The 72089-nt window shown below is 34.7% G+C and overlaps 2 protein-coding genes across 2 annotated transcripts; both read left to right on the forward strand.

The window, feature by feature from the left end:
• Positions 1-13061: 13061 nt before the first annotated feature.
• LOC120268555 lies at positions 13062-14679 on the forward strand. Its single transcript, XM_039275900.1, has 4 exons — positions 13062-13299; positions 14021-14116; positions 14165-14334; positions 14428-14679. The coding sequence occupies exons 1-4, from the start codon at positions 13062-13064 to the stop codon at positions 14677-14679; spliced, it is 756 nt and encodes a 251-aa protein (XP_039131834.1).
• A 31348-nt stretch (positions 14680-46027) lies between these two features.
• LOC120269500 (enolase 1, chloroplastic) lies at positions 46028-49064 on the forward strand. The gene is made up of 4 exons (XM_039276834.1): positions 46028-46577; positions 47743-48050; positions 48450-48604; positions 48705-49064. Exons 1-4 carry the CDS (start codon positions 46192-46194, stop codon positions 49047-49049), a joined length of 1194 nt encoding a protein of 397 aa, XP_039132768.1. The 5' UTR covers positions 46028-46191; the 3' UTR covers positions 49050-49064.
• The last annotated feature ends 23025 nt before the right edge of the window (positions 49065-72089 follow it).

Raw genomic sequence — 72089 nt, forward strand, 5'->3', positions numbered from 1 at the left:
TGAAAATTGATATAAAAGTTTAATGTTTTAACATCTACTCTGAGAAGTTATAAAATTTGCATTAAAAAAATATCTATTTTAATTTTTCAAAAATTCAAATATTAAAATTTATCAAATCTTAAGATTATGTTTTTCAACCACACATGTAACCAACCTGACTTGTTTTGCGTTGTTAGGAGAAGAAAATTAATAAAAAAAAAAGGAAAGAAAATTTTCATCTTGAATTGTGTGGCGTTCAATTCCAAGTGCCCCAAGGAGATGAGCGGCCAAGCAATTAATGAGTTTGTCATTAGAAGTTATTACAAATTAAAAGTACATATGTGTATTGTCATGTTGGTGAAATGAAAAGTCTGTACGAAAGATTGTAATGCATTTAAAAGTACATGGATGAAAGTTTCTTATAGAAATATAGATATTAATAGTGCATTTTACCCGAAAAGTTTTGATTGTAGAGAAAACAAACAAAAAATGGGGAAATTGATTTTTATAAAATTAGTGACTTAATACACATTTGATTTTGATTAGATGCTAAATTATGAATAATAGAGCAAGAAACTTCTTAACTTTTGTAAATAATTTATTTTATTGAAAAAAAGAATTCTTAGAGTTAGACAGTGATTATACTGATCTTTTTATTCTCCGAGAGTGGAACCGGTACATTATATTTTTTTTTTCTTTTTTTCTCTCTTTAAAAGTCTTGGAATCTAGAATTCACAAAGTACACATGATTCCCACTTTTTCATAACTATCACTTCTTTAGTTGTTTGTTTGTCTTCCTAGATATGTCTCTCAATATGTATATGCATTAAAGGGAGCTCAAGTTGCACTCCATTTTTGATATTCCCACCGGATGTTTCAAACTTCTCTTATATATCCAAATTGTTTATATTTTGAAAACTTTTTTCATCAACCACTTTTTCATATATTTTTTTTCTAAATTACCTATTAACCGTGACCTCTGCCATCTTTCCCTTTTGTGTCTTTATGAGCTTAACATGTGCCCTACAGAGATCGAGAGGGTGCACGAAAGCTTGCATATGGCCAGATAAGATAAAGCTAGCCACGTGAAGCTTGCATGAGACCTAACGAACTCCACTAAACTCATCATGCCCCACATGAGTATCCCCGATCATGTCCGAGCCGGTAGGGGTTTTTTCATGAGCTTACTAGTGTCCGTGAACACTAGAGCGTCATTGGGATATTTTTTTGAAAAGACATTAAATTTCTATCTTTTTAAGCTTTTTTTCTAACACAATATTCTCGTTGGTCACCAACGAGGTTGGTCCCGGCGATAGAGGTATGGGTAGATAAAGCAAGTGGTTCTGATCTTTTTTTTAAAAAAAGTAGAGTTCATTAATTAAGTTAAATTAAATAAAAATAAAAAATAAATCAATACCGAGAGTGCCTTCTCTCAGCGTGAACCCTACGTGACCATCTACATGTTAAAACGCGACAGATCGAGGAAGTTAATCCCTTTGCTTTCACACCCGCAAACCTTAGCGAGCGCTTTAGGTTCGTGCCTGCGTTTTGGTTTTTTTTCGATTTCAGTATACCGCCAATAGAAAATCAGTATTACTTTTTTATTTTCACCTGTACTCACTGAGTTGAAAAAAAATAGAGTAATGTGTGTAAACAATGTGAAAGTTTTTTCTTATTTTATGAAGGTCGCGCACACTATGTGGCTGCGAGTTATTAAAAAACACATCATCCTAGGAACACAATGGACCTAAGTGGTGTTCATTTTGCGAAATTCACTCATCCCTCCCACGTGGGAGAGACTTGTCGGCTCGGTCATCGGTGCAGAGTGATAGCATCCGCATCTCATCGTGACGGGATCGCACTTCCGGTGCACTCGCCTCCACCCAAGCCCCATCCCCATTAGAAGCATCGGCGACATCGGGCGCCGTGCTGGGCGCAATTCGGAAGCCTTTTGGCCATAGTAGCCCTTCGGAGGGATGCCGGGCCATTCCGGAAGCCTTACGGTTTTTCTCGCCATCGTATCCCTTCGGAGGGATGCGGGCCACTCCGAAGTCTCTTCGCTACGTTGTGGCCGTAGCCCTTCGGGGAATGCCGGGCCATTCGGGAAGTCTTACTGTAGCGTGGTTAATGACGAGAGATGCGGCAAGGATCACTAGGAAGAGCAAAAATCTGGAACTTGGCCATTTCGGTCGTCGCTCGGGGAGAGGCTAATGGGTCCTAGATCGCGAAATACTTTCCTCCCTCTCTTTTTCACCGATGCTTGCGGTTGCTTTGAACTGTGGGTGTATAAATAACCATTCGGTTGGCAAGCCGAAGCCCTCATAAATGCGTACCCGAAGACGTCTTAATTATCAAGAAATTTATTCTCACATGTTGACCACTGGTCCACGTCGACGGCGTGGACGCAATTGTCATGCGTTGGGAGTTTTTCCCTGCATCAGAACATTTTTTCGGTTACCTCTCGAATGACATCGATCTAAGGTTGTGTAGTAACCGTCCATGGGAGAACAAAGATTATAGTGTGAAAACTCCTTGTTATGACAATTTAATGCCTCGCGATGAAAAGATGGATGTTTGACTTAATTTTAATTGATTTCTAATATTAATAATAGATCCCCACTTTGTCATCAGAGCCAATATGCGTTGCTAATAACTCAAACAATCAATGACAAAATTTAAAATGAAATGTTTGCCGAGGTGAATAAATGCAATAAAGTATCCTCAAGCATGTTCGTAAGAGGGAGAAGTCACATGGAATATATACAAGGCCACGAGTAAGGACGGGAAATAAAAAAAATAATAACAAGAATATTATTATTATTATTATAATTATCTATAGATATAAGGGAAAAAGAAGGCGAGGGTTGGAAGAGAGTTTCAAATAGAAGAAGTTGTAAATGACAAACGAAAAAAACAATAAAAACTCCAAATAAAGAACCAGAGACCAAAAAAAAAAATTGTGAGAAAAGATAATATCAAAAATAAAGAACATAAAGCACGCTTAATACTTCATTAGAACTGCAATATTAGTCACTTTAACATAGAGCTTGGGGTACTTCAGTTTTTGTTTGTCTAGACATGTCTATTATGGTTGTTATAGTATGTGTACGGGGCTCACTTTGGTCTTTATCGCTAATGTGGCCCCCACATAGCAATATGCCGATGCATTTGTTTTCTAAAATTTTTTTTATGTTCAGGCTGATACGTGTGTATGATGTGGTAAGCATGTGATCTACGTTTCGTTAAACATTGTCATCATCTTCCGCCTCACTTTTTTTTTAAAAAAAAAAATTTCTGAAGCTAATGTGGCAAAACTTCCACGTTATCTCCTGCATGTGTTTTTGAAAAATTGATATAAAATTTAAATGTTTTAACATCTACTCTGAGAAGTTATAAAAATTTTATTAAAAAATATTTTTTTTAATTTTCAAAAAATTCAAATATTAAAATTTATCAAATCCAATTGACAAGTTGTGCGATGTCTGCAAAAGAAAATTAATTAAAAAAAAAGAAAAGAAATTTTCATCTCGGATTGTGTGGCGTTCAATTCCGAGTGCCACACGAAGATGAGTGGCCAAGCAATTAACAGTTTGGCATTAAGAAGTTATTACAAATTAAAGTACATTGGTGCATTGTCATGTTGGTGAAATGAAAGCTGTACGAAAGATTGTAATGCATTTAAAGTACGTGGATGAAAGTTTCTTATACAAACATAGCTATTAATAGTGCATTTTACCTGAAAAGTTTTGATTGTAGAGAAAAAAACAAAAAATGGGGAAATTGATTTTTATAAAATTAGTGACGCAATACTCATTTGACTTTGATTAGATGTTAAATTATGAAATATAGTGCAAGAAACTTCTTAACTTTCATTTTTATAAAATTAGTGACGCAATACTCATTTGATTTTGATTAGATGTTCAATTATGAAAAATAGAGCAAGAAACTTCTTAACTTTCTTAAATAAATTATTTTATTGAAAAAAATAGAATTCTAAGAGTTAGACAATGATTATACCGATCTTTTTATTGTCCAAGCGGGAAACCAGTACATCATTTTTTTTTTCCTTTTTTTCTCTCTCGCAAAAGACTTGGAATCTAGAATTCACAAAGTACACATGATTCCCACTTTTTCATAACTTTCAGTTCTTTAGTTGTTTGTTTGTCTTTCCTAGATATGTCTCTCGATATCTATATGCATTAAAGGGAGCTCAAGTTGCACCCCATTTTTAATATCCCCACTGGATGTTTCGAACTTTTCTTATATATCCAAATTGTTTATATTTTGAAAACTTTTTTCATCAACCATTTTTTCATATATTTTTTCTAAATTACCAATTAGCCTTGACCTCTGCCATATTTTCCTTTTGTGTCTTTGTGAGCTTAACATGTGCCCTACGGAGCTCGAGAATATGCACGAAAGCTTGCATATGGCCAAATAAGATATAGCTAGCCACGTGAAGCTCGCATGAGACCTAACGAAACTCTACTAAACTCATCATACCCCACGTGAGTATCGCTGATCATGTGCAAGCGCGGTAGGGTTTTCATGAGGTTGCTAGTGTCTGTGCTCACTAGAGAGTCGTTGGAATATTTTTTTGAAAAGTCATTAAATATCTATCTTTTTAAGCTTTTTTTCTAACACCAAATTCTTGTTGGTCACCAGCGAGGTTGAACCCTCTGTGACCATCTACAAGTTAAACCGCGATAGATTGAGGAAGTGAATCTCTTTGCTTTCACACCCGCAAACCTTAGTGAGCGGTTTAGGTTCATGCCCGTGTTATGGTTTTTTCGATTTCAGTGTACCGCCACTAGAAAATGAGTATTGCTTTTTGATTTTCCACCTATACTCACTGAGTTGAAAAAAAATAGAGTAATATATGTAAACAATGTGAAAGTTATCTTATTATATGAAGGCTGCGTAACACATGTGGCTACAAGTTATTAAAAATTACATCATCCTAGGAACACAATGGACCTAATTGGTGTTCATTTTTTGCGAAATTCCCTAATCCCTCCCCTATGGGAAAGACTTGTGGGCTCGGGCATCGGTGCGAGAGTGATAGCATCCGCGTCTCAATGTGACGGGATCGCACTTCCAGGTGCACTCGCCTCCACCCAAGCCCCATCCCCGTTAGAAGCATCAACAACATCGGCGCCGGCACTATTCGCAATTCAGGAAACCTTTTGGCCATTGTAGCCTTTCGGAGGGATGCAGGGCCATTCCGGAAACCCTATGGCTTTCTCGTCTTCATAGCCCCTTCGGAGGGATGTTGGGCCACTCCGGAAGGCTTTTTGCTTTGTCACTATCGTTGCCCTTCAGAGGGATGCAAGGCCACTCCGGAAGTCTCTTCGCTATGTTGCGGTCGTAGCCCTTCGGGGGAATGCCGGGCCATTCGGGAAGTCTTACGTTAACGTGGTTGATGACGAGAGATGCGGCAAGGATCGCGAGGGAGAGCAAAATATTGAACTTGGTCATTTCGGTCATCGACTTGGGTGAGGAGGATGCGTCCTAGATCACAAAAGCCTTTCGTCTCCTTCTTTTTTTCAGCAATGCTTGCGGTTGCTCTTGAACTGTTTGTGCATAAATAGCCACTCGGTGGGCAAGCCGAACTTCATACACAATGCGCACCCGAAGACACCTTAATTGTCAAGACAGTTATTCTCACATGTCGACCACTGATCCATGCCTACAGCGATGACGTAATTGGCATGCTTTGGGAGTTTTTCCTTGTGTCGGAACTTGGTTTCGGTTACATTTCGAAGCACATTGATCTAAGGTTATGTAATAACCGTCGATATGAGAACAACGATTATAGCGTGAAAACTACTTGGTATGACAAATTTAATGTCTCGCTGTGAAAAGATGGATTTCTGACTTATATTTCAGTGATTTCTAATATTAATAATAGATGCCCATTTTATCATCAGAACCTATATGCATTGGCCAGAACTCAAACAATCAATGAAAAAAAATAAATAAAATTAAATGTTTTCTGAAATGAATAAATTGCAATAAAGTATTTTCAAGCATGTTCATAAGAGGGAGAAGTCACATGTAAGAAGTACAAGGTCACTAGTAAGAATGAGAGAATAATAATAATATATTATTATTATTATTATTATTATTATTATTAGATCAATGGATCTTAAGGGCAAAAGAAGATAAGGGTCGGAAGAGAGTTTCAAAAAGAAGCTGAAAATGAAAGAATAAAAAAACAAGAAAAACTCCCAAATAAAGACTTGGAGACAAAAAAAAAAGTTTGAAAAGAGAATATTAAAATAAAGCACATATAGCATGCTTAATACTTCGGGTTAATTTTTTAGGAAGTCAACAAACTTTGACTTATTATCACTTCAGTCATCCAACTTCAAAATGTATCAAAGTGGTCACTCAAATTCTAATTCATATCATCGGGAAGTCACCAGTGGCTTTCCGACCCAAATTAGTCTATGTGGCCACCGAAAAAACTAAGGTGGTTTTTTAATCCACATTATCACACTTACCTGGCCGCCAAAGATGGGATTAAGACACGTGGCGAGAACATCAACACCTTTCCCCTTCGTTCTTCTTCTTCTTCTTCTTATTTCTTCTTCTCCACATTGTTCTTCTTCTTCTTGCCACCATCGTTCGCTTTCTTCTTCTTGCCGCCCATTTTCTGGAGAGGTTCAGCGTGGAGTGGACTGTCTTTAATGGTGATCGGAAGGAAGCAGAGGAAGGGTTTAGTCGCACACGATGTCCTTCAACAGGAGATCCAACAAGCCAGGGAGGAGCCGCCTGAGTATTGTAAGGAAACCCCAGCTTTACTTCTAGTTTCTTCCACCTTTTTGGTTTTGTAGCATTGCATTCCTTTATAGATTATCAGTTAGGGTTTGAAAAAAAACTGGCTCCAATTCAAAGTACTAGCAGAATTCCTGTCTTGATACATCAAGGAAGACATAAAGACAATGAAGACAGATCCAAAGAAGGAGATCTCATTAATAGGAAGAGGAATTGGGTCCCCCAGGTGGTACCAATAGTGGAGTTGGTAAACATACAAGGTAGTGATAAATATGCAAAATTTTGTTTTTAAGATATTTTGTATTTTGTCATGTTTGGCTGCAGATTTTTGTAAGCAATGAGATGCACTCATTTAAATGCAGTTATGAAATTTTGTAAATGCAGTTATGTAGTTTTGTGATGCACTCATCTAAAACTAAAAACATACTTTATAAATACAAATATCATTATGGAAAACAATGTAAATGCAGTTATGTAATTTTATGAATGAAAATTAATCTATTTCGTGGTTTTTCATTCTGATTGTTGTAATCTTTCCAATCTCCAAAATATGTACTTTGTTTTCTAAAAGTTTTTTTTATGTTGAGACTGATACATGTGGATGATGTCAGTATCTTATCTACTTTTCAATAAGCATCATCATCATCTTCCACCTGGCATTTTTTTATTTTTTAAAAAAAACTTTTCCTGTGGCTAATGTGGCAAAACTTCCACGTTATCTCCTGCATGTGAAAAATTGATATAAAATTTAATTTTTTTAATATTTACTTTGATCTTTATCGTTTTATTTCAAATTTATTTTCTATTTGATATTAGAATGAATAAATAACTAGAAAAACAAAAGACCTTATTATTTTCTATTTTATAATATCATCATCCTTAAAAAAATTATTGTCCCCCACTATTTAACTTTAGGGATTTAAATTAATACTCTCCAGGATTTACAAAACATACCAATACCTTTTTAAAGCAAATTAAAAAGATTTTTCTAAGACAATGTCAAAAAGTTTTATAGAAGAAATTAGAGAGAGAAAAAAACTTAAAGTGTATAAAAAAGAAAACGAGTTTTTAATTATGTAGACAAACCTTTGATTTTTCAGACAATTTTTCATAAGAGTCATCTTTAGTAACTGTTCATGTGGCACACTTATTTAAAATAAACTATTTATTATTAACTGTCAAGCGACCTTTTGGGTTTCCCACTTTCCCCTCAAAAAATTTTCACCATCCAATTATAATTAAAAAGTGCGTACTTTATTATAAACTCTTCTTTGTCCTCTTTCCATAAATAATTCTTAATGTTGGTATCTCAGCTTCATTGCTTCTATAATCCTTTCATGCTTTAGCAATGTTAGCCCTGGAGTCTTTTATCATTTTTCTTATGGATCATAAAATATAAAATAATTTATTTTGACCTTTAACTTTTACAAACATATGCAGATTTGTTATTTTTAATCATTTTATCCAATATTTCAGCTGACTTAGTGAAATTTGTAGCACATGTTTGGAAGCCCACGTAACATATATATATGGAGTCTTTAAACAGGATCAAAGTTATATGGTTGATCAGAGACTAAAGATTCAAACGGAATTCACAAGAACAATATTAATATAGAAAATAAATAAAACTCACCTTCTTGAACTACCAAAAGTAATATTAAAGTTTGGCTAATTTTGCGTTGCTCATATGAGAGAATGTCAATTTTATGATCTAGCGTCTAGACTCTAGATCGATACCCATTCCAAGGAAGAAGTAGAGGGATGCATGCATGCAAATCTTGCCAATAAATTTATTATTTTGCTTTCCATATATTTCATACTGTTATTATGAGTCATCTTCAGTACGAAAATGGACCTATTTGGTTCTCATTGTTATGAAATACTCTCATTTTCCCAGTTAATACAAGCATTACCCACTCAAAGCAATATTTGTGGGTATAAGGGTAATAGCATCTGTGCTTTTCATTGTGCTGGGATAATACTTTCCGAGGAACTTGCCTCCAACCACGTCATATCTTCATAAGAGCCTTCGGTAAGATCATCACTTAAGCTAGGTGCAATTTCCAAAGTTGTTAGCTGGTTATTATAGTCCTTTGGAGGGATAGCAGACCATTCTGGAAGTCTTTTAGCTACCTGAACATTATAATCCTTTGGCGGAATGGCTAGCCAGTCGGGGAGTTTTATGATTAGCCCATCATCATAGCCTTTTGGGGGAATACCGAGCAATTCGGGCAGTCTTGTGGTAGCTTGGTTAACATCAAGCAAAGCGGAAAGGATCATTATGGTGAGGAAAATATAGAACTTGGCCATTTTGCTATCTATTATATAGAAACGGATGTGTTCTAGGTCTTAAACACCCTTTCTCTCTCTCTCTCTTGTACCAATGTTTTTTTTGCTAGTACTCTATCAAATGATCAATAAATAACCATTTTGGTGGAAACGGTTATTACCTTGAAACTTGGATTTTAACGTCTAGACCATGTACCTATCCTTATTGACATTGATGGTGCAGTTGGTATATGCGGAGAGTTTCTTTGACAACCTACAACTTGGTTTCAGTTAACATCTCTGCAATTATAAATACACATTTAATGCTATTTACAGGAAATATATATTATTTATTCATGTTGGACCTTCCATTTATATAGCCGAGTGTTACTATTGGCAGGAAAATATATATTGAAAACTCTAAGGATATGTTTGGTGAGAGGGAAAGTTGTTACTTTGCAGGAAAAGTAACAAATGCGAATCATTTTTATCCATTTGGTTTATAAACCAAGTGCGTAAAGTAATGGTCAAAATGTAATCACTTTCCTTTTGACCAGTAAAAGTGATTCATAGGGGAGGGAGTGTGAAAGAGATTACATAGTGGGATGTAATCTTGTGACATTTGTTAAATGACCAAGATACCCAAATGAAGTTCTCTTTTTCTATTAAAAAGTTTTTTTTCTATAATAAAAATTAATGAAATAATAAAAAAAAATTAAATTACGTTAAAGATTAGTTTTTTAATTAAAAATTGCTTCCCATAACAAGATTTTTAAGATGACAAATTAATTTGATATTAAAATTTTAAAAGAAAGCATTATTTTTTAATTAATCTTTGAATTTGTTTTTAGATAAGTACACATATGGCTTTATTGGCATAAAATGAAAAGAAATAAAAAAATTATGGGCTTTGTTTTACTAAAATAACAAATAAGGGCAAAATTGACAATAACCGTAACTTTGGTTGGAAAGCCTTCTTACATCAAACAGATGAATTAACACTGCATGTGTTCAGATTACAATTTTTTGGAAACATAACAAACGTTGTAATATAACTTTATAAAGAAACACTTTATAGGGAAAGACCTTGCGGGAAAAATTTTAGTGGAAAAGTATATCCCTGTAAAGCACCAAACAAACCCTTAAAAGGTTGTTGGGGTATATGGGAAAGTAACAACTTTGCAGGAAAACTGAAGCTTGAGAAAGACTTCACAAATTTGGTTTGAATATGAATAATGCAAAGTAGTTGTCTTCCGGCAAAACTCCTTCACTTTTTCCTTTCCAAGACCCTAGCACAAGAGGGATCACTCCTTGGGTCATGTTTGATATTTTACTTCTTTTTTTTTTTTGTTAAACTTTTTTCCTTTTTCGAAAGGGATTTTGGTTTTTGGTATGTTTTTTAATGAGTTCATTTCATGTTAGGGGAGTTTAGTGGTGGGATTTTTTTTTTTTTATGCTTTTTTTTTATTTTATTAACTAGAGTAATCAATAGCAAAATTGATAATATATATAACTTATAAGGAAATCTATTCATATCAAATGAAGGAATTAATTTTACATGCGCTTTAATTATAGTTTTTATTATATATATAAAATATTAAATTATTATTTTTCAGGAAAAGTAATTATAAGGAAAAACTTTACGATAAAAGATTTTGCAGAAAAAAACCTTTTAGCTACAAAGCACCAAACAACCACATGTGAAAGATTTTATTCCTGAAAACCACTTCATGTTAATATACATCCCTTCTAAGGATGGCATTTTATATGAGTTTGATGTGTGCCCTTTCTATCCCAACCATAATATAATCCTTTTAAAAAAAACCTTATTAGGAGCCCAAACCAATGCAAACCCATGCAAACCTTACCAAGTTTGGGCTTGGGATTTGACTCTTGGCTAGCCGAAGCCCAAACCCATGCAGACTCTCAGTAATTAATTATCCCATATATATATATATATATACATAAACATGTCTATGTGCATGTATATTTATACAAAAAAGTATATACTTGGAATGCTTAGTTAATTACTTCTATATTGTTATTTGCAAGTATTTACTTAGCTATGTTACTCTAATATAAACACATGTTTTATTTTAATTATTATATAATTATTTTAAATATAAACCCTTTCTTGAATATTTGAGACATTTTTTAATTTCTCAATTCTTTTGGAAGTTTATCAAAATTAGTTTATCTTTACAATATTGTTTTTATATCCTATTTTTATTAATTTATTCAAAACATAAATTAGTTTCTAAACAAACACCATATGCTGTGTCAACAAGTTTTGAGCAATCATGTCTTCTAGGGTTTTTGAGGTCCACATTGTTTTTTTATATAATTCAAATCATATAAATACATTAAAATTAAATGATATAATTTTTTATATTAACAAAACTTTGTAATTTATAATTTTTTTGTTTATGTAAGAAATATTATTTAGTTATTTTAAAAAATCAAAGAGTAATATATTAAAATTCACTAAAATTATGACTGTAATTATTTGAAATAAATTATTATTAATTTTTGTAAAAACACAATTATTTTTTAATTTAAATATTATAAAACAAATGTAGCATTTATTTGAAAATTTAAGTAGAAATTATAAACAGGTTTGAGATGATTGGTGTTTCAGGATTTTGAACGAGTTAGAGTTTGAGAATTATATAATTGGTGTTTCCCGATAAAGTTCCCGATTTCATTGCCCGAACCACGTGGATGCTACAGTTCATCTTATTTTCTCTCTCTTATTACTCACTCTTCTTCCTTCGCTTTCTCTCCTTCGAATTACTATAACCGGACGGCGAGCTTCGGGAGCATCGTCAGAGAGCACTGGGTGAGCTCTAGTTCCATACCGACAACTCTGATGACATGGTCATCCTTGGGTTCCTCCGCGATGCCTTCAGCAATGGATGGGTCCTTGATGGTGCTACGGTGCCGGAGGTCAAGATCAAACCGGTGGTGGAGGAGGTGTTTCCAGAGGCGCCGGTGCCGACGAAGGAGAAACACTGTAGAAGACTGAGATAGAGATCATGGGGGAAATTCGCGAGAGGAGATTAGGGATCCGGCGAGACGACGGAGGATGCAGCGATGGCGTATGATTGGGCGCCGTTTTGGATGCGAGGGTCGTGAGCGAAGGATGCGGCCACGGCGTTAGCGCCATCCGTGGGAGGGAAGCAGGCCTCACCGGAGCGATCTCCAACGTACTCCTCTTCATCTTCATCTTCTTCGTGGTCGTCGTCAATGGAGGTTTGTCTGCCGAAGCGGAGTGAAAGACAAGGCGAGAGATGAAGATGGGGTAGGGCTTTGAACGGGTGAATTTTTTTTTTCATTGTGTGCATAGAGAGAGAAAATGAAATCACGTGAAGCATCCATGTGGTTCGGGCTATGAAATCGGGTAAATTTTATCGGGACGAATAGCATTACTCATATATATATATATATATACTTCTTTCATATGGCCAAATCATGCTCATGTTGTTAATTCATAAATTCCACGTTATGTCAAATTATTCATTTTTTTATTTGCTCATGTCGAGGTCTTGCTACTAATAAGTTGTAACAAACACAGAATTAATCTCATATCTGGTAATTGAAAAGGTGGTCATGTGTATATAAATGGGGTGGGGGGGGACTCTTTCTGGTGGCGTCTTCTTGGAATGCGGACCTTTCTCTTGTGTGTATAACATAAATATGCAATCAAGAAGCAACCACTATAGTACAGGGTTCGGATTACCTGCGTCATGCTTCATATGCTCTGTTTAAACTTTTCTTAATTAGTAATGTATTTCTTACCCTCATGAACTCATTGCTTCGATGTTTCTTTCTTTTTGAAACAAATGGAACTAAAAACATATTACTGTATTGTATTTCACAAACTAATTATATTGTATGTAATTAATATAACAAACCCAACAAAAATGCAGTTACTTTTTGATGCAATACTTAGGATGGACTGGTTGAATAGGCATAAAGCTGCCATTGACTGTTTCCGGAAGGAAATGATCTTGTAGACCTCTTATTGATCTAGTATGGTGCTTGAGGCTGAAAGGAAGGTTCTTTCGAGGTGTGTGATATCTTCTGTGAAAGCAAGGAAATTGTTGTGCAAGGGATGTAAAGCATACCTGATCCATATAGTGGATACAAGAATTGTTGCACCAAACTTCAACGATGTTCCCATTGTTCAAGAGTTTGAGGATAAATTTCCTAATGAATTAACTGGATTACCTCCAGATCGAGAGTTTGAGTTTGCTATTGACTTGCTACCAGGTACTGTTCCAATCTCCATTCCTCCGTATCGCATTGCACCAACAGAGCTTAAGGAGTTAAAAGTGCAGTTACAAGATTTAGTAGACAAATAGTTTGTATGGCAGAGTGTATCATCTTGGGGTGCACCAGTTCTCTTGTGAAGAAGAAAGATGGTTCTTTCAGATTATGAATAGATTATCGGCAATTGAACATGGTGACTATCAAGAACAAGTATCCTTTACCCTGATGATTGGTTTGATCAGTTGTGTGGAAAAAAAAGAGTGTTTTCGAAGATTGACCTTTGGTCGGGTTACAATCAGTTGAAGATTAAGGACGAGTGATGTGCCGAAGACAGCGTTCCTTACGTGATGCAAGCATTATGAATTTCTGATCATGCCATTCGGGTTGACTAATGTCCCAACCACTTTCATAGACTTGATGTGCATAGTCTTTAGACCATATCTTGACAAGTTTGTGATTATTTTCATCGATGATATTTTGATCTACTCAGCAACTGAAGAAGAGCATGTGCAACACTTGCGTACAGTATTGCAGATCCTTAGAGAAAAGAGGTTGTATGCTAAATTCTCGAAGTGTGAGTTTTGGTTGCAGGAAGTAGTGTTTCTTGGACATGTGGTGTCTGGAGAAAGAATTTGTGTGGACCGAAAGAAAATCAAAGTAATCATTGATTAGGAGCAACCAAAAAGTGTATCTGAAGTTTGAAGTTTCCTTGGGTTGGCAGGTTATTATCGACGTTTTGTCGAGGGGTTTTCTAAGATTGTTGCACCCTTGTCACGATTAACTCGAAAGGAGAAAAAGTTTGTTTGGGATGAGAAATGTGAGAACAGTTTTTAAGAGTTGAAGAACCGCTTAACTGCGGCGTCAGTGCTCACCCTGCCTACCAGTGGTAAAGAGTTTGTGGTGTTCAGCGAAGCTTCACGACAGGGACTTGGTTGTGTACTGATGCAAGATGGGAGAGTGATAGCATATGCTTCTCGGCAATTGAAGAAACATGAGTTGAATGATCCTACCCATGATTTGGAGTTAGCAGCAGTGGTTTATGCTCTGAAAATCTGGTGACATTATCTTTACGGAGAGAGATGTTTGATTTATACGGATCATAAGAGTTTAAAGTATTTGTTCACTCAGAAGGAGCTAGACTTGAGGCAGCGTAGATGGCTAGAGTTGATCAAGGATTATGATCTGGTGATTGACTACCATCCAAGGAAGGCCAATGTGGTAGCCGATGCTCTAAGTAGGAAGACTTCAACTTCTCTAACTTCTGCTACAACATCTTATCGGTCTCAACTTGCAGTTCTTCGGGACATGGATGTGAGACTTAAGGTTGAGCCAAAGGGAGTTTTGTTAGCAACGTTTTGTGTTAAGACCGTCATTACTTGAGCAAATTCAAGAATCTCAGAGAGCAGATGAAGAGTTAGTGAAAGAAATACAGAGATTGGAAAAGGGTGAAACTAGTGAATTTGGGCTTAGCAGTGATGGTATTCTTCTTTTTCAGGGAAGGGTTTGTATTCCAAAGGATACAGGACTTAGAAGTGCTATTTTAAAGGAAGCTCATTCCTTATCGTATGCTCAAATTCATATCATACCAAGTCATATACAATAATCTTCCCAATGTGTCACATATCATACCAAGTCATATACAATAATCTTCCCAATGTGTCACATATCATACCAAGTCATATACTAATCAAATCTTTACCAAGTGAATCTCAAGCTCATAAAGTGTTTTGATTGTTTGAATTAGAAACAAAATAAATAAATAAATAAAATAACATAACTCTGCATATGTAAATGCTCTTTAGACTGATTGAATCTGAATTTTATTTCAAGGAATCGAGAATTTCACCTTGGTATGGCATTGTAGAAAATGGGCATGCATGAATTTTAGTCTTAAATAAATTAGTAGATATATTTACAATTGCTAGTAATAACAAGCTATATTTAATCAACACTAACAATAATAATTATAAGATGCAAATAACAGCACCCTTCCAAATATTTAGATGCAAATAACAACACAAAATGCTTATTTAAACAACACCCTTTACACTAAACACCACATTACAAAAATGCGTATAGAATAACACCACATCACTAAACAACATCCTTTTCCATTCATGCTTTTGAAAGAAAAGAAGAAGAAGAAGAAGAAGCAAACATAGTATTCAATATCACACCATTTTTAAGCTGTATAATGTAACCATGTGTCATTATCAATCTTATCTCTCAATTCAACCCAAAGCCTATTTTCTTCTCTTTGCTTATGTTGGGGATGGTTTTGAGATACAATTCACACGTCTTCAATTTCTGTAGGCGACAATGCAAAATGTGATCATTCAAGTTGATGCATAATATGAAATAATGTAGGATACAAGCCGCCAGTACTAGATTTACTTGAGCCTTGAATGGGAAGAATGGTTGTGATGTAAGAATTTTGAAACGATTCTTGAGTGTACCAAATGCGCATTCGACCCTTGTGCGTAAAGATGCGTATCTTAAATTGAATAATTCCTTCAGAGTATTGGGTGTATGATCATTGTGTTCCTTTAGATGATACTTGACTCCACGATAAAGAGCAATAAAACCGGTCATGGTGGTGTGGCCAGCATCTACCAAATAATATTTTTCTACACCAAATACCCAAAGCTTAGACCATTGCATTACATAATTTCATACTTAAACATCTTATAAACATACCTTATATAACTCTTAAACCCTCAAGCTGGATGCGATATAGAATCTTTTAAATCAATAAAATCATTCGAAGAACCTTCCCAACCCGCCAAGACATAGGTAAACTGAAGGTCTGGGTCAACTACGACAAGCACATTCTAGGTTGGGCCTTTACGCCCTTGGAAACGTGGCAACTGTTTAGACGGAACAGATGCTAATATGTGTGTTCCATCCAATAAGCCGATAAAATCCTATAATTAAATGATTGTGCGTGAGTTAACATAATTATATTAATTTTATAATTAAACCAATTTTTATTTGTTCAAGAATGTTTACTTACTTTGAAATATGGATACCAACTAGATTTGTTCTCTATATCTGGATGACAACTAAGTCTTGGGGGATGTATGAAGTTATCTGCATGGTTCTGTTCTTTGTATTGTGACCCATTACATGTAGAAATATAGCTAATTGTTCTTCAATGGACACATGTCTTGTATCACGAAGAAGATGCTTGTCACGCATGATTGATACAAGATAAATGGAGGGTCTAACATCCATCATGAGGTAGCTGACACAATAATCTTTGCCACTCCTTAAAATGCGGTCCATGTGCTGGTTCATAGTCAAGTCTCTAAATATAGAGTGCTCCACAAGCCTACGTGTAGTATGTATCCCTAGTTGTTCATTTATAATCCAAACAACAACTACCATCATCTTGAATGCGACAGCGTATACTTTTGTTTTTGGGTTTGATATCCAACCATCCATCTATATTGAAAGCAAAACAACCTTTGCATAGAATCAAATGATTCTTCACTAGATACCCTTCACTTTGTATAGAGACACAATTAATCTATTTTACATATGGTAATAAATGACTTTAATAGGGATACTATGAGTCAATTTGAGATACAAAAGATTTTGAACTCACAAGTATAAATGGTATGACATTTACCTCATAATATGCTACTAATCAATTAAAATGGTTCAAAATTATTGGTTGCAAATATCCCTATGGCAGATGAACAAGTAGTTATCAAAGACTAATAGTTCAAAACAAGCTAATAACACAACGTAATATAAATATGTATGACCTCTACTTTATCTCACATACACAAGGCTCATTATTGTTCATCTTGTTAGTATTCTATTCTAGATTAGTAAGTGAGATTTTCAGCATCCATTTTGCAACAACAAAGAGGATCTCGAGATATACACAAGGAAACAAGCACTATGGTATACTAAAACAGGTAGGTAGAGGGAAAAAAATGACCTGAAATAAAAGAATTTATATTTTGGTTGTTTATCATTCAAAACTAGGGGAAAAATTAGCAATTGATACAAATAAGATGCAAATAACGTAAACGGGGGAAAAAGAAAAATAAAAGCAAATAATTACAAGACAAATCTATCAAGCAAATTAGAAACCCAACATGGAACTCCACATCAAAACCCATTCAAGAAACAAAAAAATCCAGATGTTCAAATTCTCAAGGTGACACAAATGCTTACCTTTGTTAACTAGGTTGTCACCTCCAAACTAATGGTCCAATGACCTCAAAACAACTCCAACAACAACAAGCCCTAACCAAAATGTGAGAAAATCATATACACGAAAGAGAGATCGAGGAGAAACACAAGAAGTATAGAGTAAAACCCTATATTTGAGAAATAAAACAAGATATTGGGGAGAGATGGGAAGGGAGCATGATACATTCAACAACAAAATAAAGAACAAAGAGAAATCCTATTTGGTATTTGTGCATACCTCAAAAATCTGATGACACAGAGATGAATGACAACGATAAGATGATCCGGTGATCCGGTGAGATAGAGGTTGTCGATGTTCCGGCAATCTGGTTAGATCTGGCAAGATCGGGTGATATGTTGAGATACGGCAAGATTAAAGAGGATTTGGTGAGATGGATGATGATGCGTCAGAGATTTGTCAGGACAAAGATTGGAGATCTAGCTAGACGGACTAGATCTGGTGAAGTAGACTAGATCCGGTGAGATGGCGAATGCAACATTTGTTTGAATGATGTGAAAGGAGAGAGGAGGAGGAAGATGCAATAAAAAAATGAGATAGAACTCACAGAAGTCAATTTTTTAATTTTTGGGGAAAGTATGACTTTCAGGGATTTTTTACGAAAGACAAAAATAGGAAGTGTGAGAGTTTTGAAAGTGGAATTTCCAAATTTTGCTTTCACTTCCGGTAACCAAACAGACATAACTCATGGAAGTGGGTCCAGTTCCATCACTTCCAGGCTCACTCCCATAAACCAAACACACCCTGATTCTCCCATAAGTTAAGTGGCTGGGAACACCTAACAGCTTTGGTCTTTGTCCATTTTTCTGTTCTTTTGATTTTTCTTCAGCCGGCTTGGAGATTTGTTTAAGCTCTCCATTACACTAAAGACGTCGATGATAATTAATAAATAAAATAACCAAACAAAAATCCCTTCCAACAATTTAACTTTTTTGCCAAAAATGAAAGGTTAGGCCAGTAAGAAATGCAGAGGCATGTACAAGTCTCGATGGAGCAACTGGGAGCAGGGACCGCACATACGTGGGCACTAGGATCAACCCCACACAACCACTACTCACACTCCCAAAAATATTCCCCACCCATGATTTGAACTCTTACAACTTATGAAAGGTCCAACAGAGATCTGAATATCAATAGACCACTTCGTTATTGGTTTCACCAATTCAATTTTGACAGGGAGTAAAGGACTAAGGTCCTAGAAAATATAATCATCAAAGGTTCCAACTAAGCAAGAAGAGAAAATAAATATACCCCCCTTCCTTTCACATCAAAAACTAATTGATCTAATTATATTACCTCAAAATATAAAAACAATGTACTAGCAAATTGGTGCTTTGTTTGATTGCTAACTAGCAATTTATATTTAATTTAATTTAACTCCTTTTGTGCTTAAGACAAAGTAATCAAGCAAAGGATTAAAATAAAAACTTGAAAATCATATTATGGAACATAAACATAAATATATATTTATATAGACACATGATGAGTGTACAATTATACTACATTTCATATCATTTTCTACACTCATTAGGAATGTATTAGAGTAACATTATGGAATTCGATGTTAAACATGGTGCATTTTGTATTCTTAGGCTTCGGATAGTGTTGAAGGATGAGAGAGAGCCAAAAGAAATATTCTAGAGCCAAAACAATGAAGATGCAGCTCTCTCGACACCATTCATAAAGAATAAGCCAAGATAGACTCAATTATAGGCACCTTATGGCCATTGATTAGTGCACTTTGTATATATGTTTTCATGTCCTAAATCTATCATTTTGCTTGTTCTCAAGTTTACTTTTATGCATAAGCAGTGCTATTATGGATATTTTTGTTATACATGCAGGAATAGGGGGCTCGATGTAATTTGGAGTGAAATCGAGAAGAAAGTGAGAGAATATTCAAAAAGAGTTCAAGTGCTCAAGCTGGACACTAGCTAGACACACTCGTATCATGCCCACTGAATATCTCAGCTTGATGTTGATCCAGTAGGAAATTTGTGTAGAAGGGTTCCAAGCTTGACATGGTCAAGAAACGATCGTGTTTATGCCACTGAAAGACCCAGGCCAAAGGCAATTTTATTGAGGAATAGGCAATATGCGTTGGGTGCTCCTGACACGATCGTGTCACATCATTGCAACATCAAGACACGACCGTGCCCCTTCCACTAAATCTTCCAGGCAGAGGTATTCCATTTCACTCAGTTTCCCCCGACATGACATGGTCTGGACACGCTCGTGCCTAGATCGTGTTGAGCCTGAATCCTCTCTTTTTAACTCCAGTTTTTAGGGTTTCCTCTCAATCTTTGTTTGGGGATCTTCTTTTCCACCGGGAGGACATTGATGAGAGCGAAGATCAAGCTTACCCACACCTTCTAAGGTATTAAGGAGCAAGTTGAAGGCACAAGGGAAGTGGTGCTAGCACACGGAGCTCGACATTGGAGGCAAACCTCGAAGAGAAGGGAGTCATGTCTTCTTTCTTTAGATCTAGTGTTATCTCCTCCATGTTGTACCCTACCCATGAGGGGATAGATGGCCATGGTGCCCTGAGGTGGGAACTTTGTCGCTTTGTATGATTTAAACACTTGTATTCTTCTTGATTTACGGAGTTCTTTTGGTTCTTGTGTTAAACCTTGTATTGCAAAACTTGATGTGCTTGACTTGTATAGTTACTTAGATAAACTTTGATGGTGGATTGTTATAGCTGTCATTGCATTAAGGAATGGCATAACTTGGTGAGCTTGAATTCATAGTTATCTTTGCAAAACTTGATGTATTTGAGAGCCTTAGTTGAAATATTGCTTTTGAGCACACACTAGAGCCTCAGAAGGTACCTAGTAAAACTGGAGAGCCAGTGAGCATCACTAAATGCTTAGGAAAAATCCCAGGGAATTGTTCTCTTAGTGTTGACACTCAATCCAATTACCTTTTATCTTCATCTATTCCTTTTTTCTTTATTTCTTTATTCTCTCTTTTATTTTAAGTAATCCTATCACCAATTCATTCTTTACTAGAGATTAGTGTTAAGTGAGTACTTTTAGTCCAGGCCCTAAGGTTTGACAACCCTACCCCTTACGAGGTACCACTATATTACTTGTGTGCGACCCGTGTACTTGCAGAGAACACATCAACCATGCTTACAATTGTAATCCTCTTGCAGAGAACCTTGCAGCATGCTTATGCCTGTAATGAGAGTATAAAGACAAACCAAAGGACCTTACAGGTAGGACTTACGTCTGTAAGTCAAACCGTAAGGGCTGTCCAAAGGAGTTTACGAGCATAGCATACACCTATAAGGGTGGCCGCTATGGCTTTCCAGAAAAGCTTACGGTCCAGCACTTATGGCCATAAGCTGGACCATAACACAAGACAAAAGACCTTACAGATGAGACTTACTGCCATAAGTGATCTCATAAGGCTCACGATCCATCATCCCTATATCCTTACCACCGCATTCTTATGCCTGTAAGTAGCTAGATATAATTATTTCTGAAGAGGATTTTTAAGGCATCTTTGGTTCTATTCGAAGGCAAGGCTTGGGGAAAGAAAAGAGGCAGATTCTCAGGGCTTTGGAGGTGATTCAATAAGGAGATTCAACCCACCTATTGGAGATTAAGAGATTGGAGCCGTCAATGATTGGCTTGGAAGCATTCATGGAAAGCCCTTAGGCATTCTACGGAAATCATCTCTCAGTGCGATTGAGAAGGTGATCTTCAATGTTTTCTTTAATTCTTGTTGTGTCTTATTGTTTGATTGTTTGTTCTCCTTTAATGGAGAGTTAATTTTTTGGATGTTTGGGTATAGACAAACTCTAGGTTTATCTAATTTTGGCATTGATTGTAGATCTTTATGCTTTAATTGTTTCTTGTTTGCAATCCGTCTTTACTTGAATCTAATTGTGTTTTTTCAATGTCTTGAATATTATCGAGATGAAAGCCCTGGTTTTCTTGTATGATGTGCTTTGTGACGAGTAGAAATACCCGGCTAGCATAGACAATCCATGATTAGAAAGGATTATGGATAATCTTAGCAATGGGGTACTTTAGAGTCAAGAGTTCTCCTTCCTCAATCCTCTCGAGTGCTTTAAAAAGTAATTACATATTCTTTGTAATCATAGGGAATAGATTTTAAGAGAAATCACATTTTTATTTCGTAGGGATTTGCGATAATTACTTTGCAAGAAGAATTGCCTACTTATGAATTCTTGTTAAATTCACATTGAGATTTCAAAGAGTGCAATGCAGTTGTTAGTTGTCTGTATCAACACTGTATTGAACCAATTACTATACACCATTGCAAGAGGGGTTTAGTATATTCTAGGATTTCTCTCGGTTCAAATAGGATTGCTATACTTACACAATCATTGTCGTGGACTTATAAAACCCTAGAGAGACTCTACACTCGAGCATCCCTTCTCCCCTTGAGTCTTGACCGATTCACTTTTCATATTCTTGCTTTCATTCTTTTTCTTCGTATTTTATTTGCACACGTCATACTATTTGGTTAGGTTAATTTTCAGAATTAGAATTAGTACTAGTGCTCTCAATCTTCCCTGTGGACCGATACCTTGCCCCAATGCACACTTTAATACTTGATCGGCTCGTACACTTGTTTTAACCCCTATCAACACACACATGTAAAGAATGCAATTTTTATGTGACTATCTTATTATGTAAATTTAATAACATTGGGATTGCTAACCACCAAAACATCAAACAAAACCCCAAGTAGAAAACAACAACAAATGTAGCAACAAACATCAAATATTGGAAATCAAAAAAATCAAAATTAAAGAAAGTAAGAAACCATAGTCCAAAAAGAAATACTATGGAAACATGGAAATTATTATTTTACCTAAGATTGAGATATGGATTATGTAAACATGCCCTAGAACCAGAAAGCCCGAAAGGGAAGAGAAACATACTGCACAAGGAGGGGCCGAAGGGAGAAAGAGGTGGTGAAGAGTAAGAACTCCTAGACTATAGAGGCGGTTGGTGGTCTGGTGGAGAAGTTTTGATTAAGCTTTGAGAGCTTGGAGGGTGGGGAAAAAGGTTGTTGCCTTTTAGGATTTATATTATATTATATAATAATAATAATTATTATTATTGTTATTATTATTACTATATAATATATATCATATACTTATTCTAATTTGTAAAGACTAAAGTTGACCCCAATTCTTTAATTTTCTTAAATAATATACATATATGACTAAAAATTAAAAAAAAAAAAATATTTTGGGTCATCTGACCCCACGAAAACATGAATAGCTCATCCCCAAAACCCATAATCTATCAAATTGAGGCTTTCCACATAATCTATCAAATTAATGCTCTCATCTTAAGATCTAACCCCATAATGCAGTAGTCATTTGCTTCTTGTGTGCTTATTGGTATAGAGGCTTCCATGAAAATGGATAAATTACAAAGGAATCATCTAACACACGGCAAAATTCATGGATTAAAAATTGGTGCATGGTTAAGGCCACATTAAGACTTATGAAGAAACAGGACTCACGTGTTGTAGCAACCTGATCTACATTAGCCATGTCATATTTTTCTTTATGATGGCCCTTCGTAGAGCCATTGCTCACGTGCTACCGGAGATTGCACCTGTTGAGTCTGATGTCCAACCCTGCAGCTAGGAAGATTCTTTAAATTTCTCTACTTTTTAACGTATTTAACTTTTTGAATCTCAAAAGCATATGATTTGCACTAGTGCTATGTGTCTTCCTTCAAAATGAAGGCACACTCTTTATAAACAATATATGTAAGTTTTTAAGGACACTATGGCATGTGATGATAGGAACATGACCTCACAAGAACAATGTTAACAAAATGGACATAGAACTCCACTTCTTGAATTACTAAAAAATGATATAATTTGAGTTAACCTTCATATCCTTTCAACCGAGTATATGTGGCTCCCCAATGAACTATGCATGCATATTGTTTCCAACCACAATTTCCTAAAAGTGATTAATTTATAATTGTGAGTCAACAAGATCATAAGGGTGTGTTCGATATGCAACTAAGAACAACATAAGTAATACAATACAGTACAAGTGGTTGTGATACAACACAACTGCTTGTACTATACCATGTTCGATGTTCTATTGACACCACAAAATTTTTTATGTTGTTCCCATTTGATTTGTACTAAGTACTGGACAAAATCTTGTAAATTATTGTGTTACCCTTTTTTACTATCCTATATGTTTGTTTTGCTTTAAATTTTTTATAATTAATAAATTTATTAAATCATAATTATATTTTTTATTTTAAAAATATATGCAAAATAATTGCTTACTAAAAATAAACACAATTTTTTTTTATCTAATACTTTTTATATGAGCTCACTAATATATTTGATATGTCCAAGAAAATCATATCCCATAATTCATGAGTAGAGATATAAAGATATTTATATTTATTTTTTATAGGTGAAAATTGCCAAAAACACCCCCTAAGTTTACAATATGCACAAACATAACCCATAAATTTGTGTATCTTTAAAAACCCCTTCTTTTTCAACGCAATGTTTTTCAAACTCCCAAAGCATGTAACGGTGGTTAACAGAGTTAGTTTTGAATTTTCTGGACAAAATTGCCCCTTGCATGGGAAGTCATGGCAGTGCGTTCCAGTTTGAGAGGAAGTGGGGGATTTTGTTAGAGTAATCCCAAGAGACAACTATTACTGGAGTCGTATACATTTTATTCTCTATTCGCATCTTCAGCTTTTCCCTTTCTAAAGTTGTCTCTGTCTGGATATTCTTTGTAATTCCAGCTTTTCCCTTTCCACCAATGTCTCGAAGAAGAAGTCCCGCTCAAGTATTTGGCATTTCATTAGTTTACAGTCTAAGGTATTGAGCCGAGGTGGATGTCGTTCATGAAAAAGTTGTGATTATGGTCTTATTTATAAATTATTCTGTTACAAAGTGAGATTTTTCGGTTTTGTTTTGTGGATCTATTTTTATTGGATGATATTGGAGTCTACAGGGAGATTTCTTGGCTGGGGTTTTGTTTTGTTTTACATTCTCGTTTGTGTATATGATCGAAAGAGTTTTTCTATTGTTATTTAGTGTAATGTTTATAATGTAAGTTTCCTCTTTCATTTGATATGGTTGCAGTTTTACAAATGAGGTTTCCATTTAAAAAATTATGTTTCCGTTTAAGAATTGTGGTTTCTGTTTAAGAAATCATGTATTTGTTTAAGAAGTGATGTTTCCGTGTAAGAATTGAGGTTTTCGTTTAAAAACTTATCTTTCCGCTTAAGATGTTATGAATACTGCTTAATGTAATGTTATTAATGCAGGCTTGTGATTATGGCGGTAAACCTAGTTAATGGGAGATGCTACTTGACACCGGTAGTGGAGACCGTGGTTGAATTAAAAGTTCACATGAGTGGATGTCTGAAAGGCACCTTTTGCAGCATTCACTGAGCTAGAACTTGTGTTCCAAGAAAGGGCCCTTCTTGATTCTCTATTGCAATACTGAAATAAAAAAAAAAACAAACCGTAGGCACGAACCTAAAGCGCTCGCTAAGGTTTGCGGGTGTGAAAGTAAAGGGATTAACTTCCTCGATCTGTGGCGTTTTAACATGTAGATGGTCACGGAGGGTTCATGCCGAGAGAAGGCACTCTCGGTATTGATTTATTTTTTATTTTTATTTAATTTAACTTAATTAATTAACTTTTTTTTTTTTTTTAAAGATCAAAACCACATGCTTTAGCTACCCATACCTCTATCGCCTGGACCAACCTCGTTGGTGACCAACGAGAATATTGTGTTAGCAAAAAAGCTTAAAAAGATAAAAATTTAATGGTTGTTCAAAAAATATCCCAACGACGCTCTAGTGATCACAGACACTAGCAAGCTCATGAAAACCCTACCGAGCTTGCACATGATCAGGGATACTCATGTGGGGCATGATGAGTTTAGTGGAGTTCGTTAGGTCTCATGCAAGCTTCATGTTGCTAGCTTTATCTTATCTGACCATATGCAAGCTTTCGTGCACCCTCTCGATCTCTGTAGGGCACATGCTAAGCTCATAAAGACACAAAAGGTAAAGATGGCAAAGGTCAGGGTTAGTAGGTAATTTAGAAAAAAATATATGAAGAAGTGGTTGATGAAAAAAGTTTTCAAAATATAAACAATTTGGATATATAAGAGAAGTTTGAAACATCCGGTGGGAATATAAAAAATGGAGTGCAACTTGAGCTCCCTTTAATGCATATACATATTGAGAGACATATCTAGGAAAGACAAACAAACAACTAAAGAAATGATAGTTATGAAAAAGTGGGAATCATGTATACTTTGTGAATTCTAGATTCCAAGTCTTTTAAAGAGAGGGAAAAAAAAAATATATGTATATATGTAATGTACCGATCCCACTCTCGGAGAATAAAAAGATCAATATAATCACTGTCTAACTCTAAGAATTTTTTTTTCAATAAAATAAATTATTTACGAAAGTTAAGAAGTTTCTTGCTATATTTTTCATAATTTAGCATCTAATCAAAATCAAATGTGTATTAAGTCACTAATTTTATAAAAATCAATTTCTCTGTTTTTTGTTTTTTCTCTACAATCAAAACTTTTCAGGTAAAATGCACTATTAATAACTATGTTTGTATAAGAAACTTTCATCCATGTACTTTAAATGCATTACTATCTTTCATACAGCTTTCATTTCACCAACATGACAATGCACCTATGTACTTTAATTTGTAATAACTTCTTAATGCCAAACTGTTAATTGCTTGGCCGTTCATCTCAGTGTGGCACTTGGAATTGAACGCCACACAATCCGAGATGAAAATTTTATTTTCTTTTCTTTTTATTAATTTTCTTTTGCTGACATCGCACAACTTGTCAGTTGGGTTACATGTGTGGTTGAAAAACATAATCTTTAGATTGATAAATTTTAATATTTGAATTTTTTTTAAATTAAAAAAGATATTTTTTTTAATGCAGATTTTATACTTCTCAGAGCAGATGTTAAAACATTTAAAAATAACATGGAAGTTTTGCCACATTAGCTTCAGGAAAATTTTCCTTTTTTTAAAAATAAAGTGAGGTGGAAAATGATGGTGATGTTTAACGAAACCTAGATCACATGCTGACCACATCATCCACACCTATTAGCCTCAACATAAAAAAATTTTTAGAAAACAAATGCATCGGCATATTGCAATGTAGGAGCCACATTAGCTATAAAGACCAAAGTGAGCCTTGTACACATACTATAACAACCATTATAGACATGTCTAGGGAAACAAAAACTGAAGTGTCCTCAGCTCTATGTTAAAGGGACTAATATTGCAGTTCCAATGAAGTATTAAGCGTGCTTTATGTTCTTTATTTTTGATATTATCTTTCTCACAATGTTTTTTTGTTTTTGGTCTATAGTTCTTTATTTGGGAGTTTTTATTGTGTTTTTCTTTTGTCATTTTCAACTTCTTTTATTTGAACACCACTTAGGTCCATTGTGTTCCTAGGATGATGTGTTTTTTAATAACTCACAGCCACATGTGTGGCGCAGCCTTCATAAAATAGGAAAACTTTCACATTGTCTACACACATTACTTTATTATTTTTCAACTCAGTGAGTACAGGTGAAAATAAAAAAGTAATACTCATTTTCTAGGGGCGGTATATTGAAATAAAAAAAAACAAAACGCAGGCACAAACCTAAAGCGCTCGCTAAGGTTTGCGGGTGTGAAAGCAAAGGGATTAACTTCCTCGATCTGTCGCGTTTTAACATGTAGATGGTCACGGAGGGTTTACGCCGAGAGAAGACACTCTCGGTATTGATTTATTTTTTAATTTTATTTAATTTAACTTAAGTAATGAACTCTATTTTTTTTTTTTTTAAAGATCAAAACCACTTGCTTTAGCTACCTATACCTCTTTCACCTGGACCAACTTTGTTGGTAACCAACGAGAATATTGTGTTAGCAAAAAAGCTTAAAAAGATACAAATTCAATGACTTTTCAAAAAAATATCCCAACGACGCTCTAATGATCACAGACACTAGCAAGCTCATGAAAACCCTACCGCGCTTGCACATGATCAGGAATACTCATGTGGGGCATGATGAGTTTAGTGGAGTTCGTTAGGTCTCATGCGAGCTTCACGTGGCTAGCTATATCTTATCTGGCCATATGCAAGCTTCTGTGCACCCTCTTGAGCTCTGTAGTGCACATGTTAACCTCATAAAGAAATAAAAGGAAAAGATGGCAGAGGTCAGGGTTAATAGGTAATTTAGAAAAAAAAAATATATGAAAAAATGGTTGATGAAAAAAGTTTTCAAAATATAAACAATTTGGATATATAAGAGAAGTTTGAAACATCCGGTGGGAATATCAAAAATGGGGTGCAACTTGAGCTCCCTTTAATGCATATACATATTGAGAGACATATCTAGGAAAGACAAACAAACAACTAAAGAAATGATAGTTATGAAAAAGTGGGAATCATGTGTACTTTGTGAATTCTAGATTCCAAGTCTTTTAAAGAGAGAAATATATATATATATATATATATATATATATAATGTACCGGTTCCACGCTCGGAGAATAAAAATATCGGTATAATCACTGTCTAACTCTAAGAATTTTTTTAATAAAATAAATTATTTACGAAAGTTAAGAAGTTTCTTGCTCTATTTTTTATAATTTAGCATCTAATCAAAATCAAATGTGTATTAAGTCACTAATTTTATAAAAATCAATTTCCCCATTTTTTTCTCTACAATCAAAACTTTTCAGGTAAAATGCACTATTAATAGCTATGTTTGTATAAGAAACTTTCATCCATGTACTTTAAATGCATTACAATCTTTCGTACATCTTTCATTTCACCAACATGACAATACGCCTATGTACTTTAATTTCTAATAACTTCTTAATGCCAAATTGTTAATTGCTTGGCCGCTCATCTACTTGTGGCACTTGAAATTGAACGCCACGCAATCCGAGATGAAAATTTTCTTATCTTTTTTTTATTAATTTTCTTTTGCCAGCAATGCAAAACTTGTCAGTTGGGTTACAAGTGTGGTTGAAAAACATAATCTTAAGATTTGATAAATTTTATTATTTGTAATGCAAAATTTTCTAACTTCTCAGAGTAGATGTTAAAACATCTAACTTTTATATCAATTTTCAAAAAAAAACATACGTCGGAGATAAAGTGGAAGTTTTGCCACATTAGCTTCAGAAAAAAAAAATTTTAAAAAAAGTGAGGTGGAAGATGATGATGATGTTTAACGAAACGTAGTTCACATGCTGACCAAATCATCCACACGTATCAGCCTCAACATAAAAAAAAATTTAGAAAACAAATGCATCGGCATATTGCTATGTAGGAGCCACATTAGCGATAAAGACCAAAGTGAGCCCCGTCATACTATAACAACCATTATAGACATGTCTAGGCAAACAAAAACTGAAGTGCCCTCAGCTCTCTGTTAAAGGGACTAATATTGCAGTTCAAATGAAGTATTAAGCGTGCTTTATGTTCTTTATTTTTGATATTATCTTTTCTCACAAATTTTTTTTTGGTCTCTTTTTATTTATTTGGAGTTTTAATTCGTTTGTCATTTTCAACTTCTTCTATTTGAAACTCTCTTTCAACTCTTGGCTTCTTTTTCCCTTATATCAATAGATAATAATAATAATAATAATAATAATAATAATTATTATTATTATTATTATTATTATTATGTATGTATGTGTGTGTGTATTATTTCTTTCCCGTCATTACTCGTGACCTTGTATATATTCCATCTGACTTCTCCCTCTTACGAACATGCTTGAAGATACTTTATTGCATTTATTCACTTCGGAAAACATTTCATTTTAAATTTTTTCATTGATTATTTGAGTTATCGGTAACGCATATTGGCTCTGATGACAAAATGGGCATCTATTACTAATATTAGAAATCAATGAAATATAAGTCAAAAATCCATCTTTTCATCGCGAGGCATTAAATTGTCATACCAAGGAGTTTTCATGCTGTAAACGTTGTTCTCTCATCGTCGGTTACTACAGAACCTTAGATCGATGTCGTTCGAGAGGTAACCGAAAAAAATTTCTGACACAGGGAAAAATTGCCAACGCATGACAATTGCGTCAACGCCGTCGACATGGACCGGTGGTTAACATGTGGGAATAAATTTCTTGACAATTAAGACGTCTTCGGGTACACATTTATGAAGGCTTCGGCTTGCATACCGAGTAGCTATTTATACACACGTAGTTCAAGAGCAACCTCAAGCATCGGTGAAAAAGAGATTGAGGAAAGGATTTCGTGATCTAGGACGCATCAGCCTCTCCTTAGCCGACAACCGAAATAGCCAAGTTCCAGATTTTGCTCTTCCTCACGATCATTGCCGCATCTCTCGTCATAAACCACACTACCGTAAGACTTCCCGAATGGCCTGGCATTTCCCCGAAGGGCTACGCCACAACGTAGCGAAGAGACTTCCGTAGTGGTCCGGCATCCCTCCGAAGGGATACTACGATGGCGAGAAAACCGTAAGGCTTCCGGAATGGCCCAGCATTCCTCCGAAGGACTACAATGGCCAAAAGGCTTCCGGAATTGCGCCTAGTGCTAGCGCTGATGTTGCTGATGCTTCTAATGTGGATGGGGTTTCGGTGGAGGTGAGTGCACCTGGAAGTGCGATCTCATCACAGTGAGACGCGGATGTTATCACTCTCACACCGATGATCGAGCCGACAAGTCTCTCCCACGTGGGAGGGATGAGTGAATTTCGCAAAAATGACCACCACTTAGGTCCATTGTGTTCCTAGGATGATGTGTTTTTTAATAACTCACAGCCACATGTGTGGCGCAGCCTTCATAAAATAAGAAACCTTTCACATTGTTTACACACATTACCCTATTTTTTTCAACTAAGTGAGTACAAGTGAAAATCAAAAAGTAATACTCTGTTTCTAGGGGCGGTATACTGAAATTGAAAAAAAAAACCAAAACGCAGGCACGAACCTAAAGCGCTCGCTAATTTTTGCGGGTGTGAAAGCAAAGGGATTAACTTCCTCGGTCTGTCACGTTTTAACATGTAGATGGCCACTGATGGTTCATGCCGAGAGAAGGCACTCTCGGTATTGATTTATTTTTTATTTTTATTTAATTTAACTTAATTAATGAACTCAATGTTTTTTAAAGATCAAAAAGACTTGCTTTAGCTACCCATACCTCTATCGCCTGGACCAACCTCGTTGTTACGAACGAGAATTGTGTGTTAGCAATGAAGCTTAAAAAGATATAAATTTAATGACTTTTCAAAAAATATCCCAACGACTCTCTAGTGATCACAGACACTAGCAAGCTCAAGAAAACCCTACCACGCTTGCACATGATCAGGGATACTCATGTGGGGCATGATGAGTTTAGTGGAGTTCGTTAGGTCTCTTGCAAGCTTCACGTGGCTAGCTTTATCTTATCTGGCCATATGCAATCTTTCATGTACACTCTCGAGCTCTGTAGGGCACATGTTAAGCTCATAAAGACACAAAAGGAAAAGATGGCAGAGATCATGGTTAATAGGTAATTTAGAAAAAAAAAATATATGAAAAAATGGTTGATGAAAAAAGTTTTCAAAATATAAACAATTTGGATATATAAGAGAAGTTTGAAACATCCGGTGGGAATATCAAAAATGGGGTGCAACTTGAGCTCCCTTTAATGCATATACATACTGAGAGACATATCTCGGAAAGACAAACAAACAACTAAAGAAATCATAGTTATGAAAAAGTGGGAATCATGTGTACTTTGTGAATTCTAAATTCCAAGTCTTTTAAAGAGAGAATATATATATATATATAATGTACCGGTTCCACGCTCAGAGAATAAAAAGATCAGTATAATCACTGTCTAACTCTAAGATTTTTTTTCAATAAAATAAATTATCTACGAAAGTTAAGAAGTTCTTGCTTTATTTTTCATAATTTCGCATCTAACCAAAATCAAATGTGTATTAAGTCACTAATTTTTTTTCACTAATTTTACATGTGTGGTTGAAAAACATAATCTTAAGATTTGATAAATTTTCATATTTGAATTTTTTGAAAATTAAAAAAGATATTTTTTTAATGCAAATTTTATAACTTCTCATAGTAGATGTTAAAACATTTAAATTTTATATCAATTTGTAAATAAAAAAACATATGTCGGACATAACGTGGAAGTTTTGCCACATTAGCTTCAAGAAAAAAAAAATTTTAAAAAAAGGTGAGGTGGAAGATCATGATGATGTTTAACGAAACGTAGTTCACATGCTGACCACATCATCCACACGTATCAGCCTTAATATAAAAAAAATTTTAGAAAACAAATGCATCGGCATATTGCTATGTAGGAGCCACATTAGCGATAAAGACCAAAGTGAGCCCCGTACACATACTATAACAACCATTATAGACATGTCTAGGCAAACAAAAACTGAAGTGCCCTCAGCTCTATGTTAAAGGCACTAATATTGCAGTTCCAATGAAGTATTAACCGTGCTTTATGTTCTTTATTTTTGATATTACCTTTTCTCACAAATTTTTCTGGTCTCTGGTTATTTATTTGAAGTTTTTGTCATTTTCAACTTCTTTTTATTTGAAACTCTCTTTCAACTATCGGCTTCTTTTTCCCTTATATTAATAGATAATAATAATAATAATAATAATAATAATAATATTAATAATATTAATATTAATATTATTATATATTATTATGTGTGTGTGTGTGTTATTATTTCTTTCCCGCCCTTACTCGTGACCTTGTATATATTCCATGTGACTTCTCCCTCTTACGAACATGCTTGAAGATACTTTATTGCATTTATTCACTTCAGAAGACATTTCATTTTAAATTTTTCATTGATTGTTTGAGTTATCAGCAGTGCATATTGGCTCTGATGACAAAATGAGCATCTATTATTAATATTAGAAATCAATGTAATATAAGTCAAAAATCCATCTTTTCATCGTGAGGCATTAAATTGTCATACCAAGGAGTTTTCACGCTGTAAACATTGTCTCACATCGACGGTTACTACAGAACCTTAGATCGATGTCATTCGAGAGGTAACCGAAAAAAATTTCTGACACACGGAAAAACTCCCAATGCATGACAATTGCGTCAACACCATTGACATGGACCAGTGGTCAACATGTGAGGATAAATTTCTTGACAATTAAGATGTCTTCGGGTACACATTTATGAAGGCTTCCGCTTGCATACCGAGTGGCTATTTATACACCCATAGTTCAAGAGCAACCGCAAGCATAGGTGAAAAAGAGATTGAGGAAAGGATTTCGTGATCTAGGACGCATCAGCCTCTCCCTAGCCGACAACCGAAATGGCCAAGTTCCAGATTTTGCTCTTCCTCGTGATCCTTGCCGCATCTCTCGTCATCAACCACGCTACCGTAAGACTTCCCGAATGGCCCGGCATTCCGCCGAAGAGTTACAGCCACAACGTAGCGAAGAGACTTCCGGAGTGGCCCGGCATCCCTCCGAAGGGATACGATGGTGAGAAAACTGTAAGGCTTCCGGAATGGCCCGGCATCCCTCCGAAGGGCTACAATGGCCAAAAGGCTTCCGGAATTGGGCCTAGTGCCAGCGCTGATGTTGTTGATGCTTCTAATGTGGATGGGGTTTCGGTGGAGGTGAGTGCACCTGGAAGTGCGATCTCATCACAATGAGACGCGGATGTTATCACTCTCACACCGATGATCGAGCCGACAAGTCTCTCCCTCGTGGGAGGGATGAGTGAATTTTGCAAAAATGAACACCACTTAGGTCCATTGTGTTCCTAGGATGATGTGTTTTTTTAATAACTCACAGCCACATGTGTGGCACAACCTTCATAAAATAAGAAAACTTTCACGTTGTTTACACACATTACTCTATTTTTTTTCAACTAAGTGAGTACAAGTGAAAATAAAAAATAATACTCAGTTTCTAGGGGTGGTATACTGAAATCTAAAAAAAACCAAAATGCAGGCACGAACCTAAAGCGCTCGCTAAGGTTTGCGGGTGTGAAAACAAAGGGATTAACTTCTTTGATCTGTCACGTTTTAACATGTAGATGATCACTGAGGGCTCATGCCGAGAGAAGGCACTCTCGGTATTGATTTATTTTTTATTTTTATTTAATTTAACTTAATTAATGAACTCAATTTTTTTTAAAGATCAAAACCACTTGCTTTAGCTACCCATACCTCTATCACCTGGACCAACCTCGTTGTGACCAACGAGAATATTGTGTTAGCAAAAAAGCTTAAAAAGATAGAAATTTAATGACCTTTCAAAAAATATCCCAATGACTCTCTTGTGATCATAGACACTAGCAAGCTCATGAAAACCCTACCGCGCTTGCACATGATCAGGGATACTCATGTGGGGCATGATGAGTTTAGTGGAGTTCATTAGGTCTCAAGCAAGCTTCACGTGGCTAGATTTATCTTAGCTGGCCATATGCAATCTTTCGTGCACACTCTCGAGCTCTGTAGGGCACATATTATGCTCATAAAGACACAAAAGGAAAAGATGGCAGAGATCATGGTTAATAGGTAATTTAGAAAAAAATATATATATATAAATGGTTGATGAAAAAAGTTTTCAAAATATAAACAATTTGGATATATAAGAGAAGTTTGAAACATCCGGTGGGAATATCAAAAATGGGGTGCAACTTGAGCTCCCTTTAATGCATATACATATTGAGAGACATATCTATGAAAGACAAACAAACAACTAAAGAAATGATAGTTATGAAAAGTGGGAATCATGTGTACTTTGTGAATTCTAGATTCCAAGTCTTTTAATGCCAAAATGTTAATTGCTTGGCCGCTCATCTCCTTGTGGTACTTGGAATTGAACCCCACGCAATCCGAAATGAAAATTTTCTTTTCTTTTTTTCATTAATTTTCTTTTGCTGACATCGCACTACTTGTTAGTTGGGTTACATGTGTGGTTGAAAAACATAAACTTAAGATTTGATAAATTTTAATATTTGAATTTTTTGAAAATTAAAAAAGTTGTTTTTTAATGCAAATTTTATGACTTCTCAGAGTAGATGTTAAAACATTTAAATTTTATATCAATTTTCAAAAAAAAGTAAACATGAGGAGGAGATAACGTGGAAGTTTTCCCACAATAGCTTCAGGAATTTTTTTTTTTAAAAAAAAAGTGAGGTGGAAGATGATGATGATGTTTAACGAAACGTAGATCACATGCTAACAACATCATCCACACGTATCAGCCTCAACATAAAAAAAATTTTTAGAAAACAAATGCATCGGAATATTGCTATGTAGGAGCCACATTAGCGATAAAGATCAAAGTGAGCCCCGTACAAATACTATAACAACCATTATTGACATGTCTAGGCAAACAAAAACTGAAGTGCCCTCAGCTCTATGTTAAAGGGACTAATATCGCTATTCCAATGAAGTATTAAGCGTGCTTTATGTTCCTTCTTTTTGATATTATCTTTTCTCACATTTTTTTTTTGGTTTCTGGTTATTTATTTGGAGTTTTTATTGTTTTTTTTGTTTGTCATTTTCAACTTCTTCTATTTGAAACTCTCTTTCAACTCTCGGCTTCTTTTTCCATTATATCAATAGATAATAATAATAATAATAATAATAATAATAATAATAATAATAATAATATTATTATTATTATTATTATTATTATTATTATTTCTTTCCCGTCCTTACTCGTGACCTTGTATATATTCCATGTGACTTCTCCCTCTTACCAACATGCTTGAAGATACTTTATTGCATTTATTCACTTCGGAAAACATTTCATTTTAAATGTTTTCATTGATTGTTTGAGTTATTGGCAATGCATATTGGCTCTGATGACAAAATGGGCATCTATTATTAATATTGAAAATCAATGAAATATAAGTCAAAAATCTATCTTTTCATCGCGAGGCATTAAATTGTCATACCAAGGAGTTTTCACGCTGTAAACGTTGTTCTCACATCGACGGTTACTACAAAACCTTAGATCAATGTCGTTCGAGAGGTAACCAAAAAAAAGTTCCGACACAGGAAAAATTCCCAACGCATGGCAATTGCGTCATCACCGTCGACATGAACCATTGGTCGACATGTGAAAATAAATTTCTTGACAATTAAGGCATCTTCAGGTACGCATTTATGAAGGCTTCGGTTTGCCCACCGAGTGGCTATTTATACACCCATAGTTCAAGAGCAATAGCAAGCATCGGTGAAAAAGAGATTGAGGAAAAGATTTCGTGATCTAGGACACATCAGCCTCTCCCCAGCCGACGACCGAAATGGCCAAGTTCCATATTTTGCTCTTCCTTGTGATCCTTGCCACATCTCTTGTCATTAGCCATGCTACCGTAAGACTTCCCGAATGGCCCGGCATTCCCCCGAAGGGCTACGGCCACAACATAATGAAGAGACTTCCGGAGTGGCCCGGCATCCCTCCGAAGGGATACGATGGCGAGAAAACCGTAAGGCTTCCAGAATGGCCCGGCATCCCTCCGAAGGGCTACAATGGCCAAAAGGCTTCCGGAATTACGCCTAGTACCAGCGCCGATGTTGCTGATGCTTCTAATGGGGATGGGGCTTCGGTGGAGGCGAGTGCACCTGGAAGTGCGATCCCGTCACAGTGAGACGAGGATGCTATTACTCTCGCACCGATGACCGAGCCGACAAGTCTCTCCCACGTGGGAGGGATGAGTGAATTTTGCAAAAATGAACACCACTTAGGTCCATTGTGTTCCAATAAAGATGTGTTTTTTAATAACTCGCAACCACATGTGTGGCGCAGCCTCCATAATATAAGAAAACTTTCACATTGTTTACATACATTACTCTATTTTTTTTCAACTGAGTGAGTACAGGTGAAAATCAAAAAGTAATACTCATTTTCTAGGGGCGGTATACTGAAATCGAAAAAAAAAACCAAAACGCAGGCATGAACCTATAGGGCTCGCTGAGGTTTGTGGGTGTGAAAGCAAAGGGATTAACTTCCTCGATCTGCCGCATTGTAACATATAGATGGTCATGGAGGGTTCATGCCAACAGAAGGCTTTCTCGGTATTGGTTTATTTTTTATTTTTATTTAATTTAACTTAATGAACTTTGTTTTTTTAAAAAGATCAAAACCACTTGCTTTAGCTACCCATACCTCTATCGCCTGGACCAACGAGAATATTGTGTTAGCAAAAAAGCTTAAAAAGATAGAAATTTAATGTCTTTTCAAAAAATGTCCCAACAACACTCTAGTGATCACAGACACTAGCAAGCTCATGAAAACCCTACCGCGCTTACACATGAACAGTGATACTCACGTGGGGCATGATGAGTTTAGTGGAGTTTGTTAGGTCTCATGCAAGCTTCACGTGGCTAGCTTTATCTTATCTGGCCATATGCAAGCTTTCGTGCGCCCTCTCGAGCTATGTAGGGCACATGTTAAGCTCCAAAAGACACAAAAGGAAAAGATGGCATAGGTCAGGGTTAATAGGTAATTTAGAAAGAAAAAATATATGAAAAATGGGGTGCAACTTGAGCTCCCTTTAATGCATATACATATTGAGAGACATATCTAGGAAAGGCAAACAAACAACTAAAGAAATGATAGTCATGGAAAAGTGGGAATCATGTGTACTTTGTGATTTCTAGATTCCAAGTCTTTTAAAGAGAGAACAAAAGAAAAAAATATGATGTACTGGTTCCACGCTCGGAGAATAAAAAGATCGGTATAATCACTGTCTAACTCTAAGAATTTTTTTTCAGTAAAATAAATTATTTACGAAAGTTAAGAAGTTTCTTGATCTATTTTTCATAATTTAGCATTTAATCAAAATCAAATGTGTATTAAGTCACTAATTTTATAAAAATCAATTTCCCTGTTTTTTGTTTTTTTTTCTCAACAGTCAAAACTTTTCAAGTAAAATGCACTATTAATAGCTATGTTTGTATAAGAAGCTTTCATCCATGTACTTTAAATGCGTTAGAATCTTTCGTACAGCTTTCATTTCACCAACATGACAATGCACCTATTTATTTTAATTTGTAATAACTTCTTGATGCCAAACTATTAATTGCTTGTCCGCTCATCTCCTTGTGGCACTTGGAATTGAACGCCACGCAATCCGAGATGAAAATTTTATTTTCTTTTTTTTATTAATTTTCTTTTGCTGACAATGCAAAACTTGTCAGTTGGATTACATGTGTGGTTGAAAAACATAATCTTAAGATTTGATAAATTTTAATATTTGAATTTTTTGAAAATTAAAAAAGATATTTTTTTAATGCAAATTTTATAACTTCTCATAGTAGATGTTAAAACACTTAAATTTTATATCAATTTTTCAAAAAGACATACGTAGGAGATAACGTGTAAGTTTTGCCACATTAGCTTCAGGAAAATTTTGTTTTAAAAAAAAAGTGAGGTGGAAGATAATGATGATGTTTAATGAAACGTAGTTCACATGCTGACCACATCATCCACACGTATCAGCCTCAACAAAAAAAAAATTTTAGAAAACAAATGCATTGGCATATTGCTATGTAGGAGCCACATTAGCGATAAAGACCAAAGTGAGCCCCGTACACATACTATAACAACCATTATAGACATGTCTATACAAACAAAAACTGAAGTGCCCTTAGCTCTATGTTAAAGGGACTAATATTGCAGTTCCAATGAAGTATTAAGCATGCTTTATGTTCTTTATTTTTGATATTATCTTTTCTCACAATTTTTTTTTAGTCTCTGGTTCTTTATTTGGAGTTTTTATTGTTTTTTTTCGTTTGTCATTTTCAACTTCTTCTATTTGAAACTCTCTTCCAACTCTTGCCTTCTTTTTCCCTTATATCTATAGATAATAATAATAATAATAATATTATTATTATTATTATTATTATTATTATTATTATTATTATTTCTTTCCCGTTCTTACTCGTGACCTTGTATTTCTTCCATGTGACTTCTCCCTCTTACGAACATGCTTGAAGATACTTTATTGCATTTATTCACTTCGAAAAACATTTCATTTTAAATTTTTTCATTGATTGTTTGAGTTATCGGCAACGCATATTGGCTCTGATAACAAAATGGGTATCTATTATTAATATTAGAAATCAATGAAATATAAGTTAGAAATCCATCTTTTCAGCGTAAGGCATTAAATTGTCATACCAAGTAGTTTTCACGCTGTAATCGTTGTTCTCATCTTGACGGTTATTGCATAACCTTGGATCAATGTTGTGCGAGAAGTAACCAAAACCAGGTTCGGACACGGGGAGAAACTTCCCACGGTTGCCTTCATAAACACCTCTTAGGGATATGGGAATTTCGCATCCATGAACACCACTAAGGTCCATTGTGTTCCCAGAATGATGTAAATTTTGATAACTCACATCGACATGTGTGATGCAGCCTTCATAAAATAAGAAAACATTCACATTTTATACACACATCCCTAAATCTCAACCAGTATAAGTGAAAACCATAAAGTAATACTCATTTTGTAGCGGCGGTATACTGAAATCCAAAAAACAAAAAAAAACAAAACACGGGCCCGAACTTAAAGCACTCGCTAAGGTTTGCAGGTATGAAAGCAAAGGGACCCACTTCCTCGTCTATCTATCGTTGTTTAACATGTAGATGGTCACGGAGGGTGCATGCCGGGAAAAGACACTCTTAGCATTGATTGAAGTGAAACATGTACATATACTACAACGATCATAATAGACATTTCTAGGAACACAAACACTAAAGGTACCCTCTACTCTATGTTATAGGGACTAATACTACAATCAAGCTTATCTCTCTCTAATGAAGTATTAAAAATGCTTTATGTCTTTCTTTAATATTATCTTTTCTCACATTTTTTTTCTCCATTCTTTATTTTTTAGTTTTTCTTTTTTTCTTCTTTCTTTTTCAACTTCTTCTTTTTAAAACTCTCTTCTAACTCTCGTCATCTCTTTCCCTTATGATCCATTGATATAATTATAATTATTATTATTACTATTATTATTTTCTCCTTATCCTTACTTGTGACCTTGTATTACTTATGAGTGTCTTCTCCCTCTTGCAAAAAACATGCTTGAAGATACTTTAATTGCATTTATTCACTTAGGATAACATATCATTTAAATTTTTTCATTGATTGTTTGAATTATTGATAATTGTATAATTATACATCATTTAATATTGTTTTATACACTTATTTGGCATATATTAGGGTAGTTATTTAGAAAATGATGTTAAGCATGGTGTAAATTGTGTATTCAGTTGATTGGCAACGTTGAACGAGGAGAGAGAATAAAAAGAAACAATTTTGAGCCAAAATAAATAAGATAGAGTTCACTCAAAATCAACAACTAAAGAATAAGGCAAAATGAACACCTTACTGTCGGACTTACGGCCGTAAGTCTCATCTAGAGAACCTTATGAGCATGCTTATGTCCGTAAGGAGGAGCATAATGACCATACAGAGGATTTACAGGTAGGACTTACCCCCATATGCAAAGCCGTAAGGACTATCCATAGGAGTTTATAGGGAGCAACACACGCCCATAAAGGGGTTGGAAGCGCCATTCCAATAAGTTTATGGTCCAGCACTTACGGCTGTAAGATGAACAGTAACATAAAGATAATACCTTACAAGCGGAGCTTACCCCATAAGATGCACATATATGGACCATCATCTCCAGCTTCTTACGGCCTCGTTGTTACGCTCATAAGTTGTTAGGTATAAAAGATTATGTTGAGGATTTTCTAAGGATCTTTTGATTGTCAAGCAAAGGAAGAAAAATGGGGAACTTCTCCAAGTTTTATAGGGAAATCTACCGAGGAGTGGAAACTCATCCACCATCTAACACACCATTGGAGCCGTCGAGTAGCACCCTTGGCAGTGTTTGTGGAAGATAGGAGGGAAGGTCATCGACACCTCAAGGGGTGAGAAGAGACAGGGGGTTTTTTTTTTATGTTTTCAATCATGTACATTGTCTCTTGTAGATTGCATGATTGTTCTTCTTTGATGGAGAACTAATATGTAGATGTTTGGGTATAGATAAACTCCAGGAGTTTATAATTTTATTGACTTTAGTTGTGAATCTTGAATGTTTTTACATTAATTTATTAATTGCAATCTTTCATTGTTGAATTCAATTGCGTGTTTCTATTGTCTTGGATTCCATTGTAGCGAGTGTTGTGAGTCCATGTTTGATGTGCTTTTGTGATGAGTCGAGAGAGTCACCTAGTATAGGTAAGTCATAATTGAAGGGGAATACAAGTTGGCCTAGAGATAGGATATTTTGGAGTTTAGAGTTCTCATGTAAACTTTCTGAGTGAATTAGCAAGAAAGTCTATTTGTAATGCAATCATAGGGAGTAGTTTCATGTAGAAATTTTGATTATACTTTGTATAGGATTAGGGGCAATTACTCAAGAGGAGAATTGTCTATATTTTGAACGTTTGCTTATTGTAGATAAGAGTTCAAAGAATGTACTAGTCATAGGGTTGTTTGTATCAATACCATATGCGGGTAGCTGTTATTCACCTTGAGAAATGGAGTAGCATATTTAAGGAACTCTCTCGGTTCAATTAGATTACAAGAATTTATACAACCATTGTCTAGGATGTAACAAACCCTAGAGGAAATCTATGCTCAGGCACCCCTTTTTTATGATTGTTTAGCCGTACTTACTTTTTAAGCTTTCGATTCCTATTTTAGCTTGCTTTCATACATTACCCTTTTGATTAGGCTAATTATCGGATTTAGATTTGCTACTAGTATTCTCTAGTTCCTTGTGGACCGATACCCTTACTTCTTAACACACTTTATTACTCGATCGGCACGGACAGTTGCATTCTATAGGTGACTATGGTTTTATCTATAAAGTTTTAGCTTCGTTGCTAGGGAACTTAGAGATATTAGAAACACTTCTTTTATTCCATTAAATTAGCCATTTCCTTTCTTTGTGTCTCTTGTTTCTTACTTTTCATTTTTTATTCATTTTGATTCATGATGTTTTGTTTGTTTGTGGTTCATGCCAAAGAGTAAATTATCAAGATTAGTGGAGAGCGACATCGATGTTGAATGAGTGATTGCCACACAATTGCAGACAATTTGTATTAGGAAGAAAGAAGTGAATTCAAGGACGTTGTGAAGTAAAATAAAGCAAGTTGCACAATGCACGTTGTCTACACTCACCACTACCTTGATCAAGCTGTGGTAGTGTTAGCTCACTGGTAGCAGCATTGAAGCCATAACAGCCTCACAACGGCTGTTGTGAAGTCTATAATGGCCATTGTGAAAACACATAACACCCAAAGACTGTATTAGGATGTGACTTGGAGCCCAAGCAACAACTTACTCACAATGGGCATTACAACGCACGTGATGAGGCGGTGGCGGAGCCAATTACTATAAATACTCAAGTATTCTTTAAATTTGGGGAGGCACTTTTGCCGAAGAAGATAGGAATGCCAGATTTCTGGAGATTTAAGCTGTGGAAGATGGTGTTTCTTCAATATTCCAATGGATCCTGGCGGATTTCTCAAGAGTACGTTAACAAGCATATCGGAGAAGATTACACATGACAGGTATCTTCAAAGATCATTATCAAAGAGGTGTGAGTGACACACTTCATCAGACAACCTTGGGATCCTCTAATCCCTATCTTCAAAGAACTATTGGAGGGAGTTATACATTAAAAGCTTATCTAGTCTTTATTTGGTCTGGTGGTATTCTTGTGCTTTGATGCTTTATTTGCTATAATCCATAAGAACTTAATTCAAGGGAATTGTATGTCTAGGTCCCTTGGTTATTATTTATGAATATTGATTGATTAATATAAATTGTTCTAGTTTTCATAATCATTGCATGTTCTTAATTGATGGTTACATGTTGATGTCGGTGAGGAGGATATGCCCCCATATTGATGACACCCATGCTATGATAGATTTATACATGTTCTAGGAGGTTAGGCATAGCAAGGTTTTCGGATTAGGGATTGATTGTCCCTTAGGCTTAGGGTCTGATTGGTCCCGCACATAAGGCAAACCTAGGAGGTTGGGGTGAATGAGATTCCATCTTAAGTTCCTAGTGGTTTAGACCTAGTTGTCATGGCTTATTGGGGGTAGTAGGTCTTTGAATTTCCCCAATTCAAACCCAGAACATGATTGACACTTAACGCCTATCATAATTAATAATCAAGATAATTATAGTATATACTCCCAACTCCTTCTAAGTATGCTTAACGTCATCTCCAATTGTAATGTTTAATAGTGTTATACAAGTAATCTAAAGAAAGATAAAAAACGATTAGGCTATTGATTAAGTAAAAAGAAAGTAATATGAGCCTCTCGCAGTTCCTAGAGAAATATGACCCTTATGTTCCCCCACAACGTATTACTTGATGACCCGTATACTTGCTGTATAACAGACCCATTGTAGTATTAAGTGCATACTTGCATGCTTATATATTTGCATAATTTACACACTCATAACACATCTGTCAATGAGGAAGGATTTATGAGCATGGTCGTAGAATTGATGGGGGCAAGCAGCATAAGGGTGTGCAGTGTTTTATATGCAAAAGGTTTGGCCATATGAAGGCCCATTGTTGGTACAAGAACAAGGAGGTGAATGTGACTAAAAAGTTAAGGATGATGAGGATGGCTTGCTATTTATGGCAAGAAGTGAAGAAGCAAATGAAGCTGGAGGTACATGGTTGATATACAGTGGTTGTTCTAACCACATGTCGTGAGACATGAACCTCTTTCAAAGAATTAAAGAAACACCTAATCAAACCATCAAACTAGGAGATGGAAAAGCACTGAAAGTTGCTAGAATTGGTGCAGTTACACTTCGGCGAAGCACAAGGAAAGCTTCTACTCTGACCAATGTTGAATATGTATCGCACTTTGCTCAAATTTATTAAGTGTGGGTCAATTAATGAATTATGGTTATAGTGTTGAGTTCACATGTGGAAAACGCATTATAAAAGATACATCCTCAGCTACCAAGATAGCATTTATATGCATGACTCCTCATAGATTATTTCCTTTGGAGGCAGACAACGTGGACTCAGCAAATGTTACACAAAGTGAAGAGGCATTATCAGACCTTTGGCATAGGAGGTTCGGACATTTAAACTTGAAAAGCTTGAAGTGTGTCAGAGAAGCAACTGGTGAATGAGATTCCATCTATTACTTTAATAAACCCATGTGAAGCCTGCTGTCAAATCAAACAAGCACAGCTTGAGTTTCCTAAAGGATAAGCAAGGAGAGCAGGCATGCTATTAGAGCTCGTACATGGAGATCTTGTTGGCCTAATGCAAACCCTATCACTCGGAGGCAATATATACTTTTTCTTAATAACCGATGACTTTTCTCGACAAAGTTGGGTGTACTTCATCCAAAGAAATTCTGAGGCACTACAACAATTTAAGATCTTCAAACAGCTGATGGAGAAGCGGCTATCTGTGCATGTGAAGGTTCTCTGAATTAACAGGGGAGGCAAATTTATCTTGCGGGAGTTCAAAAATTTCCGTAAGCTCTTGAGAATCAAGCAACAGTTCATGGCTCTACAGACGCCTCAGCAAAACGGCTGGGTAGAGTGCCAAAATTAGAATGTAACCGAGATAGTGAGGACGATGTTGAAGTTGAAGGAGATGAAGGTACCATCAGAGTTCTCGGCGGAAGCAGTTGCTACCACCGTATATATTCTTAATCGAACTCCTACAAGTGCTGAAGAATGTAACTCCATACAAAGCGTTGACTAGGTCTAGACCAAATGTGGATTACTTCAGGGTGTTTGGATGTTGGACTCACACACTCGTTGAATTATTAGTTGAGAGCCAAGTTTGATGCAAAGTCATAACGAGGCATTTTGATTGGGTATTGTGAGAATTCCAAAGCATATAAAGTGTTTGACCCTAACACTAAAAGAGTCCATATCAGCAGAAATATTCAATTCTTTGAGAGCAAGAGCTGGGACTGGTTGGGAGATGGTGACTCAGCTATGCAAAATTTCGTGCCCACGACTGACGTGGAGAAATGGAAAGATGGAGATTTTCTAAACAGATCACAGTTGAATACATTAGATCAATAGTTGTAAGCATCCCAACAGACTCACTCCTCATCTTTCACGAACCAATTGTTCTCGACCAGAGAATGAAAAGCACTGACAAGGTATAGGAATCTATCAAATATCTATAATACCTGTTCTTTTACGTTAAATACAGCAGATCAAACCTCCTTCAAAGAAGCATCTAAGAGTAACGGCTGGATTGCAGCTATGCACGAAAGGATGTAGGCGATCCATAAAAACAAAACATGGGAACTTACCCAGTTGACAAATGGGAAGCAAGCAATCATTCTAAAATAGATTTTCAAGACAAAACTTAACCCTAATGACACCTTGTTGAGAAAGAAGGTGCGGGTGGTTGCTAAAGGTTATGTCCAATAAGAAGGTATCAACTTCGATGAAGTTTTCTCGTCGATTGCCAGGATGGAAATCGTGCGTTTATTTTTCCATAGGAGCTCAAAGGATGTGGCGCATCTACCAACTTGACATCAAGACAGCTTTTCTGAATGGAGATTTAAAAGAGGAAGTCTATGTTAAGCAACCAGATGGGTTTGCCTTCAAAGGGAAAGAAGAGTTTGGTATAGTTGTATAGTCCTATACTTCCATCAAATGGGATTTATTCATAGTCCCAATGAGCCAACAGTTTATAAAAGCTTCAAGGTTGTTTAGACATCCTATTGTAGTGCTTATACGTAGATGATATAATCTACATGGGTTCCTCTAATGAAATGATATTTCAAACAGTTTCTCATCCTTGCCTTAACCAAGAGATCCTCGACATACTTGCGCTAAGAAACAGATAGATCACCATCACCTTGCCTTACTTCCAACCCAAGGAAGTATTTTAGCAAGGCTAGATCTGACATTTCAAACATCTTTATCATATTTTCTTTAAACTGGTTGGAAGTAAGGCAACATCTTCATCATAAAAATGGTTACCCAACTTCAATTTGAATAAAAATGGTTATCCAACTTTAATTTTGTTTTACTAAAGGATTATCCGACAAATTTTGGGCTATTTTTGATAATGTGATATTAGATATTTTTTTGTCAGCATCGGAAATAGAATTGTCAATTGAGCAGACAACATGTCATATAAATGATGACAGAGAATTTCTGGTATGTACATCACCAAAAATATGCTAAAAACTCTCATGTGATTATTCGGTGAAACAAAATTGAAGCTAGATAAATATTTTGATTTAAATTGAAATTTTAACCCAAAATAAAAATATAAAAAAAAATTATAATTTAATACTCTATCAAAATATTTACCCATCTCCAAACATTGCAACTCTCAAACACGTGCGAAATTAGCACTGCGGCACGTGCAAAAATCACCAAAACCAACCCCACGTCAACGTCTTCACTCCCAACAACCAAACCAAACGAAAACCCATTTGAAATCAAACGCCATCTTCCACTCTTCGCTTTCATCGCCACCTCCGCGGACTTCCCAAAGCTCTCCCTCACTTCCACCAAACCCTAATAAAATTCGCCCCAGATCTCTCTTCTCTTCAATCCCTAACCCCAAATCCTCTTCTTCTCCAATGGCGGCTCTCTCCCAATCCTACCACATCCTCAATGGCTCCCTCCCCACTACCTTCCGCTCTAGATCCCGCCGACCCTCCATCCGTGCCTCCATTGCCACACCTTCTACCGCCGCCGCCGCCACGACTGTGAAGGATTCCACTTTGCAGTCTTTGAAGGCGCGTCAGATCATTGATAGCAGGGGGAACCCGACCGTCGAGGTTGATCTTGTTGCTGGTGGTCGTGTTTATCGCTCTGCCGTGCCTAGCGGAGCTTCGACTGGGATATATGAGGCGCTTGAGCTGAGGGATGAGGATAAAGCGGTTTATGGGGGAAAGGGTGTGATGAAGGCTGTTAGAAATATCAATAATGTTCTGGCTCTGAAGCTCGTCGGGGTTGATGTCAGGTGAATTTTGATTCTTTTGCTTCATTGGTTCAATTTCATTGGGCTTTTCTTGAGTATTGTTTTTTCCTTAGAAGTAATTTGGAGAATTGCACGCTGGGATGGAAAAATTAATTCAGGTTTGCCATCTGAGAAAGAAAAAAGAGAAACTACACAGAGGAGCAATTTACAATATAGGAAAAAGCTTGATACATGCTCTGGCTAAGTATGTGGTGAACCATCTTCAATGTTAGATTAGATATTGTCTATGCGAGCTTTTAGTGTGGCAAAAATTTATTAGAACTGGACCGGGAAGAATTGCTATCCCAAAAATGTTTAACTGTTTCAAAAAACCTTGATGGGGAGAGACAAGATCATTACTTAAAATCCACCAATTTCTATTTAATTTGGTAATGGTGTGCATATAAATTTTTGTTGCTTCTTGACCAAACCTGAATTTATATTGCTTCTTGACCAATCCTGGTCAGGTTTTAACATGTTTGTGTTGACCATAAATTTTTATGATGTTTAATTGATTTACAATGAATTGATTTGTATGATGAGTTTCTATTTTGATTTATTATGATGTTTTATGTTTATATTTGTCAAACTATGAACTATCTATTATGAGCTTATAAAATATCGAGGCATTCTATATATTAAACATATTTAAAAAATATTTGTAAGCTTTACATTTGTCAAATAAAATTGGATTTTCATTTATGAAAATGGGTTATATAGACTAACCCATATAAGCTTTATAACAATAACTTAGTCAGGTTTGGGTTGAGATGCTGGCCCCATTATTTAATCGGCAGGGTTTACTTTGACTTATAAATTGGCCAGCGCACTTATGACTTAACCTGTGTGATTCCACCAACCTGTTGTGTGACCCTTAATCTTGTTGGGCATATGATGTGCTCAAGGAAAATCACATTGTAAACATTTAAAGCCATCCTGCTGGTTTGTACCCTGACTATGTATTACTTGGCTAATCTGACTAATGGTGAGGTTGAATCTAAAGCGGTAGCACCTTACTTGTATTATTGTGCCCACAATTCACACAGTGACGGTTATGTGTGAAACTTGTGTGGAGCAGTTGTTTTATGATATTGCTGCAATTTAGATAGTAACTGTTTTATGATAGAGTTGTCACATCGTCTTGTTTTCATTTTTCTCCCTGATGCAGGAACCAGTCTGATGTTGATGCAATCATGCTCGAATTAGATGGCACTTCTAACAAATCAAACCTGGGTGCCAATGCTATCCTTGGAGTATCCCTAAGTGTTTGTAGGGCTGGGGCTGGAGTTAAGGGAATTCCTTTGTATAAGCATATTCAGGAAATTTCTGGAACAAAAGAACTTGTTATGCCAGTTCCTGCCTTCAATGTGATAAATGGTGGCAGTCATGCTGGGAACAATTTGGCAATGCAAGAGTTTATGATATTGCCAGTGGGTGCAGCTTCATTTGCTGAGGCACTCCGCATGGGAAGTGAAGGTAATGCAGTGCTTCCTCACATCTTTCAGAAACCATATTTTATGATTAAGAGATCAAATTGGACTTTAGTTCATTGCCAATTAGGTAAACTAAACTGAGACATGAAAATGCCAAGTTTTCTGCGAACATATTTAATGGTGATTTAATTTATTCTTTCATTCAGTCATTTCTGAGAACTGGCAATTTAAAATAATAAAACCTGAACATCTTTGTAAAAACGATTCAAGTTTTAAATTGATCTTCTCCTAAAATGCATCAACTTCTCTAGCAAACTGTTAACACGAGCTAGTCTTTCAATCTTTAGAATTTTCTGATTAGTTCTCTGCATAACATGTTTTTGAGGTTAATGATATATTGAGATCATGTCATCTTATTTATTTATTTATTTGTATGCATTAGTATATCACATTCTGAAGGGCATTATCAAGGCCAAGTATGGGCAAGATGCATGCAATGTTGGAGATGAAGGTGGTTTTGCTCCCAATGTCCAGGATAACAGGGAGGGTTTGGTCCTGGTTATGGATGCAATTGAAAAGGCTGGTTACTCTGGAAAGGTATGAATAATTTTTCTCTATGGCAGGATAACATCTTGAACTTGTTCCTTGTCTTATGATAATTTGATTTTACTCTGTTGACATCATCTGCTATTGGCAGATCAAAATTGGGATGGATGTTGCAGCTTCAGAATTCTTTATGAAGGATGGAAGGTATGATTTAGATTTTAAGAAGAAGCCAAATGATGGTTCTTATGTTCGCACAGCTCAAAGCCTTGGCGAACTGTATAAAGAATTCATTAGAGACTTCCCCATTGTTTCCATTGAGGATCCTTTTGATCAAGATGACTGGGGTTGTTGGGCATCACTTCAATCTTCTGTTGATATTCAACTTGTGGGGGATGATTTATTGGTCACCAATCCAAAGAGGATAGCAGAGGCAATTCAGAAGAAGGCTTGCAACGGATTGCTGTTAAAGGTGAGTATCTCAATGTCTTCTTTCTAACTTATTCTTACGAATTTCTTCATAGTTTAACATGGTGTGGTGGTTATGAGAATAATGTGTTTAACACAGTTTCGACCATAGTGGTACTTAATATGAGTTGATGAGAAAAATGAAAATGCTAATAGTTTATGTACCAAGCCTACATATAAGTCTGTATAGTAAGCATGGCCATCAAGGTTTTATGTAGTAGACATGCCATTGAATTACACTGTTGCATGAAGATCCTTCCGCAAGTGGTTTTGATTGGCAATCAAATTATATCAAACTGGTTGAAGAACAAACTTTTGTTGTGTTCTTTAATAAAATACAAAAATATTTGTGTCTATCCTTGATTCAATGATGTCAGTTGTGTTAATATTTGATACTCTGTCATTTGTTTAACTTTTGAAAGGTCTCATACATTGAGTGAACTCTCAGTGTTGGCCCATTCAAGTAACCGTTGAAATAAATAGCTTAATAAGAGCCCATTTTCAGACATGTACTATGGCCTTAAATTAATTCTAGTCTAATCCCGTCTCCTAAGCCTATATTGATTATGGGACATAGTATGGTTTTGCTGTAACTTATATCGCTGTCCATTCTTTGGAGTTGAATCAAATCCGAGGTAGCTTTAATGCTTGTAACTTTTTTCATGGTTATCTCATAGGATGAAATAATGTGGGTATTTGAACTTGACAACTGGTTTTAGGTGTCCTGGCTGTCAACTTTTGTGACCAAATGTGTTGGTTAGAACTGAACTCTGATTCTCAAGATATTGTTTTGATATTAATACATGGGCATAATTTTTCATCTTGTTTAAAATTCATCTTTCACATAGCTTTGGTCTGTGTTGTCCTTTGGGTGTTTACAAGTTTGATCATGCAAGCATAACCTTAACACAAAATTCTAGCATGATGACTGTGTTATTGTTTATTAACATTATGATAAATTTTATTTGCTAATCACTTCTGCATTTGCAGCACTTTGAAAACTAACACTGTTTACCATGATCTACACCATGCAAAATACTTTGAACGCTAAACAAATAATTTTTACAGCATCATTTCCTCACATCATTTAACAAAAAAAAAATATGTGAATAGTTTCAAATATGACACTAATAGTTTCAAATATGATCAATTTTCTACATGAAAATCTAAAGGAGTAAAATAAATTTTTAGAAACTTCTATGTGCATTTTATTTACTCATTACCGTGTCCTTCTGCAGGAACCCATTCCAATATTTTGAAACACCAGACAATAAGATCTAAACTAAATAATTATACTCATTAAAAACACTAATGATTTATTCATTGCAGGTTAGCAAGTGGATACCTGAGTCAATATGGGCTGCCTTGACTCAAAGCTACTGGATGAAGGGTGAATCATGCATCTGTGGTGGTGAGACAGGGAATAATTTTATTACCAGATCTTTCTGTGGGTCTTGCTAGTGGCCAGGTACAATCTGTAACAATAAACACTTCCAATCTCTAACCTTTTTTTACAGACTTTTACCTATTATGCAGATTTGCCACTATACTTTGAATTAGAGCAAGACTCCTTACCGAAGTGAACATTTGACAAAAGCCTGTGGGTACTCGGTAGGCGGCATCTTTTTATGCTGCAATCTTAATATCTGTCCTTCTATATTCTCTCTACTGGTAGAATCTCAAAAATTTATGCTGGTTATGCTTTAATGCGCCACAGTACTAGAACGTGTCATAACTAGGGTGTTTCTGGGCACATCAATCTGGCTTTCCTTTATTTGAACATTGAGCTGGATGCCTCTTTCCTCCATCTTTTCATCATCTCTCTCTCCAGAAAGAATCTGATTGCTGGTCTCATTTGCATCGTATCATTGGACTCAAAGTCAAACAGCTGACACCCTTGCCCTGTATGTCTCTGATTCCATGGTTCTTAGAGTATCGACGACTGGTTCTGACCAAACGAAAACAACATATCCTTACTGCGCTTGATCTAACGAAATACATCCATTTTGGCTTGCATGCTTGCTTTAATACTCGAATGTATCATATCAGCTATAAAACATACCATTGAAGAAGAACTTGGAGATGTGCGTTATGCCGGTGAAGCATTCAGATCCCCGTAAAAGAGTGTATTCATAACAAAGTTTGTATCATTTGTTGAAATAAGGTACCATACCCAAATCCATCCCAGTTTGAGTTTATGTCCGATAAATGAATCCGCAGGAAATTTTGTAATTTCTCCTTGCTTTTGTCGAAAATTACAAAATGCTGAGACATGCATTTGTTGAAAAATTTCTCTTCTTTTTTCATGATTCACATGTTAAATCACCACAATGAATTATAATGAAAAAGGCAAATAAACTTGATGGCCAGCAAAACTCACACTACAAACACCCGCATGCTTTTTGTTTAACGTGCTTCATGCTTTTGAGTCCGCCAGCTGTTTTGTCAACCTTGTTTCTTTACTTAGCCGCTAAGAACGGCTATCATTTCTTCTCACACAAATATTTTTTTGGTTCATAAAGTGCATGTTATTCATTCAAGCATTCATACTCGTCGTTAACAGTGTGTCTTTTTTTTTTTTTATCTTTTTCTATTCTTTCTTCGATCTTTCATATCTTCATCTGATAACTTTTATAATCTATATATATCACCTAATCTATACTCACCATCATTCTATCCCTTCAGAAACAAACAGAGCTAGACACTTCTTCCTCTTGTCCTTCTCCTTTTATTCTTTTTATTATTATTATTTTAAGGATAGTGAGTGAGAGTGAGAGAGAGGAGAAATGGGAGGAAGCATGTCTTGTTTTGGAGGTTCAGGAAGAGTGAAAGATGAAGAGATGGAGATAAGGGATCAGAAGATTAGAAGGAGACTAAGAAGTGATGAAGATGGTGATCCTAATGTTGATTTCAAAGCTGAGGATTATATTGCCAAGAAGAGGGGTGAATGGAATGAATAATAATACTACTTGACATGCATGCATCTCTACCTTGCATGGATTTTTCTTCTTTATAGTTAGTACTGTCATCACTTGCATTATTACTTTCATCTTCTTCTTTTTTCTTTCTTTTTTTTTTTTCCTTTGAAGAAATTATTATTGTGTAACATCTTTAGGGGATTTAGTGTATTGGTTGTATGTCTGGGTTCATGTCCCACCAATTTTTATGTATAAATAAAAGCCAGATATTGGGTTTATTAAATTAGTATTGACTTAAACATCATGTATACGCACACATGCAGGAAAATATTCTTTTTTCTTTTTGAAAATTAGACCATTTGGCAATGATTAGATAAGTTGATTGCTCACAATCAATTTCACATTATTTTTGAAAACAATAATTATGTGATATATATTTTGACAACCTCTATTATGAATAAGAAAAATAATAAATATTTAGAAATTTATGTGTCATTGTAGAAACCCAATCAAAGGATAACTATTGTGGAAAATCAAGCATATTAATTTAGTGGAAAATGATCTTCAGGTCCTTTTTAAATTAAAAAAGAAATTTTGATTTCTGTAATAGAAAGTATTGTCATACATAAGCTTTAATTATAATAAATGCTAGATTTTTCTTTTACTTAATTTTTTGGGTGATAGAAAAGTTCCATGCTTCACCAACTTCGCTTACTTAATTGTAATAGAAAGTGTTTGGTTTTTTCTTGTGTTTTCATTCTAGTTTGCAAATTTTTTAATATTAGAACTTAAATTTACATAAAGTATCCATTAAACCACTGTAACATTAATGTTTAAAATTATGTATATAATGCGAAAATAATTACCTTCAACAAGTACTTACTGTTTTTTTACCAAGTTGATTTATGTAAAAAAATATACATTCGAATAGTAACATTTATAATATTATTATATAATATATAATAATTATAAACATGTATATATATATATGTTTATGTATTTGGGACTACTTTGGTATGTGTTTAATGTTTTTTAACTCAAATATATAAATTTCTTTACATCTCTGAGCTTGTTTTCCTACTTAATTAATATAAAAAAAATGTAAATGTATAAATTCAAACAATAATCGGGTAGGTAGAGCTAATCTACCACAGCATTGATGTTTATAATTAGGAAAAAGTATTAAAAAAAAACTCTTGTGCTGAGATTTGCAAAATAAAGAATGTGGTTTTTTTTATTCTATGATGTTTGGTTTTCATATTTGTAAAAAAAAAACAACGGTTACCAAGTCATTAATGGTGTTAACTCAAATAGACAAAATTATCATTTCATTTAAAAACTAATTTATATGACATAAAAATATATATTTTTTAAGTTTATTAATTTCTTCCAAAATTTTACTAAATAAAAATTCCAAAAATCAAATAAAATAATGTTGAAAAATCATTTTTTTATGCGACGTGGTGGTTTTTCATATGTATATAATATAAAAAAAGAACCAACCATTGAATAAATTTTTCCATTTGTTGACTCTTGTTTAGTTTTTCTTATGGTATTTTTTTTACTATGTGTAGAAATATTTTTATATAAGGATTTATTTTAAAATCTTAATTTGCCTTAAAAAAAAAATATAGCAATGAAGATTTAAAACAGATCCGCAGCCATGCAATTAACACTTTGGCATTAAGAAGTTATTAAAAATTAAAACATATGGATGTATTGTCATGTTGGTGCCTTGAAAGTATATTATACAAACATAGTAATAAATAGTGCAGTTTACCTGAAAAAATTTGATTGTTGAGAAAAAAACCAAAAAATCATGAAATTGATTTTTATAAAATTAGTGGCATAATGTTCATTGGTTTTTGATTAAAAGCTAAATTACGCGAAAAAAAAAAAACAAGAAACTTCTAACCTTTTGTAAATAAAATATTTTATTGAAAAAAATTATGAGGGTCAGATAATGATTATCCTGATCTTTTTCTTCTCAAAGCATGGAACTGGTACATAATATATTTTTTTTCTCTCCACCCAAAAGATTTCAAATCTAGAATTCACCAAGACCAGATGAATCCCAATTTGTAATCACGTTCATTTCTTTTGTTGTTTGTTTGTCTTCCCTAAATATGTCTTTCAATATGTATAGGTAGCAAACGACGCTTAAGTTTCACCCCATTTTTAATATTCCCAACAGATGTTTCAAACTTCTCTAATATATTCAAATTATTTATGTTTTGAAAACTTTTTCTCTACTTTTTTTTTTATTTATTTTTTAAATTACCATTTAACCCTGATCTCTATCATATTTTTCTTTTGTGCGTTTTTCGAGCTTGACCTGTGCACGGAAGCTTGCACATTGCTAAATAAAATAAATCTAACCACGTCAATCTCACAGGAGACTTAACGGACTCTATCGAACTCATCATGTCTTGTGTGAGTATCCTTGATCATGTGCAAGCAAGCTAGATTTTGCATGAGCTTGCTAGTATTTGTTATCAATGGAGCATCGTTGGGATATTTTTTGAAAAATCATTAACTTTCTATATTTTTAAGTTTTGTTTTTGTTAACAACAAATTATTATCGGTTACCTGGTCCAGGTGATAGAGGTATGGATATAGCTTAAACAAGTGGTTTTAAAAGGTCAAAAATAAATAAATAAATAAATAAATTATAATAAATTAAAAATCTAAATCAATCAATGTTGAGAATGCCTCCTCTTGGCATGCACCACCCTTCGTGGCCATCTACATGTTTAATCGCAATAGATAAGGAAGTGGATCCCTTTGCTTCATACTCGAAAACTTAGCAAGCGCTTTAGGTTCCTACCCGTATTTTGTTTTTATTTGATTTCAGTATACCATCTTTATGAAATGAATATTATTTTTTGGTTTTAACCTGTACTTGCTGAGATGAAAAATAGAGGGATATGTGTATAAAATGCAAGAGGTTTTTTTATTTTATGAAGGCCGCGTCACACATGTTGCTATGAGTTATTAAAATTCACATCATCCTAGGAACACAATAGACCTAAGTAGTGTTCATGGTTGCGAAATCTCCTCATCCTCCTCTCTTAGGGAGACTTGTCTGTTCGGACATTGGTGCGAGAGTATAACATCCACTTCTTACTGTGTCGGGATCGCACTTCCAGGGGCGCTTGACTCTGCCCAGGCCCCATCCCCATAAGAAGCATTAGTTACATCGGCGATGGCGCTAGGCACAATTCCAAAAGCCTTTTGGCTATTGTAGCCCTTAGGAGGGATGCCTGGCCATTCCGGAAGTCTTTTGGCTTTCTTGCCTTCGTAGCCCTTCGAAGGGATGTCAGGCCACTCAGGAAGTCTCTTCGCTACGTTGCCGCCGTAGCCCTTCAGGAGAATGCTAGGCCATTTGGGAAGTCTTATGGTAGCAAGGGTCACGAGGGCGAGCAAAATCTGGAATTTGGCCATTTCAGTCATTGGTTGGGGAGAGGCAAATGTGTTCTAAATCACGAAAGCCTTTTCTCACCCTCTCTTTTTTCACCAATGATTGCGCTTACACTTGAAATGTGGGTACGTAAATAGCCACTAGGGGCAAGCCGAAGCCTTCATAAATGTATACCCAAAGGCACCTTAATTGTGAAGACAGATATTCTCACATCTCGACCACTGATCCACGCCACACGTCTAAGGTGATAACACAATTGGCTTGCGCAGGGAGTTTTTCCCATGCCGTAACTTGATTTCAGTTACCTCTTGTACGACATTGATTGAAGGTTGTGCAATAACCATCGAGATGAGAAGTTACAGTGTGTAAACTCCTTGGTTAGACAAATTTAATGCCTCACTATGAAAAGATGGATTTCGGACTTGCATTTTATCAATATTGAATATTAATAATAGATGACCATTTTGTCATCAGAGCCCACATGTGTCGCACATAACTCAAACAATCAATGACAAATTTAAAATGAAATGTTGTCCTAAGTGAATAAAATCAATAAAAATTTCTTTAAGCGTGCTGGTAAGAGGGAAAAGTCACCAGGAAGAAATACAAGGTCACAAGTAAGAATGAGAGAAAAATAATATTAGTAATAATAATTATTATAATTATATCAAAGGATCATAAGGGAAAGAGAAGACAGGAGTCCGAAGAGAGTTTGAAAAAGAATAAATTAAAAACGAAAGAAGAAATAAAATACAAGAGAAACTCAAAAATAAAGAACTGGAGACAAAAAAAAAGTGAGAAAAGATAATATTAAAAAAAACATAAAGCATGTTTAATACTTCATTAAGCTTGGACTCAACTATATTATTATATTAAAAAAATATGATATGGATTATAAATAAGCATTTTGCCGTGCGCACATGTGAAGATCGAGAATTTGTAATGAATTTTCAAATAGATCTACTAATTTCTAAATGAAATCTTTGTAAATCAAATCTCAAAGCTCATAAGGTTGGCTGAGTTTATCTCATGTAATTAATTCCAACTCAAATTAAGTAAAGGAATTCAACAAATATAGCAGGAATGGAATTAAGTCATCCAGAACAACAATAACAACTTTTTACATGTTTCTTTAATGTAATAACAATACTCTACTAACAAGTAAATGCCAAAAATAGAAAAACAAACTCTCTGCAGCTTGATCATTATGTAAGAAAACCTAGATCTCCCAACATTTCCTTCTTCTCTCTTGTGAATCAGGCCTCTCTTTTCTTTTTTCTCTCATGCAGCTCTCCTCGTCTTTGTTCTTTTTATAGCTCCTATAGCTTGGTATAAGAACCGTCATAACAAAGATTTACATTTCTCTCTCTAGTCCTTGTTTGCCATGTGTCTCTATCCCCTATCTGTGTATTTATTGATTCTCCTATCCCGAGAATTCTTCCGCCACGTGTCATCATTTCCTCAACCATTCCCTATCTGTTTTTGCATTGACCTATCCTGAGTTGTTGACATATTTGTGTGATCCTTTTGCATAGCCAACCTATCAGGAAATATAACATTACTCCGTCCATCAAAAAAGGACCTTGCCCTCAAGGTCCATCTGAGGAAATTGTCGTTGTAGTTAAGAGAGATCCTCCCATGAGTTGTGCATGCTCGATCTGAATTTGAACCAACCTATTGAACAAGCACTTGAGTAGTCCTCTATCAATGTTTGATAGCATTTTGTGCTTCTAGGATGTAAGCTAGTTGGATAAGAGGCCCATACTTTACAATTAATAAGGGTAGAGGAATTGAGGAGTTGGTTGGATTCCCATGACGTTGTTTTAGTAAAAGGTGTATCTTTGCCTCTAGACGCTATTAGAGTCTGTAAGCTACTGCACCAATTCTCTGAATTGCTTGAAAAAGGCCAGAAATACTTCATTCCCAACTTTTGATTTGTACATAGTGTAACATAATATTGTTTGTAGGGTCGAAATTTGACAAACACCCAATCACCCACATTACAAGAAACTTTAATTCTTCATTTATTAGTCTTCATTCGAGGTTGTGCCTTGAGTAAACTTTCTTTTAGTTGGGCCAACACCTTATTTCATTAGTGAAGCAAGGTAGACACTACAGGGGTGGTTCTTTGCCATAACTTGCTACAAAGGGGGTTATCTCAATACTACTGTGATTGGTTGTATTATACCACATTTTAGCCCAAGGAGCAGATTGACCCACCATTTTGGGTTCTCAAATGTGAAGCAGCGTAAATACAATTCCAAGCATTTGTTGAGAGCCTCTCTTTGCCCATACGATTGAGGAAGATAGGCAGAGGGCATGGCTAGTGGCATCCCCGTTCATTGAAATAAATGATGCCAAAATCTACTTGTGAAAGTTTGATCATTATCACTAACAATCAAATGAGGCACACCATGAAGATTCACAACATTATTTATGAAATCTTTAGCTACCATAGTGCTTGTAAAATATACTTGAAGAGGCATGAAATGGCCGTGTTTCGACAGGAAATCAACTACAACCAAGATAATTAAAACTTTTGAGAGAAGCAAGCCCAACATTAAATTCATTGCAATATCTTCCCATATTCGAAAAGGAATTGGCAATAGTTGTAGAAGTCCTCAAGCTTAGTATTTGCTTCCTTAGGGCATCTTTATTAGTTAGACTATCCTACTAGAGTTTGATGTCAATGCCATATCCTTAATTCATTAAATTTTTACTAGTTAAACTATCTCCTATAATAGTTATACTATAAATGGGACTCACAATCATTTCATTCATTTTTTTAACTATTTACATTAATATATTTCATTAAAACATAGTTATTTAATAAATTATTAAATATTATTAACAAAATAATTAATAGCATATTTAGAAAATTATATTTCAAAATAAATATTTAAAATATAATAAAAATTGTATAAATCATAATAAATTACAATATTATTTTGAAAAAAGTAAATTAATTTGTGATGAGAACAAATAAAATATAATTTATCAAGATGGTGAAGGAATAAAAAAAACAACTTATATAAATTAGAAAATACTAAAAATATTACATAATTAAAGTCATTTATAAAAGACATAAAATCATTAATTTCCGTCTTCGTTCACTCCGAAGTGGTGCTAAATTTTCGTCTTTAGGGTAGCTTGAAGGGATCGGAAGACCACTTATTTCTGTGTTGCCTTGTTCACTTGCCATGCTTGGATTGAAAAATCCGGGTCCCGAAAACATAATATAACTATATGGAAAACTTGGTTGATTTAGGACATTTGGGTAAAAATGGGGAAAATTTTGTGAGTTTGAATAATTTTAGGAATTTTGTGGAAATTGAAAATTAGGCACATGGGTGGAAAAATAATATAGAAAATTTTGAAAATATTGAAAATTATTTGAAAATTTTGGAGCTTTGGAAGATGGAGGTGTATTTTTATTCATAGTACAGTAGAAAATTTAAAGATGAAGAAGTGGAGAAGAATATAGGTTTTTTTGAGAATGTGGGTGTATATATAGAAATAAAAAAGTTTAAAAATAAAAATAAAAAAAGCATCCTAGCCATTGGGCATCCAATGGTTAAACAAAATCTAATTTATTTTTAAAAAAATATTACTAAAATAAGTAGGTCCTAAAACTTTTTAATTTAAAAAAAAATGGAATCCACCCATTAACCGGTTGGTGGCCACGAAGCGCTCAGTGGCCACCAACCTTCTTTAATAGGTGGTCATTTCATTGAGCGCTCAATGAGCTATAAAAGAAGACCATTTGGGATGCTCTTAGTACGTTGACAGATCAGACAGTTTTTCACAAAATTGGCCACTTTTGCATAGCCAACCTAACGGGAAATATAGCAGGTTGAATACCCGCTGCGCCGAATGAGGATACTTGGTATACTTAGAAAACCACTTCACTCCACTAATGTAGCTTGCCCATTTTGTAAAAAACAAAAAAAAGGAACATTTTCCTTTTTGAACCAAATCAAGTTAGGCTTGAGATTTTGAACATAAATCACTGCAATCATTTTGAGCCGAATCAAACCAGGGCAAAATTTTGAAATCAAAATCGAACTAAGCTCAAACAAACTGTTTTCTTAAACTTGAGCTGGAGCCAAGCTATAATTGGGCCCAATGCCATCAAAATTGCGCTTGTATATATATCTAATGAATGTGAAGTTCAGCTCGACATAATTTATAGCCAAGGGAAGTTCGGCCTAGCATCATCAAGCTGGGCTGGTTTGCTACTTATATATATATATATATATATATATATATATGTATATAGATGATTTTGTATGAAATTTGTATATTAAGTCATAAATTTTTATTCTTATTGTTTGACATTTTCTGTCATCATATGACTAATTATAAAATGATTATATGTAAAATTAATTTTTATACATGTTGTGTATCTATTGAAAATTCCACACAAGAATGATATAATTTTCATTAGGAACATCAAAACAGATTAGTATTTGATATTTAATTTTGTATTTCTGTTAGATCCTAAGCCAAGCCATTATTATCTTATATAAGATTTCTCCTGTCATTGACATTAAATCAAGTCCAGTTTTTAAAGATTATTTTAATATTTATTTACATATTTCATGATAAAAAAAAAAATTTAAACTATGATACAACCTCATATAGTTAGGTGCCTTGTGCAAGGTCAGGTTCCCAATCCCTTCGTCTATATATGTCTCCCCTAAAATGATTTTTTCTAGGGATGATCAATAAAACATATGGAATCATAGAACTCAACTTCAATTAGTTGTTCGAATTGTTTTATTTTCGTTCATATAGAGTTTTTCACTATCCAATTGATTGAGGTTTCCCCTTAAAACATATAGAATCATAGAACTCAATAAAACATATTTGTAGGGATGAGTAAAAAAAACATATAGGATTATAGAACTCAATAAAACAAGAAAAACTTCAATTAGTTATTCAAATTGTTTTACTTTAGTTCATATAGAATTTTTAACGATCCAATTGATTGAGGTTTCCGTAAAACAAACAATGAATAACAAACCATTTTGCCTTCGGGTCTATTGGTACACGGATTGCCGATAGAGCTCTCACCGAGTGGTGAGAGTTTGATTCTCGGCTGAGGGCACATTTCTGGGAGTTGTGAATAGTGGTTGTGTATGGGTGGTTTCAGCGCCCACGTGAGCGCGGCCCTGTCCCCACTTGTTCCACCGAGGCTTGTGCACGTCCCTGGGTCTCTAGTGGGTTCGCCCCGCTCCTCTTCCCCAAAAAAAAAAAAAACAAAACCATTTTGCACTTCAGTTTTGTTCTAGTTAATAGACTTAATAAATTAATTTAATTTATTTTTATTCAAATTTATGTTTTTACTTTCATTTATATTGAGTTTTCCCTAGTTTGAATGAGGTTCGGTTTACTTTAATTTGAGGTATTTCCCTCCCCTTAAAAAAAAAAATAATAGTAAAAAAAAATACATTTTAGTTTCACTCAAGTTAAAAAAAAAGTTAATAAATTAATCTAATTATTTTTAATTCAAATTAATTTTTGTTATTACTTTTCATTCATATTAAGTTTTTCTTGATCTGATTGAGGTTCGGTTTAGTTTTATTTGAGGTATTTCACTGCCCATCCCCCAATAAAAAAAAAAGAATATGAGAAAACAAACAATTTTGAACTTTAGTTCCATTCTAGTTAAAAGACTTAACAATCTAATCTAATTATTTTTAATTCAAATTGATTTTTTAGTTGCTGACTCAATCAAGAGAGTGAAATAATATATATGAGAAGATTTTATAAATGAAAAGGTATATGTAAATCGACATATCTCTTAGTCAACCCATTTAAAAATGAAGGCACTTATATGAAAAGTTATAAGGATGCTATATATGCCCTTTCTAAAAGACAATATAAAAACACTGAGGTTAGTTATAACTCCAAAATACACAACACAAAAAACACCAAAGATGATTTGTTATTAAATCCAATTTGCACCTAATGTTAGAGCTCGCCTAATCTCTTAGGCGTTTGGATGACAACCATTATTCCCTCTAACATTAGATTTTGTAAGGGGATAGATTTATCCTAATTAATGGGTGTTGTTTAAACCATTGACTTAAATGACCAACATATATACCCCTTAAACCGACCATGTTGTAGATTAATTTCTGGGAAAAGGATGTAGAGGTCCCTAACAAGTTTTAACAGACCTAAAGGCCCCCATAAAGTTCCTCATAGCTAGTAAATCCCCTAATGTTTCATAAACAAACCTCATTCCTCCCTAATTTTTTATATTTATCAATTTTCCCTTATTCCTTATTTTTTAATCTTTCCCAAATTGCTGTTGATACATCCAGTGACTCGTTCTTGTTTTTTCTGATCTTTCCCAATTCACCATAAATTACTTAAGCAAACTCGGCTAACTACCTAGATTTTATGCATTGTTGAGGCAAGCCCACCAACTCAAGTGAGCTAATAAGAAGCCAAATATCCCAGTGAGCTTGCTTGGATAGTAGGCTCCCCTTGCATCACTAATAAGGCTCTTCAAAATTTGCCAAGAGTGCAAGTTGCTAGAAATGATCTAGAGCTTTGGAATAGGTCAAATTCTCAATCACATGTGAGATCTTCTCTTTAATATAATCATTAACAAGGAACAAACCACCCTGGAGACTCTTTAGCTCGATGTCCCTATGGAGATTTCATCGAACAACTGATTTCATAGATACATTCAAAAGCAAAAGCCCTGATCTATCGGAATTCTCAACAATCTAACTTGAGACTCCTTAGTTCATGGAATGATAGTACAATGGGAATGTGAAAGGGACTATGAATGAGATTGTAGCAATAATAATGAAAATGAAAATTGTATTTGGTTATAAAGATACTTCATTATTGGGAATGAAAAAAGTAAAGCGAGAGAATGTGATAAAATTATGTTTATACCCTTAAATACGTACAAATAAATAACATTGATAGTGAGTTATATTGAAGGATAAAACTTTTTTTATTTATAAAATATTTTAAATATTCAAATTAAATATATTATTTTAATTAATTATACATAAAATTAAATTTCGATTGGGGAAAGTGTTATTTTACTTTAGTTATTATTCTTAAATATTTAAAACACATTATTCATGTTAATTATTATTTAATTTAATTATTATAATTAATTATTTAAATGAAATATTTCTATTAAATTAAATTTTCACATGGCCAAAATGTCATTTTCAAAGTCAACAATGTTTATTCTTGCCCATAAAATTCCTCGGATAATACTAGTCATTTCTTACATAGTCCATTCTCATTCTCATAGTTGTGCACCCAATTAAGCCTCTACATTACTATTGGGATAGGGTTTGGGTAGGGGTGAGCAAAAAAATCTTGATCCGATGATCCAATCCGATATCCGGTTTTTTTACCCGAATTTTTTGGGTACCCGATCCGAAAAAGAGGGTCGGCACCTGCTCAATTTTTTTAAGGTGAAAACCCGGATTGGATACGAGTCGGGAGAAATTAAAAACCGGGTATTCGAATCCGATCCGGTTTTTAATATATTCGCTTTATATATATAATTATATATAGATAGATAATTAGATATATAATAAATTTAAATTTTTATATGGTTTTAAAAAAAGTATCCAAATCCCTTCATTTAAACCCTTGAAGATAAATTTTTTTCTTTTTTTACTTTTTTTAGATCATATAAAAATTTAAATTTATTATATATATTAATAAATTTAAAATTTTTACTAGGGTGTAAGTAGAAAAAAATAAAAATCCCTCGTTTAAATACTTAAAGAGTTACTTATATATAGTTATATTATATATATATATACATATTAATAAATTTAAACTCTTCTAGGATTAATAGTAAAAGGAAAAAAATTCCAAATCTTTATGTCTAAGATTGGTGAAACTCTTTATTATGTTTTTGACTTTTTTTGTGGGGAGAATAATGTAAGGTTTTAATCCTCTTTATAAGTTACAAGTTTCTCATATTTGTTTTGTTTTTTTGTTTTTTTTGTTTTGTTTTTTTTGTTTTTTATGAATGTTGATGTTGTTATATAAAAAAAATCCATGGAGGAGATGAAACTTAAATTTGGATCCGGATATCCGATATCCGATCCGGTTTAAACCGGGTACCCGATTTTTAGTACCCGATTTAAACCGGGTCGGATACGGGTCAAGCTTTTGCTGATCCAGAAAACCGGGTCGGGTATCCGGTTTTGCTCACCCCTAGGTTTGGGGATGCCTTTGAACTTACTTTGAACTCTTCTCCGGTGAGAGATCTACAAGCATAGAGAATAAAGTGAAGTAAAGGTTAGGGTCGGAAGCGTATAGAGAGGGAGAGAGATGAAAGAGTTTAAGAAAAGGATTTTATTTATTGATAGAAAGAGTTGGTCATCCAATTGGTCATGATCTTTACAAACACAAAGGAGCCTTATATAGACTGCAAGGGACACAAAACAATGGGCTAAAACCACTCAAGCCCAAGGCTTTACAACAGGGCTATGACAAGACCCTGATAAGACACTGACTTGATTGACATGACAGGGGAGGACACATATTCTCCATTGTCTACAATACAAACTTGACTGACATGATGTGGTGTACAAAAATTCTTCGCTATCTACAATACTGCCACAGTTACAAGTTTATTTTACATATTAAACAATAAACATTCTTTTACACACTAAAAAAACAAATATCGTTTCAGTCCACCAAAAGATTGGGAATGTGAATGGTGATCTTCAATAGAACCCTTGGATTGTTTCTTATCCTTCCATCATATTATCTAAATTCCGTTTAGTAATGTCATCTAAGCCTTCAGGAGATCCTTCCGGGCTTGGTAGCATTAATGCTTCAGAGGATGTGCTTAGCCTAGAATAATCTCCAAATCTATATTCTCTTGCCCATGCATAAATCTTCTTCATTTGGTGTTTGGTGGCTAGCATTTGTGAAATTAAATTTGGAAATGGACAATACATGGGGAATATGTATTGATCGACATATACCTTCATAACTTTTGTTTCCAACACCATTTGGCATCTTAAGCCAAATAAACTCACAAGCAGTGTGAGCCATTGCTCTATACTCTTCTTCATAGACCCCGACCCCAACTCTATCTTCCTTATCAGTGAACCGGAACATAGTGCATAGGTACTCTTCTATGATACGAGGACGAGACGACGAGGGAAGGCAAGGAAGTTGACAACGCCCCTTGTGTATGTCCCGCAAGTGCACGGGTTTGTCGAGTAATAAAATTCCAGGTGAGTGGGTATCGTATCCACAGGGAGTAAGGAATAAAAAATACTTAAATTGTTTCTTAACCAAGTGAAAGATGAATAATGGTTTTGTTAACAAGATGTAATGTAGAAAAGAATAAAAGAGACAAGAAAGAGAAGCACAAGTAAAGGGGAGGTAAGGCAATCGATATAAATGGGGTACTCGGATATTGTTTCGCTTAGGACGATCGGTTCAAGTGCAAAACTCTCTATTATGCTTCCTAACTAATGCATTAATGAGTCATGGAGATCCTTCAATACATGGTCCCAAATCAAAGGTCAACCATGCCTGACTCTATACATGTCCCGAAGGAGAGATCGAACAATCTCAACACCTCGCACTCGTACAAAATCGCAATGAGTTCTAGGGATTCCAAGTGATAAATCCTCTTCCTAGATGTAGACCTAACCCTTTGGTCCAGGTGGAAGGTCCCTAGTCACAATTAAGCCCTAGGTGCTAAAATCACTTCAACGCTTCACTCCGTTGCCTCTGCAACTAAGCCCCAATGGAAGGTCATCCCTTAGCCTATTCACTCTACTATGACCGTAAAGAACTCGAGGAAATAGAGGTAGGATAAATCACACTGGAGGGAAAAGGGGACGCTCCGATACCTCTCGACTCACCCTCTCAACCCTCTCCAATCTAGCTTTGTCTAACTCTCGTGGTGTCACTCACTCACAAGGGTTACCAATAAGAACTCTCGACCCTAGTGTCACTCTAAGGGAGTGTTCATTCAATCAAACATTCAAGATTGGAACTCAATTAAAGCATCAGTTAATGAAAGCATAATAAAAGGTTTAATGAAACAAATACATCATAGGGTTCACAAATCCAAGTACCCACTAGGGGGTTTAGCTCTCCATGGAGCTAGTTACAATCAACAATGAAATCGAATATAAAAGAAAGTAATCCATAGAAAACCCTCTTTATAGTCGTGACGATGGTCTTGTGGAGAAGCCTCGACTCTTTCAAAGGTCCCTTTGTCCGGCCTAGGATACTCCTCGCCAGATCGATGCCGACGAAAGCTCTCCCACTAACCTTCTTCCAAATGGAGCGCGATGTCAAACCCGTAGAATCTCTCCAAATCCCTTGCCAATACCTCATAAAAACCCTATCCCCCGCCCTCTCTCAAGTTGGGAAAAAGATGGAGAAAAGAATCCTGAAATTGGGGCTGAAATTGGCCTTAAATAAGGCTGGAATCGGGTATCCACACGCCCCTATGGATTCTCCACACGGGCCTGTGGAAATTCCACACTGGCATGGATAATGTCCACACGCTCATGTGGATTCTCTGAACTTCACTTTTTCGATCGGCTGTGAACAGAATCAGCTACAGTAACGGCCAGAAACACTCCCGAATCCATGTTTTCATCGAGGTAATGTAAACGGGCACACGTTTATGTCGTAGATCGCCTTGCTTCTTTAATAAACGGCTTCATTGGTGAAGATCTTGCTATCAATGTACAAGCCGAGATACTCGAATGTTACTGCCTTTGTGCCCCTCGAAATCATTGTGCTAACTTGAATACAAGGAGGTTGGCACACATTCTTGCATCTTGAACCCGACTTATGACTTCGCGTTTGAACCTTCTCAAGATTTTCTCTAAATAGTGCGTTCACGATCTACATTGGCTTCTTTCTTTAACATTTAACTTCACAACCCTATGCGTATGAAAGTAACATAAATGCACACATATTAGTGCTAAAACCTGATAAAAGTAATGCTTATCATAAGGAATGAATACTTCGCATTCTTATCACACAAGCATTTATCTGAAGTAACCGAGGGAAGGGACCTTTACCATTTCTCTTTGTCCCAGACAACAAGGGCTAAGCCTTGCAGCTGTCAAGGATCTTTCCATTTATCAGTCAACTCGGGTTAGCAATTCAAGGTCAAAGTCGGTGAGCCGGCCAATCCTAAGCGCATCTTCAAAGGCAGAAACATGTCGCAAGAAAAGCGTTAATTCGAGGCGTCAGCAAAACTCTGCTCACTCGTAGGGGTCCAGACCCCCACAAAGGGGGAGAGAGTCAACTGTCTGCCATGTAATTAGCAGGTTACTTCTCCATGGTAGCCTACTTGGACGAACCACTTGGAAAGTGTGCACGTGTTCGTATCCTTAATAGATTCTTTGAGATTTAGGGAAGAACCGACAAAAAGTCAACGTGAGTCACTATTTCCACAGCATCTCCGATCGGCTCTTTATTGTATTTCGGTGATGAACCTCTCACTTTTCGAGATCCGATCATCATCAACTCGAGTCCTTCCGTCGGGAAGGGCTGGAGTCGACCTCGTGTTAGACCTTGATGAGGTCCTTGCCGCAGAACCGGCAGTTCCGATTACAGTATATTAGGGATATCCAACATCAAATTAACCTAATCCCCGGTTTCATGAGCTTTATAATTTCTTATCGTACGGTTGATTGCCTCCTGCTTATGGATGGGCGCATAAGACACTTGTTAATATATTAAATTTGTTATGAGGAAGGTACTCCCAAGCTTGTAATTACTGTAGCTACCTAAAAGCTCGTTCTATCATAACTCAGGTCGGAGCAATGTTCCATCAGACGTTCAATTGGCAAGGAAGATCAGAGAGACAGGGAAGGCCTAGACGATGACGCCTCTATGAGTTGCCAGCTCATTTTTCAACAGGCACCCCAGGGCAATGGTTAAGTAAAGGGCCCCGGTTTTGCTTTGGGGCTTGCCGACTCCACCTTTGACTTTTTGGATGGTAGGCAGAGCCTAAGACGAAAAGAAAGGTTTATTTATTTTCTTTCCTGAGGGTCATGTGGGAGTTGCCTTCTGGAGAAGCATCTAGATTGTAATCTTAGAGTGCACGGAAGCGATTGAAGAAACTCCATTCATTCTAGCCGTTCTTCCCGGGTTCGACTCTCTACCCAAGCTGCCATCTCTTTCTCCTTTCACTACTATAATTGTTTTAGCTGTGATTATCAACAATAGTAGGACATGCCCTTTTCTAATCAGTAGAGATTGCACATGCTCGCCATTGTTTCATATGTTTTTTAACATCTTCTAGGATGACCATATCTTCCATTCTGATAGGAGTTATCTTTTCTTGATCAAGTTTGTGATGGGGAAGAAGAGTTATATTGATATGGTGCCTTGTTTCATCAGGATAGTCTTCGTCATAACAGGGAGGGATGAAATTTAATTCTAAATTAACATACCCATCCAAATATGGCCCAAGAGCTTTGAAGAATTTGTAAAGCAGATGGATTAGTTGCCAGTAGTTATTCAAAAAACTTGCTTACTTTGGACTTGTTAGCATAATTCTGGCCAGGTACCCATGTCGAAAAAGATTTATGACTTTCATCTGAACAACGTTAATTTCTTGATTTCTCTATTGAGACATATCCAAGGAGCGTTATAATACTGTGAATTCTTCTTCACAATGGCACCTTGCATCATTGTGGGTCTGTTCTCTTAATTATTTCCTGTTATTGCAAATCTGGCAGAAAAGGCTTTTTCTTTTGCCAATTTTCTTAGTACTTCTTGCTTAGAGATGAATTGCTCATACTGGAACGCCATCACTTTCTTAAATATAATTTTCTTGACTTCTTCAATAGGTTTTGAAAATAATTCCAATTTTTCCATTCTTTGTTTTCTTTCTTCTAGCATGACTTGTTTCATTTCTTTTACTTCTTTAGTAATTTCCTCCAACCGAGCTTTCATTTTTATCACTTCTTCAGTTTTTTGAGAAATTTCTATTTCCTAAGTTTTGATTCTTTTTTCTTGTTAGACCATATAGTCTAAGGTTTGGGGTTTTAAGGAAAATTTAATGCTAGGTTTTTCAAATAATGGTGGAAGTGGAGGATTTTGGGATTTTTTATTGGTTTGATGGAATAATTTGGCTAAAGAGTATAGTAAACGAATGAGATTTTTTGGTTCATGTCGATTGGCCCAAAGGTTATCAAGTATGACATGTTGTTATAGATTTAAATTGGCTTGGGTTCTAAATCTCAGGGCTGAAGTTGGTGAAATATGGGAAGATTTAATTGGGGTTCCAAAGTGGATTGATGGTTATGAAAGTTTTTTCCCTATCATTTCTGAATAGAAAATATACCATTTAGTTGTATTTGTAAAACTATCTATTTTGCATATGTTTGGTTTTGAGGATAGGTAGGTTTTCACCATAACAAGAGATGCATATGGACCTACTGGTTTTGTAGCCATAGCTCTTATTATTCAGATGAACAAATCTTTGTCTTCTAGTGTTACAAGAAACTTGGTTACATAGTTCCCACAATTAAAGAAAATGCTAATGAGCCTATTAGTTTTGCAGTCACAATTTTCTCTAATGCGTATGGACAAACTATGGGCTAAGGTTTAGGTTGCATGAATCCCACAGTGATAAGAATACTGAAGATTCTACTGGCTATGCAGTTTCCATTCCTATCATCACAGATGGACAAGTCATGTGTTCTTGTCGTTTTAAATAATTATCTATTTCTAATTGTCTCAAAATAGTTTGTATTTGCTTTATATCTTTTTCTATTTTTGTTTTTTTGGGACATTGTTAATTTTTTTATCCTTATTTTCACTAACTTCCCCATTCATTCTTGTTTCTCTTTTGTAATAAGATCTATTGTTCTTTGTATAGAGTTAACTATTCTATTTGTAGAATATGAAAGAGAATATTTTAATATTATGTTATCTTTAAATTCTTTCATCGTTAATCATCTTTCCTAATTCTACTAGATTCTTTTCATCTATTTCTCTAATTCTTTTTCTAGGCATTATTTTCTTCTTCTTGTATTATTATGCTTTTCCTTTTTTTCTTTTATGTCTTTTATATTTTTTTAATTCTTCTTGTAACTTGCTAATTTCTTCCTCTAAGGTTTTTATTCTTTTTAATAATTGGTTTATTATTTCCTTATCTTTATTTATTGTATTTGGTTTTTCTATCTTTTGTTCTTCAAAATTAAAATTATAAAGATCTGAGACACATTTTCTGAATAAAGATAATTCACATTTTTTACAAGTTACTCTATGTCTTGTTATATGGAATCTATAGCATTTATCATATTTTTATTTAAAATTTATCTTGAAAGGTCCAAACTCATGTATACATTTTTCAAAATCTTCTACTTGATGATACTGTTCAAATAAATATTTTGGATTTATGTATAAATTATATGTTTGCTTAGTCATCTTATATCATAGAAGTCTATTAAATCTTCAGAGAAAAAGTTGGTCCTTCATTTCCATCAAATATGCTACAGACATCACTATCATTTTCATTATCATTACTATCAATGCTTATTATATTTATTTCATCATGGATTTCTAAATTTTGGTTCATATTTAATCTTTCTTTTTTAACTTGTGGATTCTAACATTCTCTAGGATAATGTCCTTCTATACCACATAAATAACATTTGTATTTTCCTGGGGGTTTATGTGTTTTAAACTTTTCAACATGATTTGGTTTGGGTCTTCCTTTTTTAAAGTATGGGCTTCTTTTAAGTTCTTTATATTTTTTGTATTCTTTATTAAGTGCTAGTACATAAATTTTACTACAATAACTGTAATTTGATATTTGTCTATTAGCTTCTGCTTTTAAACATTTATCTTTTAAATAATTAAATGTGAACATTATTGCTGGTCCTATTCTAGATAAATTTTCATGTCCTCTATCTATCCAATGTTTTAGAATTATATCTCCTAATGATTTAGGGAGTTTATTAAACCATCTTTTAGTTAATTCATTGTTTGTAAATGTTTTTCCTATTTTAGCTGCTAAAGTGATATATACTTGACTAAATTATACTATTTCAGCAAAATTATTAATCTAGAGCCTTTCTAAATCTCTAGCTATCATGTCTTGTAATAATGTATCTCTTCTAGATGAATTAGTTCCTAATATGATTTGTCTGATTTGTCCTGTTACAATATAAGGATTATCTGCCATTTGCACCATGTATTGATATTATTCAGAATAATTAATTTTCCAACTATTTAATAAATCTCTTGCGATGATTCCTAAAAGATTTTTAATAAAAATTTGTTGCTCCAATTGAGTCTAATGTATGAATTATTCTTTCTAGTGCATTTATGGCAACTGATTCCCATCTATCTATTAATTCATGTCATTTCTGGGGATGAACTGTACTTAAGACTAGCATACTACCTTCATTGTTTTGTTTTGGCATTGTTTTTATAATTTCTTAGGGGCCTAGTTTTTCTTTATTTGTTATGTAATTTTGTTCATATTAATTATTTGAAATAAAATTATATTGGGATGGAAATTGTAAAGATTGTGTACTTCTACTAGTTCTTTCAATTGTTGTTGGTGTTACTATTGTTCTAGTATTAATTAGAACTTTCTCCTCTTTAATTATCTTGATTATTATTACTTCCTCTTGATTCTACAGTCATCATTATTTCTTTAAAATCAATTTCTTCTAATTGTTTAATTATTTCTTGATATTATTCATCTTCTACATTATTGATTTCTTCTATTATATAAGTTTCTTCTGTTAATTTTGTAGGATAGTTATGACGATCATATCTGCATTCTATTAAAAAATTTACATCATCTATATCTTTCTGGTAATTCTTCAAAATCTACCTTTCTAGTCATATCCTAGATATATTTTTCTATTATTTCTTCCATTTTAATCATAACAACTTTCTATTGAATCATATTCATTTGTAAGTCTCATTCTATAATTCCATATTCTTCATTGATCTCTAAGATACTCATCTTGATGAAAATCTTTATATTTTATTTGTGTCGATTTCCAAATATATTTACCTTCTTCATTTTTTTCTTTTGTTTTAGTTCTTACTTCTATAAGTGATTCTGCTTAGTAATGGATTTGGTCTCTTAATCTTATATATCTTTTGACTCCTCTTATCAAAGATATTTTCTAACTTTATTTTTTCTTTGAGGTTTTTATTTTTCCTTAATGTATATTTTATTAAGTTATTTATAAAGATTATCTATTAAAATTATGTATGTTTAATCTATTAAACTTTTTTTCATGTGTAACAAACTTCTATGGATTGATATTGATCTTCTAATGATTTTTTCCACTTATCTAGTCTAATCATTTTTTGTTGATGTTCTAAAGGCTGTATTTCTTTTCTTGGTATCCATTTTGATATCTATATCTAGTTTCCCTGATTATCATAATTGAGTGATCTAACTTCTATTAATGTTTATGTATTTTGTTGATAAGCTTTTTTCATTACTATATAATCTCTTACACATATTAACCAAACAGCTTTTCTATATTTTATTTGGTTTGTTATACTTGTATTTATAGTACCTAAATACTTTCTTAAGGATTTTAATTGTATATCAATTAATTATGGATTTATTATGTGAAGTAGATCCATTTTTGTGTCCATTATTCTTCTAAAATTAAATTGATAATTTGCATAATTAATTCTATTAAGAAGTTTACTATCTTATATTTTTCTTTCTTTATATTTTTCATTTTAA

The sequence above is a fragment of the Dioscorea cayenensis genome, chromosome 9 (assembly GCF_009730915.1).
Source record: "Dioscorea cayenensis subsp. rotundata cultivar TDr96_F1 chromosome 9, TDr96_F1_v2_PseudoChromosome.rev07_lg8_w22 25.fasta, whole genome shotgun sequence".
Lineage (NCBI taxonomy): Eukaryota > Viridiplantae > Streptophyta > Magnoliopsida > Dioscoreales > Dioscoreaceae > Dioscorea > Dioscorea cayenensis.

Coding starts and splice junctions, on each gene's coding strand:
- LOC120268555 (XM_039275900.1), top strand. CDS start 13,062: ATGGTGCTTGAGGCTGAAAGGAAGGTTCTTTCGAGGTGTGTGATATCT. Junction 13,300..14,020: donor TGCTATTGACTTGCTACCAG/GTACTGTTCCAA, acceptor TTGGGTTGGCAG/GTTATTATCGACGTTTTGTC. Junction 14,335..14,427: donor ATTTGGAGTTAGCAGCAGTG/GTTTATGCTCTG, acceptor TTGTTCACTCAG/AAGGAGCTAGACTTGAGGCA.
- LOC120269500 (XM_039276834.1), top strand. CDS start 46,192: ATGGCGGCTCTCTCCCAATCCTACCACATCCTCAATGGCTCCCTCCCC. Junction 46,578..47,742: donor CTCGTCGGGGTTGATGTCAG/GTGAATTTTGAT, acceptor TCCCTGATGCAG/GAACCAGTCTGATGTTGATG. Junction 48,605..48,704: donor AGGCTGGTTACTCTGGAAAG/GTATGAATAATT, acceptor TGCTATTGGCAG/ATCAAAATTGGGATGGATGT.